Source organism: Pediculus humanus, genomic scaffold (assembly GCF_000006295.1).
Source record: "Pediculus humanus corporis 1103172108319 genomic scaffold, whole genome shotgun sequence".
Taxonomy (NCBI): domain Eukaryota; kingdom Metazoa; phylum Arthropoda; class Insecta; order Psocodea; family Pediculidae; genus Pediculus; species Pediculus humanus.
In genome coordinates this window covers 32,716-104,804 of record NW_002987888.1, presented here as the reverse complement: position 1 = coordinate 104,804, position 72,089 = coordinate 32,716, and the positions used below count along the sequence as shown (strand labels likewise).

The window sequence follows — 72,089 nt, the reverse complement described above, 5'->3', positions numbered from 1 at the left end:
CTTTTTAAAAAAAAAATGGCGGCGGATAATTTTTTTTATTTTTTTATTTATTTTCCATTATTATTTTCGATTTTGTAATTTTAACTCCAGGTGTGATAATGATAATAATGATAATGATAATTTTCGAATGATTTTATAAAGATGAGCGATAAGGGATTTAATTTATGACGTCATTAAATAAAAATTTTCCAAAAAGAAAAAAATTTTAGAACATTTTTTTTTTCGCTCTCTCTCCAGTTTAAATTCAAATCTAAAGATTTGAGGGAGGGGGTGGATGGGTGAAGTGTGAGGGGTGAGGGTAGTATTGGATGAGGAGGAGAAAGAAAAAAAAAGAAGAAAAGTTATTTAACTTTTTTTTTCTTTTTTTTTATTATTTGATTCCCATCGTTATTAGAGTTGATTATATGAGATTCCAATATTTCGAACGGCCATTTAAAGGTTAAACCTTTGTTGACGTAAATACGTGATAAGGTTTTTTGATAAGAAAATCCTTTTTCCTTTTTTCCTTTTTTTCCTTTTTTTTTTACGACGATAATGAATGCTATTTTATCCAACGGGTAAAAAAAAAAAAAAAAAATAGAAAATCTTTTTGCTTTTTTTAAATTCTGCTGATGGAAACACAAAAAAAGAGGAGGAAAGTAGCAGAGGGGAAAAGGGGAGGAGAGTAAAGGGGCAGAGGAAGGAAGGGGAGGGGAGTAGAAAGAAAGAAAAATTTAAGAGTATTAAATAAAAAGGTAAATACATTATTTTAGGCGCAAAAGGTTTTTAGTAGCCATGTGGATTTAAAAGGAAAATATTTTATGTTTTTTTTTACTTTTTTTTTTTAAAAAAAAAAAAAAAGGGGAGGGGAAAAAAAAGAAAATCTTTCTGCATATTATTGAAGGCCTGGAGAAACAAAAAAAGGTTTTTATTGTTTGGGGGAATAAAAAAAAAAAATTAAATAATTCACGCGTTAATAAATGAAATTAAATATAATTTTTTTTTATTATTATTATTCGTTTTGCGCTTTTACGAGGATTATCATCATCATCATCATCAACATTATTATTATTATTATTATTATCATTTCCCTTTTCGCGTCGAAACGTTATAAACATGCATTCCGAGGTTTGAGAAACAATAGATAGAAAATTTATCTTTTTGTGATTCGCGATAGGATTATTGTTATTTATTAACATTTTCTAAAACCACGTGTTTTTTATCCTTTCCGCTCAGTTAATCATCTAATTCCACTTTGTTTTTTTTTCCCCTCCCGATTTATTTTGGATTCCATCAAAGTTTTTTTTTTTTTTTTCGATTTTTGAATTTCAAAAAAATTGAAAAAAAAAATCAAAAATTGAACGAATGATTATTTGTTCCCCCCGGTATTCTCCTCCACGTCCTTTCTTCCCCTTGGAGAGGCTTTTTTAAAAAATAAAATACATAAAAAATTACATACACAAATAAATAAATTAATAAATAAAATTAAAATTCAAAACGGTAAAACGCGCGGAGGGATAAAAAAAAAAAAATTTAAAAAAGAATAATTAATTATTTTTAATTTGATTTTTTTTTTTTGAATCTTCGCAAATTAAAAAAAAAAAAATTTGTAATAATAATAATAATAATGATGATAATAATAATAATAGTAATAATTATCGCTTTTGTTCTTGAAAAAAAGAGAAAAACTAGGAGAAGAAAATAAAAAAAGGTAAAAAAAAAATTCAATTTCGGAAAATGATTCATTATTAAATTGACCGGGGTCAAAGGTCAAAAGTTCAAGTAATTGTTTTCTTTTTTGAACCCCTTGTAACGAAACATTTTAAACTTTGTTTTACTTTTTTTGTACTTTTTATTATTATTATTATTATTATCAAAATTAAAAAACCATTTTAATTTAAATTCGTTTGTAATTTTAATATTTTTTCATAGTGCTGTTGCTGCTGGAAAAAAAAACATTGTTGAATGAGGTTAATGGAAAAAAAAAAATTAGGGCGCTGGAGAAATGTTGTGGAAAAAAAAAAAGTAAAAAAAGAAAAATTATTATTATTATTATCATTATCATTATTTATAATTTATTTATACTTTTATGATTTATCTACCATTTTTTTTTTTTTGTCGAAAAAAGGTTTTTCTTTCTTTTGGTGGAAAAGTTTTTTTTTTTTTTTTTTTTTTGTTCGACGGTTGATTACGTTTTAGATAAATAAACAACTTTTCTCCATTTTTTCCATTTTTTTTTTTTTTTTTACTTTTCTAATTAATTATAATTTTTTTTTTTTTATCTAATCTGAACTGGAGAAAAAAAAGTAAAGTTTGTAATAAAATAATTTTTTTTCAATTCTATCGCTGGATAAAAAAAAATGGGGGTTAATATTAAAAGGGTTTATATGAGCATATGTTAAAAGGTTTGATAATAATGGAAAAGCTTGAAGGGAAAGAATGTAAAAAAAAAAAACTGTTTCGCATATACTTAACTTACGTGAAACGTACGCAATTTGTAGTTTTTAGGGAATGCAAAAAAAAGAAAAAATTAATTTCCAACCGCAAAATTTTCAATTTTTTTTTCTTTTCTTTGTCTCTCTCTCTTTCTCTATTTATCTATCTATTTATCTCTCTCTTTCTCTCACGTTTTTTTTTCGTTTAATCAAAAATCGTAAGTAAAAAAAAGAGAGAGAGAGAGAGGAAGAAAGGAAAAGTTTGATTTTTTTTTTTCGAACGCAAAAAAAAAAATCTGAGTTAATTGGCATGAAAAGTTTTTTTTTTCTCTCTCTCTCTCTTTTTTTTGTGTTTCGGTAAAAACAAAACGTAAGCTTTAAATTCACCTGGAAGGAAGACAGGAAGGAAGGAACAAACAAACAAACAAACAGACAAACAAAGAAAAGAAAAAAAAAAATTTTTTTTTTGTTAATTTAGACATTTTTAACTCTTTCATCTCGTTACAAAAGATTTTCTGTTTTTTTTTTGTTTTGTTTTTTTTTTTTAAATTACTTTGAAATCTTATAAAAAAAGAAAACATCTTAATTACTTTTTTTAAAATTTAATTATAAATTTATTTGTAATTTAATTTCGCTTAAAAAAAATTTTTTTTTTTAATTTAAAAAGAAAAAAAGGAAAAAAAAGGTTTTGCGTGGGAATAATAATTATAAGAATTTGCAACCTTTTTTTAAAAAAAAATCTTTCGCGTTAAGTATCACCCCACGCGCGCGCAAAAAAAAAAATTTTACTCATTTTTTCTCACAGCTTCCGGTTCCGGTTACGCCTTTCGCGCCTCTCATTTCCTCCCTCTTCCACGAAATCATCGACATTTATATCGCACCTCTCATTTATTTCTATGCCAATTTTTCATTTCTAAATCATTTTATTAGTTTTATTACCGCTATTATCGAGTAATTTTTTTTTAAAATTCTTCTTCCACTTTTTTTTTTTCTTTTTTTCTACTTCCACTTTTCTCTTTTTTCACCGTTTAAATTTTTACCTTTTTTTTATGGGTTTTAAATTTAAATTTAATGTTTATTTAACGCATGAATTTTATCATTAATTATTAACTACTTTCATTTTCTCCTCGTCTATTTTCTTTTTCTTCCTTCTCCTCCTCCCCTCCCCCTTTCTCTCTTCGCTTTTCTCTTCTCTCACTTTTTTCCGTTTTTTTTTTCCTTTTTTTTCATTGTTTCTTCCATCTTTTCCTTTGTTTTTCTTTCTCCTCTTACGCCTTCTCTCTGCTTTTCTAGTTTTCCTTTCGTCTTTTCTTTTTTTTTCTTTCTTCTCTTCCCTCTTTTCTTTTTAGAAAAAGAATTTACGCGGCGTTATGAATGATAATTTATCCGAGTGAGTAATAATGTTATATATAACCGCAATAAATTAATTTTTTTTTTTTTTGGCTCCAGACTTTTTTTTTTTTCGAGAAAAAAAAAAATTAAAAAAAATAAATCATAGAGTAAATAAATAATTTTTTTTTTCTTTTTGGGAATAAAATAAAAAACTCATTATAATTTCATGGACGTTTAATATTTTTTTTTTTTTTGAGGGAAACAAAAAATGACGTTTCGCTTATTTAATTGTCAGCAAAGCTCAGCTGTTGGTTTTTTCCTTTTTTTCTTTTTTTTTTTTTTTTAATTTATGACATTCCGAGAAAGAGAAAAAAATTTTTTTTTTTTTTCATTTTATTTAAACCCTAGAAATGATGATAATAATAATAATAATAATTAAATAAAGTTATTAAATGTTTACCAAAAAAAAAAAAAAATTAAAACGAAAAAAGAAGAAGAAAAAGAAGCAGAAATTTTTTTTTTTTTTTTAAATTAAAGTAAAAGAAATTAAATAAGTTTTGAATGATAAATTGCAGTTGAGTCGACCGCCGTCGTGTCAGTAGTTAACCTTGTTAATTAAATATTAACTCGTGCTACCACGTCAAAATTTTTTTTTTTTTTTTGCTCAAAAAAAAAAGGGAAAAAGTTTTTTCCGTTTTTGTTTTATTTCTCGAAAAAAAATAAATTTTCTTTATTATTATTTTTCTTTTTCTTTTTATTCTTTACCTCTCCTTCCTCCCTCGCTCCCACTACCACCCCCCGCCAAAAGTCAGCCCCTCAATTTTAAATCGAAATCAGTTTTTCACGATAAAAAAAAAAAATTTTACATATATATATATATATATATATATATATATATATATATATATATATGTATATAAATTTTAAACACGTTTTCTTCTGTGTCGTAATCAGGAAAATTAGTCGAAATGTTTTTCTTTTCTGTCAATTCGTGATAAAACATCACTTTTGTAATTTTCATCATGGCGGAAATTCAAATCTCAACACGGAAACAACATTTTCTCTGACACGTTTTCCATGTCGCGATTTTCCAAAAAATTTTAAAACGATGGTTCCGTGGCGTCGGAACACGAAATTTGAAAACGACAATCAATTAATTATTAACAAAAAAAAAACAAAGACCTTACGTCATCCTTTCACAGAGTAAATAAACGCGCGCGGGAAATTCAAAAAAAAAAACAATCCGCCATTTTGATTTTTTTTTTTTTTGCTTTTTTATCAAGTTAAAAAAAAATTGTTTGATTTGACCGACGTAGAAAAAAAAATATTTTTATTAAATTATTTTTTCTTAACTACTGATTAACCTTTTCCTTTTTTTTTGTTGCCGTAAAAGGAATAAAAAAGGTTAAAAGTCAAAGGAAAAGGAAAAAAAGAAGAAAAATCTTTTTAACCTAAGGTTTTCTTTTTTTTCTCTGTAATATCAGGGGTTAGAAAGTTTAGTTGATCCTTCGCCTTCTAGTCATCCATCATTCTTATAAACCTTCACCATTACCGCCGCCGCTACCCCTACCACCCCCCGCCTACGTCATCCCTTATTTTACTTCTTTTTTTTTTTCTACTAACCTTTTCTTTGCTCGTTTTTTTTTATTTTTTTATTGTTTCTATAAATTTTTAACCCTAAGCAGCACCACTTTTTTCTGTCATCTTTCGACAGGATAAAAACTTTGATCAATTCAGACATTACAGGATTTTTAACTTTTTTCTTTTCTTTCTTTTTCTTTTTATTCTCCCTCCCCATCTCCCCTTTCCCCCCAAATATATATTTTTTTTCTTTTTCACTTCGATTTTTTTTTTGTTTTTTATATATAAAGAAAGAAACTTTAAAGTTTTCAATTTTTTCTCCTTTTTTTTTTTTGACCATTTTTTTCTTTTTTATTAATGTCGATCTCGATGTTTTCTTACGATTTAAACACATGAAAAGAGAGAGAGAGAGAGAGAAAGAAAAAAAGAGAGGTAGGGAGAGAGGGGAGAGAGAAAGAAAGACAAAAACCATTCGTCGGATAATATTTTAAAATATTAAATTTTTTTTTCTTTTCATAAAGGAAAAAAAGAAAAGCGGAAACTCGGTTGGTTTTCCGGTTTTCCGGTTTTTTTTTTTTAATAACAAAACTGAAATTCTTTAGTTTTTATCTTCTTGAACAGCAGAAGAAAAAATTTTTTTTGGGGGGGAGAGGAGTGGGAAATGATACTTTACGGATAAGACAAAACAACGTCACGACTTGATAAAAATTTTTTTTTTTCGTTAATGGAAAACAATAATAAAGTATTCGGTTTCTTAAAATTTTTTCTTCTGCTTTTTCCCCTTTTCCTTTTCTTTCCCTCCTCTCTCTTTCTTTCGTTTCCCCCACTTCCCCCACTTTGCTTTCTTCTCGTCTTTTCCTTTATTATTTCTTTTTAAGAGATGTTTTAGTAGTTTTCTTTTATATATATTTTCATTTTTAATATTATTTATTTTTTCATTCAACGTAAGTAAGTAAATTAATTAATTAATTAAATAATTAATTAATTACCCTCTCGCGTTTTCAAAGAATTTTCTAGAATGTTTAATTTGGGGGGGAATATAAATAAATTTTTTTTTTGTGTTAGAAAGAAAATTTTCACGCGTTTACCCTCGTACTCACACATACGCACACGCACGCTTTTTCGTTTTTCCTCCTTCCCTCCCCTCATTCTCGTTCATCCGATTTATGAAATCAAATGAATTTATGCGTGTTTGTTGGTTGTTGTGATAAAAAAAATTTACGCGGCCACGCACACACGTACGGGAGGAATGAATGAATGACGTAGAATGTGTTTTCGAAGGGGACGAATGAAAAAACGGTCATTTCCTTTTAAAAAAAAAAAAAACAATTTTATTATTATTATTATTATTATTTTTCCGGCATGTTAAAATTGACGAGGGTGTGAATTGGGCGGAGAAGAGGAGGGGGGAGGTTGAAAAAACTCCTACGTGATTTGTATTCTTTTCTCCCTCCGACCCCACACACACACACATGGTTTGTTTTTCCTTATTAAAATTTTCCATGACCGTTTTCTAAATTTTTACTTCCCGTCGACGCCCCCTTCCTTCCTCCCTCCTCACTCCCATTTCCTTTTTTCATCCATGTATGGATTTATCCATGCATCTTCCGCAATCGCTGATTTTCAATCAGATCACTACTACTACTACTACTATTTCGGTAAGAAGGAAGTAAAAACCCACGTACGTGGAAAAGTTTTATTGCGTTTCCTTTTTTCCTACTTGATATGGCGGAGTCGGTGATGAAAAAGGGAGAGAAAAAAAAATGTTAAAACGAATGTGAAATTTTCTTGAAAGGTTTTTTTTTTTTATTTATCAAGCGAAACTAAAAGCAGAAGAAATTTTTTTTTTTTTTGATTAAAGGCGTGGCCTATTATTATTTTTTTTTTTCGTTTGCTATCGTGTATACGTATGCAATAATTAAAACCAAAATTAATTTTTTTTTATTCATTGCTATTAAATTAATTTTTTTAAATTGTCGATACCTTCAACAGGGTTGCCAACGGTTTAAAAAAATTTTTTTTTCTTTTTTTAATGATTTTTTTCGTTGTAAAAAAAAAAGAAAATTCACGATTATTAACTTCATTAATTTTATTCCCCCCCAAAAAAAAAAGAAAAATCATAGCAGAAGACGAAAAGGTTAGCGGTCAAAGGTTAGTCTTATAAAATTGTTAATGTTTACACGTATAAGGGAAGGGTCGGTATAATAAAGGGTCAACGTATCGTCAATGGTTACGCTTCCGTTTTTTTTTTTTTTTTTTTTAATGTTATTATAAAAAAATGGCGGGAAATTTCAAAAAAAAAAATTTTTCGGGCCATTTTTTTTTCATTCTGGTTTCTCTGACGTATTTTATTTAAATGTAAATAAAAATGGAAAGTTCTAGAATTTATTATTTATAAAATAAATTTTTTTATTTATTTGCGTTTAATGACTTATCAATAGATTTCGTGTTTTTTTTTATCGTATTCGCGTGTTTTGTCGTTTTATTACTTGTCCGCCATTTTTTTTCCGACCTCCATTTGTGTCCTTTTCGTTAGTTTAGTATTTTTTTATGACCGAATATTATGGAAAAACTTTAAAATTATTTTTTATAGCCCTCTCCCCTCCTTCCCTTCCTCTTTCTTTCACCCTCCCTCCTTCCACCTCTTTTTTTTGGCGGGGGGAATGAAGGAAAGGAAGGAAAAGTTCAAAAAAAAAAAAAAAACTTTTTTTATTTGTTTTATGATTGATTACCAAGTTTTTTTTTTTTTTTGTTACAAAAGTTAAAAATATGAAAATAATAATAATAATAATAATGATGATGATGATAATGATGATAAGAGGTTTTTTTTTAAGATTCAGGTGAGTTAATTGGATCCATGCGATTTTTCAATTAAAAAAAAGGGGAGGGAAAATTTTCGTGCGCGTTTTTTACGAATGCGTGACTTATCAAATTTTTTTTTTTTATACGTTTTCAACCCTTTTTTTTTTCTCCACCATATTCAACCTCTTTCAACCTTTTTGAACCTTTTTCGACTTATTCGAACTACTACCTTTTAATTTAATCTTTTTTTTTATCTTTCCCGCTTCGATTTCCGGTTTTTTTTTTTTTTTTTTAAATTTGGATTCGAATTTCGATTTTTTTTTTTCTACTTCGAACCTTTTCATCGTTTATTTTTGGGGAGGAAGAGGAGAGGAGAAATAGAAAGGCGGGGAAGGGGAAAGGAGTAAACCTTTTACGAGCATTCCAAAAAAAAAAAAAAGTTTTTTAAATTCCAGTTTTAAAAAAAAAATTTTTTTTTATTACGCGATCCAAACTTTTTTTTTTTTCGTAGGGTGGGGGGAAATGAATGGAAATAAAAAACAATATGGCAAAGGTATATATAAATAAAACAAAGGAAAAGATCACAAAGGAAATAAAAAAAGGAAAAAAAAAGTTTTAAATATGAAAAAACTAATTAAAAAGTTTAAATCGTAAATTTTTTTTTTTTTTTTTTTCAATTCTCCAGTTTTTCAAAATGTTTTCTATCGAATAATAATAATAATAATGATGATAATAATAATAATAATTAATCGTTTGTTATTATTATCGTCGTCATCGTTTAATCGATTTAATCGTTATCAATGAATTTTCATGAATCATTTATTTTGGTTTTTATCACACGTGTTTGCAAAAAAAAATTTTTTTAACGTTTTTTTTTCCGTTATGGAACGAACGATAAATTTTATTCTCATCATTATCATCATCATCATCATCATCATTATCGTTATTAACAAATTTATTTTATTTTATTTTTTTCTTGTAAACTTGAACATTTTCTTTCAAAAGTAAATAAATTCCACGTGTGCGTTTTATTTTTATTTATTTTTAAGTTGAAGTTTTTTTTTTTATTTTTTTTTTTTGTTATTTATTAAACTTGTGACGACGATAAATTTGATTTCTTTTTTTTTTTTTTTTCTTTTGTTTTCTTCTGCTAATTCAGCAAAAAAAATAAAATAAAAACTCAATTTTTATATAAATAAATAAATAAATAAAAAGAAAACATGAAATAAATAAATAAAAAAATTTAATAAGAATTCATTGAAACGGAATTTTAAATTATTATTTTCAAGATGATGGTTTTTAACGGTTTTTTTTTTCCCGTCAGGAGTATAAAAATAAAATGCAGTTAATAATATAAATTATTAGCAGAAGAAAACAACAACAACAACAACAAACGTCAAATCGATTTTTTTTTTTTAAAGTAGAAAGATAAATTTTATGTGAAAAGGTTGATGAACAATAGAAAAATAATATTTCACAAGGTTGAAAATGAAAAACAACAACAACATCTTTTTTCTTTTTTTTTTCTTTTTTCTTCTTCTTCCATCTTTTATTTTATTTTATTTTTTGCTGGAGAAAAAAATGAAAAAAGAAAGAGAAAAAAAGTCTTAGAGAAACGTCAGAAAGAGACGAACTTTAAGCGTGATCGGAAAGTACAATCAAGTACACGTGTCTTCGTAAATTTATAAGAAAAGTTACGACTTTCTTTTTCTTTCTTTTCTTTTTCTTTTATTTTTATTTTTTTATTTTATTTTTTTCCTTTTTGAAGAAAACGAGGTGAAAATGCTTTTTCTATCCAGCTTAAACCTTTTTTTCCATCTCCCCGTCCCTTCCCCTCCTCTCCTTCCACTTCCCTACAGGTCGGGAATATGGTTTTTTTTTTTTTTTTTACTCTTTGCCATCGTGATAAAAAAATTTAATGAAAATTTTCTTTCTTTTTTTTTTTTCTGCTTTTTATTAAAGTTTGTCGTGGAAATTCACTCCCCACTCACTTTCCCCACACTCCTCCTCCTCCTCTTATTCCTTCTTCTTCGATGTGGGTTTTTAAAAAAAAAAAAAATGAAAATTGTTGGTTTTTATCATCACATCATAATTTTTTTTTCTTTCTTTTTTTGTTTTCTATTGTATGTGAATGACGTCATTAATTTTTTTTTTTTTGTGTAATAAAATGTAGCCGACGACAGCAGCTTGAAATCCTGTCGACGGTGCCATTTTTACTCTTTTTTATATTTAAGATTAATAATTTTTTAAAAAGGAAAAAAAAACAATCGCGATTCGACAGGTTTATTGTTTAAAGAAAAAAAATTCTCCAGAAGGATGTAGAGTTCCAGGTTTTCCATGTATTTCAACATCACTTCAACAAACGGTTATAACTATAAACCGTCGACGAAATTTTTTTATAATAATAATAATAATAACTTTGTAAACTCTGGAATTTTTTTTTTTAAACTTTTTTTGTTTTAAGTAAATTTTCATTTTCAAGAATTACAACAACAACAAGATGATGATGATGAAAAAAAGTAATAAGTAACAAAAACAATATATAAAAAATAAGAATGATGATGTTGTGATGATGATGATGATGTTTTCGTCATTAAAACGTCATTATTTGTAATGGATTTCTTTTTTTTTTATAAAATAAATTATTTTTTGAAAACAACTTAAAACTACTTTTTCTTGTTTCAAGACGAAATATTAAATAATAAAAATTAAAAAAAAAAAAAAAACTCGATAAAGTTTTTTCGTCAAAAAGCTTTTGAACGTTTATCATCATCATCATCTCATCGTTTATGCGTGACGCGTGGTGCGTGACGCACACGCACACGCGCGACACGCAAACATTTTTTTTTTTTTTAAGAATTCTTTTAAGAAAATTACCGGCAAACAATTCCGTACGCGTTTTAATGGTATGCGATCAAATTGAAATAATAATAATAATGATTTATTACTTTCCATACTCTTCTTCCTCCACTTTTTTTTTTTTTTTTTTTTTGTTAAACGAGGAGAAATGCAAAGATTCCCACTGAGGTAGCAGGGAATGAAGCAGAAGGTAGCCGGGAGAGTGTGGGACTGAGCCACTACCCGAGTAAAATTTCTGGAGGGTTTTATCCTGTTCGTTTCCTGGAGAGAGGGGCGCTCGCGGGAATTTTAATCTGCATTTGAACCTCAACCTCCTCCACACTAGCGAGGATGTGACTCCCATTCGAGGAAGATCCCGGTGCTTCCCCTTTTTTACCCTTCGAGTGATAACCCCGAGCTGCCACCATAGTTTCTGTCTTTACTCAGACTTCGCAATTTTCCGGAGTGATCGATGTCTGGAGTCGCAAAAGGATGCTAGGTCACTAATTTCCTGATGGAGGTACAAGTCTGCTCTTGTTTAGACGAGCTGCAATTGAACTCCCACTCCCAGGATTTGAACTCACGACTCTCAACTCGGTGGCTTTCGGGCCGATTTTTTCCCTTTTCAGACTCAACCTGGCAACTTCAGGCTCCCCCAAGGCATCCATGTGGAAGCTTAATTTTGTAGGGAACGTTTAGTTAACGTGAGAAATCAACTCCCGGAATCCCCGCCTCTAAATTATCCTCTTTACCTATCCTCCGAGTAGTCGAATTATTAGAATACACTAGCACTTCCGGTTCTTCTTCTTCAACTTCCGGTTCTTCTTCCTCCACTTCCTCATTTTTTTCCTTCGTTTAACTTATGTGATTTAATATAAGTCGGATTTTTTTTTTGAAACGGGAAAATATTAATAATAATAATAACGATTGGAAAAATATGAATAAATAATTTTTTTTTGTTTATTTGTTTCCGGTTTTTTTTCTTTCCGACTTTTCTCGTTTTCCCTATTTGCTGTTGTTCCTATAGCTACAGCTGCATAGTTTCCCTCTATTGAAAAAAAAAAAAAAATATATATATATATATATGCAATAAATTACTGGGAGGTTTCAAAATAATTTTAATAAATCATTTTTTATTTTTAAAAAAACGTATGTTGCATATTTATAACTTTCGTGTAAAATTTTCTTATTAGAATTCGAATGGTAAAAAAAATTTTTTTTTTTTTTTTTACGCGCGAGTATAAATTTTCCTATTCTTCTTCTTCTTCTTTTTGTTAAATTTTATCAACAGATGCTGTCGGATGGTTTTTGATTAATTTTTTTTTTTTTTCAAACTCTTAACCACGAGTAAAGAAAGGAAAAAAACGTCGTGTGTTTGTTTGTTTGTTTGTTTATAGAACAAGAGAAAAAAAAAAACTTAAAAATAACCGTCATTTTCTTTTTTTTTTCTTTCTCCCAAATGTCGCCGGTCGTAAACAAAACATAAATATAATAATTTCGAAACGAGGGGTTGTTGTTGTTGTTGTTGTTAAAGTCGACAGGTACCCGTTGGGACCGTTTGTTGCGTTTGTTGCCAATAAATTTTCAATTTAAAAAAAAGAAAATAATAATAAATTTAATCGTTATAATAGTAAACTACTACGGATACGATTGGGTGGAAACGGACAAACACACACACAGACACACGCACGCACTTCCTGTTTGTTTTGTTTCACATCCGTTTTTATGTTGTTGTTGTTGTAAATTTTACCCCATCCCCTTTTCTTACGAGGGTGATAAAACTGTCATTTTTGGTTTAAGTCAAAACGAAAACCGACCGACGGACTTCTTCTCTCTCTCTGTAGGAAGAAGTTCTTTTGTTGCCATTTTACGTCAACAACGTGCTATCGTTGTAAACTTTTTTTTTTCCTTTTTTTCCTTTTTTCTTTTTTCTTCTTCTCCTTTTAATAATTTTTTTTTTTCCAAAATGTCATTTTCTTTAACGACTTTTCTAAAAGAATCATTCTTCCGCAAACGTGATTTAGAACAATCGTCAATATATATAAATTTTTCTTTTTTTTTTTTCTTATTTTTTTGGGGAGTTAAAATTTTATTATATATATGAAAAAAATAATAATGATAATAATAACAATCGCATCTTATATCAAATCAAAATCATTTATATTATGTTACAGTATAATATATAATATATATTATTATTATTATTTTCATCACATTTTATGATGTTTTTTTTTTGTTCCGGGGGGTTTTCTTTTTTTTTTTTTTTTGTTTTTTGTCTATTTCCGGTAATTGACTTTGAAAAGAAAATTTCTTTGTTTTTGTTTTTTTTTTTTTTAATTTCTTTCTCGTGGACTGTTGTTATTATTATTATATAGTAAACATTTCCTTTTTTTTTTAAAGGAAAAAAATCGTTACTGGAAACGGAAGAAAAATTTTTTTTTACGTGACCTTGAAACACGCGGAAAAATTAAAAAATGGCGGGAAATTTTTTTTTTTTTTGATTGGTTATGAACGATTAATAATTTTTGAATAAATCGATTTTTGTGTGAAATGATAATAATAATAATAATAATAATAATAATAATAATAATAATAATAATAATAATAATAATAATAATTAATCATGGCGTCGGTGAGAGTTTTAGAAATCGAGTCAGAAAAAAAATTTTTTTTTTTTAGAAAAAATGATGAGAATTTTCCTTTGTGTGAGTTTTTTTTTATGTTTATTTCCCACGGGCGACGTTTTTCTTATTAAAATTATCGTCAATGAATAATAGTCGAACGTGAAATTTATATTTTAAATTGACATATCGAAAATTTTTTTTTTTTTAAAAAAATGGCGGGAAATTTAAAAAATTTTTTGCAAGGATTTTCTTTTTATTTATTTATGTGACGTAATATCTGAAATTTTTTTTTTTGTTCAGAAATAAATTTTAAAAAATTATGTATTTTAATTTATAACGTTTGTTATCGATTGGAAATTTTTTTTTTGTTTTGTTTTTTAATAAAATCAACTCCGAATGTAAACAAACAAACAAACGAACAAACAGAAAATTTAATTTTTTTTTTTTTTTGGTAATGGAATAACAACAACAAAAGAAAAGTTTTTTTTTTTATTTTATTTTATATCAAAGAAAAAGAAGATTAAGAAAAAGAAGAAGAAAGAAAGAGAAAGAAAAAAAAAATTTTTTTTTTTGTGCAAAAAGGAAAATAAAAAGGGAAAAAGGAAAGGAAAAAAAAACTGCGTAAAAGGAAAATAAAAAAAAAAAGAAGGAAAAAAAATTTTTTTTTTTTGGATTGACATAAGAATGGCGTGCAAGGTAAATAATGAAACTTTGGATTTCGTGACTGGAAACATTTTTTTTTTTTTTACCCTCCAGCAGGAGCAATGGAATTGCTGTTGTTGCTTATGCGAGTGTCGCGTTATTATCATTATCTGCATCTCTCTTAACTACTTTCGTTTTTATTATTATTATTATTATTATTTCTTTTAACTTTTTATTGTTTGATGCATTTGCTGCGGGATAGAAAAAAAAAAAACTTAATGGAAAACAAAAACAAAAACAAAAAACTTGATGATTTATTTTTAAATTTAATCGCGAGTATTATACGGCCGCCATTTTGAATTCCATGTTTAAAAATCTATTTCGATTCGTTTTAATTTTTTTTTATCGTCGTCGTCACTTTAAAATACACATTCGTGATGTGTTTTAATCACGAGTGACGTCATATTATTATTATTTTTTATTTACCGTAATAAAAATTCAGTTTTTCCGATCCTTTTTGTAACGAAAAAAGGTTTAAAGGTTTTCTTCTCTTGTCGATCGTAAACATTAAATTACTATAAAGTTGTCAAAATAAATAAAAATAAAAAACAAACTTTTTTTTTTCGTATTTAATCATATCACGTTTGAAAACATAAAAAACAGGATGAAGAAGGGAAAAAAATTTAACCGGAAGTTAAATTTTCATTCGAATGAAAACGATCGAGGAAGGAAGGAATCATTATGACGTAATCAAAAAAAATTTTTTTTTTTTTTAACTGGAGGAACCCAAAATGGTGAAACGGAATGCGGAAAAATTCTATTTTACACACAAGATTGACTACTAGATAATTTATCAAAGTCTAAAAAAAAACAGAAAAAATTTTTAATTTACAAAGGAAAAAAAGGAAAAAAAAGGAATGGAAAAGGAAAAAAAACATCGAACGACGACAAAACAAAAAAAAATAAAAAAATATTTTCATCCTTTTCCTCTTTCCCATCGTCCTCATTTATTTTGTTTATCTTTTTTTTTTGTTTTTTTGTTAATTCTGCAGCCACGTTATGTTTTTTTTTCTGTCGAAAGTGGCAGGAAGTAATATTGCTTTTTTTTTAAAACAATTTTTCACTTTTTTTTCTTCTTCTCCGGTCCGTCGTTCGATCGATTACAAATACGTGAAAAATTTTTTTTTTGTTTTTTGAAAAAAGAAAACGTCATCAGGTAGAAGGGGAAAGGAGGAGTGAGGGGAGGGGAGGGGAGAGAGGGAAGGGGGTGGAAAAAAAGCAAAGACATAAAAAAAAATAAAAGAAAAAAGGATTCCATTAAATAAGTCTTTTGAAGTCTTTAAATCGGTTTTAAACTGGAAATAAACGTATTCCTTAGGCAAAATCGGTCTCGTTTAAAATAAAATGGAAAAACAGAAAAAAACAGAAAAAACGATGATAATACGATGGAGAAAAAAAAAATAAAAAAAAGACAAAGAATAAGGAAAAAGATGAAACAGAAAATGTGGAATGGGAGGGGCAAGGGGAGGGAGGGAGAGAAGGAAGGGAAGAACCAAAATAAAAAGATTTTTTTTTTTTTTATACGGACGGTGGAGAGGCTGGAGCCGAAAGGAAGGAAGGAAGGAGGGAGGGAGGAGGTTGACGATTGAAGGGGATTTTCCAATTTCACACGTCTTGATTCCACAAATCGTCAGCCCTGGAAAACTTTTCCAAGATTTTCTTTTTTTTTTCTTTTTTTTTTAAAAATAAACTTCACATTTTTTTTTTTTTTTTTAAATTTACATTCCTAAATATTTAAGTTTTGGGTAATTAACCTTTAATTTCGCCATTTTTTTTCCCTCTCTCTCACTCTCTATCTCTCTTACTCTCTCTCTCTCTCTTTCTTATTCTTATTCTTTTTTATTTTCTTTTCGACTTTTTTTTTAAAATAAAATTTTATTTAATGCCTTCGAGATTAAATGCAGACTAACAAAAAAAAAAAAAAAAACTTGTGGAGGGGGAGGTGAGGGTGGAATGGGGTGAAGGGAGGAGAAGGGAGAGGTCGTTATATTCGGTGAATCGTGAAAAAAAGAAAGGAAAGAAAAAAGAAAATTACAATTTTAATTGTGTGACTGAAAAAAATTTTGGGCATTAATGTTATAAAATTCAGCGAAAAAGAATTTTCCAGTTTTTTTAAATTGGTTTTCCCGGGTTTCACCCCTTTCCTTCTCCTTCCCCCGCCACCTCCTCTTCACTTTTTTCTTCTTTTTCTTGTTATTCTACTTCTCTACGCGGAAGAAAATGAAAAAAAAGAAAATTTTTATTTATTTTCGTTTGTTTTTTTTATTAACTTAAATTCAAATAAAAAAATTTGTTTGTTTGTTTTTTTTTGAGCACGACGGAAATCGAATAATTTTCCCGCCATTTTTTTAAAAATCATACCTGAATATATTTTTTAAATGAGTTCGTTTGTCAATTTTTTTTTTTTCTTCTCAGGGCTTCGCAAAAATTAAATTTGTCATCTCCTCATCGTCGTAAACGTCACGCATCTTTGGATGATGATGGAAATAAGTCGACCGGATTTACTGGAACAATTCATCGAACTCCGCCTCCGATGCCTCCAGCACTTCTTCGTAGGATAGGAGTTAAAGAAGTTACGGGAGTCGGAAAGGTGAGTGAAAAACTTTATTTTTTTTTACTCTCCCTTTCTCTCTTTTCATTTTCTCCGAGGCAAATCAACCAAGAGTTTATTTTCCCTTGAGTTAATATAAATACTACGATTGGGGGGGGGTTTTTCCGGGAGTTAGGAAATCATTAAAATTTACCGAATAACGTGAGTGATGAATACAAAATAAACTGGAAAATGTCGTACATCGTGCACATACGTACGTATAAGAAAACGTCGTTGCCATTTTACATTATTAAGAATTCATATCGAGTCGGATAATTTTTCCTCTCTCTCTCTCTATCTTTTTTCTGTCTTTTTTTTTATTTTGCTGGAAAAAAAGGAAAAACAAAATGAATATTGAAATGATGATGATGATTTTACAATTTTTGTATTCCGTTTTGGTTTTGTAATTTTGATTCTGTCAAATTTCATTAACGACGACGATGAATTTTGTTCGGGAGTAATAAAAAAAAAAAATCTTACGTTACGCGAGTAATAAAATTACCCGTGAGTAGTTATTTAATACCCCCCACGTGCCCCTTATCCCCTCCTCCCCCTCTTTTGAGCAATGATAATTAAATTGAGTAATTTTTTTGCTTGTTCGTAAGTTTGAATTTGACAAAATTTTCTAAAAACGTTAAAGAACAACGACGGACTAAATTAAATTAAGAAGAAGAGAAAGAAAAAACAAACAAACAAACAGTACAAAACTTTCCGGTTGTTTCTTTTTTTAAACAGATTTGATTTTTATCTTCGAAACAATTACGACAAACAAAAAAACAAACAAAAGAGAAAAAAATGAGATTTTTTTTTGCTTTGTTTTTTGTTTTCGAAAGAGGACACGCGCGTGCGTTCACGCACGCACGCACGGGGTTAAAAAAAAAAAATTGGTCGAAAATAAAGTCCTTTGAGTGTTTCTTTGAATGGAAATGATAATAATGGAAAAGGAAACATGACAAAGGAAAAAAGTCATACGTTATTTTCTTTTATTCAGAAAAAAAAAAAAAAAAAAAAAAAACTTTTTCCGGTTTTCGACGGCGGAATTTAACGCCGGTTTATGATTTTTTTTTCTTCTGCTTTTCTTACTTGCCGTAGGGTGCAATTACTAACATTTTTTTTTTTTGATTATATTCAAAATCTATTGCATGGGGGGAGGTGGGGGCGTGGCGGAAGTGGGATTGGGGGGCGGGCAATAATAAATGTTAATATCTTAACTTTTTTTAGTTTTTTTCTTCTTAACTTTTTTTTTTTTTTTTATCGTGACTTTATCTTTTTGTTTTGAATTTTTTTTTTTTTCGTAACGTTTATGTTTGTTGTTTGTTTGTTTGTTTGTTTGTCTGTTTGTTTTATTTTACTTTAAAGGAAAATGGCCATTTTATATTTGTAAAAACGGAAAAAAAAATGTTTAAATCGTTTCGGACAGATTTTATTCACTTTTCTTCATGTTGTTTTTTTTTCATTTTCTTTTTGTTTTAACCCCCTCTCTCTCTCTCTCTCTCTCTCTTTGTTTCTTTTTCTTACGTACGTAGGTAATTCAATAGAAAATTCCATGGAAAACCATGTTAGTTAATGTGTGAAGGACATTTTAATTTAATTTTTCCCTTTTTCCGTTTTCCCTTTTTTTTTTTTTTTTATGATCTTTTCCAATTAAATTAACATACCAATAAAGTTTTTCCTTTCAACGCAACCCCCCTAAAACGAATCTCGAATTTTCTTCTTTTTCTTCATCTTTATTTTTCCTTCTGCTTCTTTTTCACCCTTGATGTATTTTTTTTTTTTTTTTTTGGATTTTTCATCGATTCTACACTTTGTAAAATTCGAGAGATGAGAAAAAGGAGTCAAAGGTTAGAAAAATAATAAAAAAAAAAAGAAAAAAAATATTCGATAGACATTTTTATTTATTTCGAGTACTCGAGGGGTGACAGAAAAAAAAAAAATTATTGATTATGAATTTTTTTTATTATTATTTTTCTTCTGCCACGTTTATTTTATTTAAATTGAAAATAAAAAAAAAAACTTGCGTGTTTGTTAAACGAAAATTTCTTTCTGATTTTTGAAACGAAATTTATTTTTATTTAAATTTAAAAAAGAAAATGTTATAATTTTTATTTTTCTGCTGCTCCTGTTGTTGTTTGTCCTAATTCTTAATTTGGAAAACGTTTGTTGATGGCTGTAGTAAAAAAAAAAAAAGGCATAAAAATAATTACATTTCCATCAGAGTTTTATTTATTACAGTCAGTCATCGTTCTCTCTAAATTTATAACAATTTGTTTTCGATCATTAACTTTTCTATTTCGCATCGTCATCATCATCATCATCAACCTAATTTTCTTTCCCTGCTGTTGCAGGAGTAATAATAATGAATTAACAAAAAAAAAATCGTGCAGATGAAATAACGTTCGTTTTTTTTTCGCTCGAACAACAGCAATAATTTTGATTTCGCGTGACGTCATAGAATTTTGCGAAATCATTTTTTTTCGATTCGATTCTACGATATAATTAACATCCACTTTTTGTTTGTTGTTGTTGTTTACAATTTTAAAAGTTGCAAAGACTATATAAAAATGTATGAATTTCGTTGTTTGTTGTTTGTTGTTGTTGTTGTTGCGCCCACGCGATGATCAAATTTATTATCTTTACTTCTTTACGCGCGAGAGAGTGAAATCGACCAACTGTTCATCGTTTGTCGTCTTTTTTTTTCGTAACTTAAATAAACGTATAACATAATGAAATTTTACGTTCACAAACTTGATAAAAAAAATAATAATAATAATAAAAAACAAATTTTCCATAGAGAAAATAAAATAATAATAATAATAATAATAATCGAATTTTACAAAAATGATTGATTTATTTTTAAGGGTGACCGCAAATGATATTTTTTTTTTTTAATAAATTCAATAATAAAAAAATAAAATTCAAATTTTCCCGCGTTTCGTCTTATTCCACGTGCGAGCGTGGAAAAAAAAAGAAGGAAAGATAAAAAAAAAAAAATAAGAAAACCATGTTTCGATTACGGTCAAAGGAAAATGAAAAAAAAAAAGTTTTACCAAAGGGAAAAGAAAAACGCATAAGGTGGCTTCGGTGGGTAGCCCTTAATAATTGGACTCGAAGAAACGTCTAGAATTTGAAATGAAGATGAAGAATGAAAAGGAGAAAAAGAAGAAGATGAGAGAGTGAGAGAGATAGAGAAAAAGAGAGAGAGATGAACGCGTACAGGACGAAAAAAGAAAAGGAAAAGTTTTTTTTTTTTTTTTTTTTTGGAAAATCGATATTTGTCAAGATTCCCGTGACTTTATTTTAACATTTTTTTTGACTTTTCTCTTTCTCTCTCTCTCTCTCCTTTTTTTCGCTTTTCCATCGATTTTCTTTCTTTTTTTTTTTAAACGCAAGAAAAATTATTTTTATCAATGATTGATAACGCGCGCGATAACAAAAATTAAAAAAAAAAATCACACTCGGAAAAAAAAAATTTTTCCTTTTCTTTTCTTTTCTTTTTTATTTTAATTGTTTTATTTTTGCTTCATTTAATTAAATTCATTATTATTATTATTATTATTATTATTATTATTATTATCATTATTATTCTCGTTACGTCATCGTCTCCGTCGTGACAATGATGATCATCATCATCATTATTTTTTAATAAATTAAAATTTCAATGCACATAATTTTTATTAATTAAAAATTGTTATTAAAATCTACAAAAATCTTCTCATTTTCATTTTCATTTTCATTATTATTATTATTATTATTATTATTATTATTATTATTATTATTATTATTATTATTATTATTATTATTATTTTTCTTCTCCGGCCCCTTCATTTTCTTCTTTTTTTTTCTTTCTTTCTTTCTTTATTGGATTAATTATCATTTAAATTGAATGGAAAAATCTTAACAATACTTTTATCAATTAATTCCAGTTACTGGAAACTTTTGTTTAGAAAATAAAAAATAAAAATTATTATTATTATCATCATTATTATTTTCTTTAAAATTTAAAATTTAACGCTTGTTATTATTATTATTATTATTTTTTTTTTTACTCATTATTTTGTTTCGTATTTGTTGTTTTAATTATTATTATTATTTAAATTTTGAAATTTTTCGATCGTATGAATTTGATAGTACGATAAAAAGAGATAGAGAGAGGGTAAGAGTGAGAGAGAAAAAGTTTATTTGTTTAAACAATTAAAAAAATTAAAAAATTAAAAATTAAAAAGTTTTTCGTGTGTGTGTGTGTGTGCGGGTGTCTAACAGGAACAAAGAGGGGGAAAAAAACGAAACGAACGACAGGAGACACAAACTGAGTGACAGGTTTTTTTCCTTTCATCTGTAAAATGTAAAGGGAAAAAAGGAGGGGGATGAAGGGAAGTGCGGGTGAGACGTGGAGGGAATGAGGGGAGTGAAGGAGAGAGAGAGAGAGGGCAGAAGAGGGAAGGGAAGGAAAGTTGCAAAAAAAAATGGAGAGCAAAAAAAACCGACGTCGGTTTAAATTTTGGCCCGTTGTTTTAGTTGTTGAAAAATTCTTTGTTTTCTTCATTCAACGTTTGCGGTCACACTTCTCATCAATTTTAACCTTTAACCCTTAACCCTTGGCTGACCCCCTTGGGGGTTGTAATAAACCAAGATATCTTTAACTTTTACATTTATCATTTCCGACCGAGTCTTGTTTTGAATTTTTTTTTTTTTTTAAACTTACGAATCGTCTCCGTCTCTTTCAAACCTAGAAGGAATTTTTAATTTTTTTTTTCTCCCTCACCCCTCGGAAAAATAGTGTGGAAAGGGGAAGGGAAGAGGTGAGGGTGGGGGGAAAAATTTGACACCCGACGACGGGATGAGAAGGGGAGGAAAAAAAATGACCTTAAAACTCTCGCAGCCAAAACGGTCATAAATCGAATAAAAAAATTTTTTTTTTTTTAAACACTCGCGGGAATGTTACCATCATTATTATTATTATGAAAAAATCTCGAGGGATGACGTAACGGGGGGAGTGGAAGGAGAAGGGGAGGGTGACACGTACATGATTACTCTGACTTAATTGTCCGTATAATGTTCATCAAAAGCAAAAAAAAAAAAAAACGAAGGGAAACCCATAAATATGAAAATGCAAATATGAGGGGTGTCTGTGTGTTTGTTATATGCGTTTGTTTATTCGTTCGTTCGTTTGTTTGTTTGTTTTTCTGTTTGTTTCCTTATTATTATCATCATTTTTTTTTTTTTTTTAAATTAACCATTATCGAAAAAAAAAAAGAGAGAGAGAGAGAAACGGTCGCAACCTTTTGATTAGATTTAATAAAAGATCTGGGGTTATAAAAAGTTATGAATAAATTTTTTTTTTTTCACCAAAACTATTTTTCCAGCCTGGAGCTAAAGAAAATAAAAAAAAAAAAAATTTTTTTTATCGTTTAAAGGATTTAAAAAAAAAAAGAAAATTTCCGCTTTCTAAAAAAATAAATATGCCTAATAATAGTTTTAATCAGGCTGGAGAAAACCGCTTGGAGCTGGAAAATGTGTGTGAGAGAGAGAGAGAAAAAAAGAAATTTCGTTTATTTTTTTTTTTGTCGTCTGCAAAGATTTTATCTTTTTTTTAATTTAAGCGAATTTTTTTTTTTCGTTTTCCAAAATGAAAACTTTAAAGTTTAGTTTAATATTTTTTTTTCCTCTAAAAAAAGAAATTAACCGGAAATGGAAAACAAAACGAAAAAAAAAAAATTTATTTAAATTACATTACGCGTATATTTTTATTTTCCCATCCTTTTTTCACTTTCATGGAAAATTATGGAAAATAAAAAACGTAAAAGGAATATAAACGCACGTTATCATTATTATTATCATCATCACTATTATTATTATTATTATTATTATTATTTAATATTCGATAGTTGATTTGATGACGTAATTTTTCCCGTAAAAAATTTTTCATAACGAATTCCATAGAGTAGACAAAAAAAAAAATTTCTTTACTGGAATTTCCAAAAAAAAAAGCAAAAAAATTTTTTACCGAAACGTGTAAGTAGAAAAAAATAAAAAAAGTTTTAATCGCTTTTATCGATTGAAAAAAACTTTTCCTTTGTTTTATTATTATTATTATTATTATTATTAATTATTCTTGTCACTTTTTTTTTAAGTGTTCCATTCTCTCTCTCTCGCTTTCTCTGGAGAATAATAAATAATTCAAAATAGCCGGTGACACGTTCTTTTTTTTACTTTTTGGACAAAAAAAAAAAAGAAATCAAGATCGATATCTTTCTTGGTCATCAACGACAACGACAACGTCGTAAAATCTGTCAAAAACTTTTTTCTGGAATTCCAGAGAAAAAAAAAACGGAAAACAGGAAACAAATCGACATGCCAATCTATCATTAAAAAAAAAAAAAAAATTATAAAGCTCGAAATTCGTTTGACTGTTTGATTATTATTAGTACTATTATTTGTTTGTTTGTTGACGTGGTATGAGATGATGAAATCGTGGCATAAGAAAAAAAAAAAAATTTTTTTATTTTTGTTCGTTTCGTCTTTGTTTCCGCCGATGGATTTTAATCCTTTCTTCTTTCCTTTTTTTCGGTTGTTTATTATTATTATTAAATAGTTTACGTTTAATCGAATCTATTTTTAAAATACAGTGGCAGCAGTAGAAGTAAAAGAAGGAATAATGCTAATAATAATAATAATCTGACCCCCCCTTTTTTTTTTTATATAAAGCGACGTTTCGTGCTCGAAGGAATTTTTGTGACAGGTTTCTGATTAGCCCAGCCTTTGTGTCAGCTGTCTGCTCTTTTAACACTTTTAATGCTTTTTATGTCCGACTTTTTTTTTTTTTTTGAAATTTTTGTTTCGTTTGTTAATTCCCCCCCCCCCCGTATTTCCCCCCATTTCTTTTTTTCGTTTCAAAAATTAAAATTAAATTTATTTTTACTCCGTTTACCGTGATGATGATGATGATGGTAATATTAATTATTTTCATGCATCGCGAATCTTCGCCGACGATCGGTTCAAAAATCCTCTCCAGCGAAATTCCCGGAATTTTTTTTTTATTTTTTTGACGTGCGAATTTAAATAATTTATAATTTTTTTTATAAGAAAATTAGTTTCGCTTATTGTTTTCTTACGGTGTACGAATATTTTTTAAAAATTTTATTATTGAAAAAATTGAAACGGACGAACGTGAAAACGGAAACTGTTTCGCAAAATAAAAAAAAATAACAAACCGGAAAGGATTTCAAAGGGAGGGAGAGGAAAAAAGGGATGAAGGGAGGAAGAAGGTGGAGGGAGGGGGACGTTTCGTGAATTTTATACCACCTGGCACAAAAATCGAACATTTAAAAAACAATGGGGGAGGACACACCGGTGAAACCGGCGTTTTTTAACCGATCAAAATTTTTAAAAGTATTTCCATGTTTTCCCTCGAAGGCATATATCCATTTTACTTTAAATAAAAAAAAGGTTGTTCTGACGTCATCGTCGTCGTCGAACCTTTCTTTTGTAACATTTAAAAACTTTTTATTTTATTTTATTTTATTATTTATAAAAAAAAAAAAAAAGTACGAAACGGAAGGAAACGGAAAATGAAAGAAAATTTTTGACGGGTTTTGAATTTCATTTCATTTTTTTTTTTTAAATGTAACCACGACAGAGAAAGAGAGAGAGAGAGAGGTAAAAAGAGAAAACAGAGAGAGGGGGAAAAAGAGTAAAAGAGAGAGAGAGAGAGAAAGAGAGAGGCTACAAAAACCTTTTTTTTTTTTTTTTTTTTTATGAAATATGTCACATTTTACTTTTTTTTCGGTTTAAAAAAAAATCCTGGAGGATTATTATTATTATTATTATTATTATTATTATTATTATTATTATTATTTATTTATTTATTTATTTTAATTTTTATTATTTATTGCCATCGTTTCGTTTCGTTTTTTTTTTTTTTCGTTCGAAATTGATGGTAAATTTATTCTGGAAGAATTAATTTAATTTTTTTTCGATGGTAATAAATTTTCCGTGATTTCCATGACGTCACGACCCAGACGTGTTTCCGGTTTCGATTTGACCGTTTGAAATCCTTCGAAACTTTTAAAATTTATTCCTGGAGATTTTAAAATCGGAAACGTGTATTCGCTGTCCAATAATCATCTTATAATTTTCTAACATTCTAAAAATTTTCCTGGAAAATTATTATTATCATCATCATCATTCATGAAAATTTTTTTTTTTTTTTAAAAAGGAAATAATAATTTTTATTATTATTATTTTCTTCTTCGCAGTTTATTTTATTCGTTTTTCGCATAGTTTTTTTTTTTTTAGTGTCGAAACGAGAAAATTTATATACAAATGGGAAAATAAATTTTTGTTTTATTAATGTTAATAATAATAATTATTATTATTATTATTTCTGTGAAAAGTTTAATGAATGTTTTTCTTTTTATTTTTTTAAATTTTCAAAGTTTTGAGAAATTTTACATTTTCACTTCGACTGAAAAGGAAAAAAAAAGGAAAAAAAAGGAAAACGCATATAAAGTTTAAAAAACTAAAATTAGTTATATCAAGTTTTAAATGGAAACTTTTCTCGGTTAAAAAGTTGCCACCTAATTTTCCACTTTTCTTTCGTTTTTACAACTTGTACTACTACCACTACTACTGCTGACACTACTACTACAATAAACTTTAAGAATAATTTTTTTTGTGCGTGTTAAATAATAATAATAATAATAATGGAAAGAATGAAAATTCAAATAAAAGAGTCGAAAATATTTATATGTGCATATTGTAAAAATTTTCCGGGAGGAAAATTTAAAAAAAAAAAAAAGAAAAAATCTTTTTCTTCTTTTCTCTCTTACTATTCTCTGCCACTTTTTTTCTTTCTTTCTCTGCCTCTTTCATCGCCAAAGGGTTAACGAGTAAGGTACGGTTATGAGAGAGAGAGAGAAAGATGGAAAATTTTAAAGCGCAGTATGTTGTGTTAAATTCTCCAGAGTGACATCGTCTGCAATTATAATAGAAAGGGTTTTACCATCTCGTATTGCACGCTTGGGCATCATCAAACCCCTTCTCCTCTCCCTTCCCCTTCCGGTGTCGGGCACTTTGCAATCCTATCTACCCTTAATAATAATAATAATAATAGTAATAACGCAATGAGGGGTTTTTGACAGTTTTCACTATCGTTTCAATTCGTTACGTCATACGTGAACGCCTTTTAATTACGTTCGTGACCGCAATTAATCAAACGTAATTTTATTTATTTATATTAATGCGAACAACGCATTTTGTCGCGGAATGATAATGATAATGATAATAATAAATAAAAAAAAAAAACTTTTAGGCGTTCGGATGAGTTGATTCCGATTATTAATCACCTTCTTTATAAACTCTCACTCGCTCTCTCTTTCTCACATTCTTTTTTTTTCTCTCACTTTTTGTCTCTCTCCTTTTTTTTTCTTTGACTGTCTCTCTTTTTTTTTTCTCTCTCTACTTCTCTCTCTTTTTCTCTATTTCTCTATGTCTTTGTCTGTCTTTCTCCTTTTGTATTTTTCTCTTTCCCTTTATCAATCATATTCCTTTTCTCTTTTCTCTCTCTCTCTCTTTCTTTCTTTTGTTTCCTTTCCTTTTCACTTTTTTAAGCTCCCTTTCTTCTTTCGCTGTCTTCATCTTTGTATTATTCATCGGTTTTCTGATTATTTACTTCTTTTTCAAAATAAAAAATTAAAATTTTTTTTTTTCCAATAAATTACCAATTCAATGATAACAAAAACAACAACAACTACAACAACAACAACAACAACAACAACAACAACAACAATAATAATAATAATAATAATAATAATAATAATAATAATGATTTGAAAAAGATTTTGAAATCGGTTCACTTATAAAATACTTTTAAATAATAATAATATTATTTTATCTAAAATATATATATAATAAAACCTTTTTTGTCGTTTCCTTTGAATTTAAAAAAAAGGATAAAAAGGAAAAAAAGGAAAATTTAGAACAATAAAAATTCAAATGGAAAATAAAAAACATTTATGGAAAACAGATAGTAAAAAATATAAAAAATGAAACGACTTTTGAAAGTTTTTTTTTTTTTGTTTCTCTCTCTCCCCCTTCCCCCCTGATTTCATTTTTCACATTGTCTTGATTTTTTAAACATGGAGAATAATAAAAAAAACCGGAAGTAGTTTCGATTATTTTTTTTGGGGGGGGGAGAAGGAAGAGAAAATAAAAACAATTAAATTTGTGAAATCATTTTCTAAGTTGTATAAAAAAAAAAAATTTTGAACACGTGTGCTTAAAACGAAAAAAAATTCCAGAAAAACCCAGTTTTGGTTATTTGCAAAATTCCAGATTTATCAAACCCAGAAGAACAATGGGGGGGGAGAAAGATAAAAAAAATTATAAAATTCTGAGTCAGCAACAGTATTTGAAATATTTTTTCTTTTTTTTCTTTCCATTCCGTTCCATGAACTTTCGCAAAAAGTTTCATATATATATAAAACTGGAAGCAAAAAAAAAAAAAGATTGAGTGAAAGTCTGGAGAAAAAACCGCATTAATTTTATTATGGTTTATAAACCCTGGAGAAGAAAATTTTCGAAGAGTTTCGAAAACGAAGTTACCGCGGCCACATGTAAAGAAAGAAAGAAAAAAAAAAATTTCCTTTTTTTTCCCTCGACGGGGAAAAAAAAACTGGAAAAAGAAAACAAAACAATTTTTTTTTCTCCAAAAACGGAAGTAGAAGGAAAAAAAAAGAAGGAATCGAAATTTCATTTTTTGTTAAACTTGAATTTCCGACAGTTGCGCGCGTTTTTTTGTTTGATTTTTATTTACGTCAAAATTTATTAACAGTAACATATTTTTCCCCCCGCCTCCCGTTTGTTTTATTACCGCTCTTTCGTAAAAAAAAAAAAAACCATAAAAATAAATTTATCTATCTTTAACATTATTAATTTAAGCGTTTTTACATTTAAAACACAAAACAAACAACAAACGCCAAAAATACAAAAAAAAAATTTTTTTAATGGATTTTTTGAGTTAATCAAAACATCGTTTAAAATATATAATTTTTAAAAACATTTTCGAACGTGAATTATCATCATCATCATCATCATCATTATTATTATTATTATTGTTATTAATTCAGTTCGTTTGTCGTGTCAGATTTTGTTTGGATTTTTTTTTTTCGGTTTTTTTAAGATCAATCCAAACAAAAAAAAAAAAATTCGTTAAAAAATAATAATTGTCGAGGATAAACTTTTCAAAAATTTTTAATTATTATTATTATTATTATTATTTCGAAATCCATTTCCGCCGGAAGTTTTATTAAAAAAAAAAAACATTGCTTAATCTACTCATTTTTGTTAAAGAGAAAAGAAAACAACCGGAAAAACAAAGATAAAAGGATAATAATTCATTAAAAACAACAACAACAACACTTTCTCTTGCCGTTTGTTTGTTTTTTTTGTTTGCCGCATCGGTTTTACCTCCTCCCCCTCCTCCACTCTCCTCTCTCCTTGAGAAATTCGATATATCTCGAAACTTTTTTTTAAATTCTCTCCCCCTCCCCCTCGTATAATATATATGCATCGACGTTAATAATTTTTTTATTAATTAAAAAAAAATTAATAAGAAGACAGACAGTAAGAAAAAAAAAGTAATAAAACTTTGGGTTTTAATTATTATTATTATTATTATTATTATTATTATTATTATTAAAAATTCAAAGGAAAAAAAAAAGGAAAAGGAAAAAAAGGAAAGAAAAAAAAATTGAAGGGAAACAAATAAAATGTGGCGCCTTTTGAAGGAAAATTAATTGCAAAGAATGTTGTTTGTTGTTTGTTGTTGTTGTTGTTCTCTTTTGATGCGGAGTTTAATCTACCGAATATAAATAATAATAATAATAATAATAATAATGAATATTTAAAAAAATTAAAATAAAATAAAATAAAAAAAGAGAGAGAAAGAGAGAGAAATAAAAAGTTTCGAAAATAAAGATGGAAAAAGATGGGAAACCATTTAGAAAATTAAATGTTTCGCCCCTGGTTTTTCATCTTTAATACTCTTTTTTACCACCCCTCCCCACACCCACTCTCCCCTCCACTCCTCCCCTGTATTTTCTTCGTTTCCTTTAACCAACGGGGGCAAAACAAAAATTTTAACGTTTTTTTTTTTTTATGAAAAAAAAATTTGGAAATTTTTTTTTTTGACTTTTTCCTGGAGAATATCCAGCCGACGGAAGGTTTTATCACATATATATTATCATTATCATTCGTAGTTTATCATTTTGGTGATTATTACACTCCCCGTGATTATAATGAAAATAATAATGACTATTTAGAAAATTAAATTTGTCATCGTAGTAGTTTCAAACTATTTTTTTTTGTTGTTGTTAGATTTATTTATTTTAATGTGTGCCGCCATTTTTTTTTATTAGCGCCATCATCGCCGCCGCCGCTGCCGCCGACAAATTTTTCTAATTTTAATTATAATTGATTCATTCAAATATTTTTATCCCGTTTGTTTTTTTTTTTTTGAACGTTCTAGAAATTTCCATCATTTTTTTTAACGGATGCAAATAAATAATAATGAATGACAAAAACAAAGACATTTTTTTTACACACACACTCTCTCTTTATCTCTCGTCTCTCTTTCCCCTTTTCTCTCTGTCTTTCGCGTGTCTCTTTCCTCCTCTTTCTCTTTGTCTTTCTTGTGTCTCTTTCCTTCTCTCTCTCTCTCTCTCATCTCTAATCATTCATGTAAATTCGTGAGTAAAACGAGGATTACGTTCGGTGCGTCGCCGCTCATTCACCATCCATACTTAATTCTTATTGTTTTTGTCCTCAAACCTTTTAAATAAGCCTAGGTGGATTTTGTGATTTATTACGAACCGTTTGTTTCTTTAATAATACTTACCGTGTGAATAAAAACAAACAAACGAACAAACACGTCGGACTTTTATTAAAATAACAAACAAAATGTTAAGTTTTTTTTTTTGTTTTAACCAAAAACTCCATTGTTGTGTTATACATTCATTTTATAAAAGAAAAGAAAGAGAAAAAAAGAAAAAAACAATTTGAATATAACCTGACGGAAAAAACAATGATAATAATAATAATAATAATAAAGAGTAAACGATGAGGGAGTAACAAAAAAAAAAAGAAAATAATAATAAAAAAACAATTCTGATAAGAAAATTTGATAAGAACAAACGAGAACACAATGGTTACAAAAAATGAAAAGAAAAAGACAATTAGAAGTTGAAAATTCATCCCCTCCCCCCACTCGACGACTACGCTGGTACCACCACCACCACCATCTTTATGTACATAATTTTATTATTATTATTATTATTATTACTCGTAATTTAGTTTTTTATAAAAAAAAAAATGAAAGGTTCAACAAAAGGTTAATTCTACCGGAAAAAAATTAAAAAGCCGCGAGCGAGGGTTGTTGGTTGTTGGTTGTTTAAAAAATTCCCCGAAGTCAAACAAAAATTAATTAATTGTTTTATAAAAAAAAAAAAAAATTTCCTTCCTTTTTTTTTCCCTTTTGCATTCTTTCGACTATTTAAACCACCGTTTTTTTCTTTTGCTTTTAATAATAATAATAATAATGAAAACGTTTTCGGTAAAATTCCTTTGTTGTATGTGCTCGTGATATATGTATAGATATATATCGACGTAAGAAATCTTTATTTACCGGGGTTTGGGGTGGATATAAAAAAAAGGAAAAGAATCAAATGAAATTTTCAAAGGAAAATAATATTTATCGACTTGACGGTTAGTAAATGGTAATGAAAAAGAAAAAGAAAAAAAGATTAAGGCGGAGTAAAAAGAGAAAAGAATGGTGATGGTGTATATGGTAAAAACGAGAAAAAGGAGGATCTAAACAAAGGAAAAAACTGATTTTTCCTTTTTTTTTCGTGCCAACCTTGCAAAAAAAAAGGAAAATGATTATCGGACGGCGTTATAATAATAATAATAATAATAATATCAATGAAAATTTACTACTACGATACTGTGTGCGTGTGCGTGTGTGTGTAATGTATATATATATAAATGCATTTGACATTTTAAAGTGTTTTTCTTAAAGAAAATGTAGGGTTGAGACGGAAGAAAAAAAGGTTTTTAAAGGTTAACTCAAGGGTTTCGATACGAAGAAAATGAAAAGGTTATTATTATTTTCATTTCTACCCTCGTCCCCCTACTTCCCCGCTTCCCGCCACCTCTCGCTTCCCACCATCGGTATAATGGGAAGGAAAAGGAAACGCTTTTTATTAAGATTATAAAAAAAAAAAAAGGTTCATTTATTTTTTTATAGATATATATATATAAAATGTGGACTTATTAATTTTTCTCTTTCCCTTTTTCTTCTTCTTCCACGTTTTTTTTTCTTTTTCTTCTGCCACGTTTTTTTTCCTCCTTCGAAAAGGTTTTTTTTGACGAAAGGGTTGCCTAGAAAAAAATTCGTGCGTAATTTTAATTTCGGGTGTATTTTTCCTTATCTATTCATTTATTATTATTATTAACGCGTTTGTTTGTACATGTTTGTCGTATCGTTTGTCTTTTATCTTTGTTCTAGAATATTAAATTAAAAAAAAAAAGGTAAAAATTTTTTTTTTCGTAGGGAGGGGGAAAGTAGGGAAAACTTTAAAGCTGAGTAAATTTTTTTCTTTTACGTGTTTTTAAATATTACGTTTGTTTGTTTGTTGTTTGTTTTGTTGTTTTTTTTTTTACCAAAGTTTCGATGCGTCGTAATAAAAATAAATTGTTTTGATATTAACCAAACGAAAAATAAATCAAATAAAAAAAAAAATGGAGAAGAAGAAGAAAAAGGAAAAAGAAAAAGAAAAAATGGCAGACGTAGAAATAAAATAAAAAGTTTAAAAGCAATTAAGATAAAGGTTTGGAAAAAAAAAATGAAAGAAAGAAAGGACGATGGAAACAAAAGGAAAAAAAAAGTGATAAACGATATGAGTAACAAACGTTGACAAAAAACAGAAGAGAGATAAACCTGGAGAAAAAAAGAAAAAAACTGGAGAAAAAAAGGAAAAAAAACTGGAGAAGAAAAATTTCTTTTTTTTTTACGTTTTCGAATACGAATCGTGTTTATTGATTTTTTTTTTTTTGGTCCAGCTCGCTGGAATTTTCGTTTTTTTTCCAGCATTTTTAAATTTTAAAAATATTTTTTCTATTTACACGAGAAAATAATTTTAAAAAAAAAAACGTGGGAAAAGAATAACAAAAAAAAAAATAATTCACGAAAAAAAAAACAAAAATAAAAAGTTTTGGTTCGGATTCACCTTTCAAAAAAAAATAAATTTAAAAAATAAAATGGCGCGAAAAAAAATTTTAAAAATAATAATAATAATTAAACGTGGATTTAGAAAAATTCAATTTAAAAAAAAAAAAGGTTCGATGAATCGAATGAACCCTTTTTTTTTTAAGTGTGTGCGGTGGTTTTGATTTACATATTTAAACCTTTCTTATATTTTTCATTTTAATTTTACTTCTCTCCCCTTCTCCACCCCCAAAATTTCTCCCTCCCAACCTTCTTTTTTCCTCTCTACGCTCCTCCTCCCTCCACGATTTTTTTTTATTACTTTTAAACGTTGGAATTAATTAAGAAAAAATAAATTTTTATTTTGTTTTTGTTTTCTTCCTTTTACGAAAACGTCATACCTGACGTAATCAAAAATGGATTTTACTACATGAGTAGAGGGAGTAGCGGTAACGGAGGGGGGAGGGAAGAGAAAGAGAGAGAGAATTTCAATTAAAGTTAATAATAATAAATTATTATTTAAACGTAATCGATATCGGAGCAATTAAAATATTTTTAAACGTTTTCATTATGAATTTTTTATTTTTTTTTAATGTTTTTAATGTTTTTTTTTTAATTTTTGACTTTTATTACTTTTCATCTCGTTAGTCGAGGAGGAGGAGGGGAAGGAGGAGCGTAAATTAAAAAAAAAGAAAAATTTTTTAACGATGAAAACCGAAATAATAATAATAATATAATAAATTTTTTTACGACTTTTTTAATTATTTTTTTTTTTTAACGACGAATTTTTATTTTTTATTTTATTTATTTATTATTATTAAATTGTTAATGAAAAAAATAATAAATAAATAAATAAATTATTTAATACGTAAGGTAATAATAATAATAATGATGATGGTTTAATTAAATGTTGAAAAATACGTAGAGTAATAATTATTAAAAAAGTTTTTTTCTTTTTTTTTTATGCGTCGCGTAATAAAAAAAATAATAATAATAATTTGTTTGAGTATGAGTCACGAAACCTTTTAAGGTAAACAAAAAAAGGTTAAAAGGTTGCAAAAGAAATGATGACGATGATGGTAAAAAATTTATTAAAAAAATGCTGTCGCGACGAAATGGTTTTTCAATTTTGTTAACAATATGTTTTATAATAAAAAACGGGTTGTTTGTTGTTTCCCTCCCCCACTCGAGGTGTTGTTTTGACCCTCCCCTCCCTAATTTTTCTTAAACCTTATGAACTTTTTTTCCCTCTCACCCCCCGAATAAAAAAATTATTTTTTTAACGTATTATTAAAATGACTTATCGGTGGCAAAAAAAAAAAAAAAGTGTAAAAAAAAATCTTACGTCATTAAAAATCAATCAAAGTTGTTATCCAAGGTTGATAAGAAAAAATAAAAAAGGTTCGAATGAAAAAGGTTTTCTTCCAAAAAAAAAATATCATCTTATGAATTAATAATAATTTTTTTTAAAGGTAAAAAACAAAAATATTTCAGGCACGAATTATTAAAAAAATGTAAATAACGAATAATAAAAAAAAAAGGAATGAAAAAAAAGGAAGAAGATGAAGCAGAACCTTAAGAATTTCTAAAAAGGTTTTTCTATTAAAAAGAGAGAGAAAGAAAGAGAGAGTGTGTGTAATAAATTTTAAAATTCTTTTTCGCATTGCGTCGTCGTCTGTCGAACCTTTTTTTTTTTTTTTGCATTTTTCCATATCCTTTTTTTTTTAGGTCGGTCGCTTTTTTTTTTCTTTTTTTTGGGGATCCCGTGAAACCATAACGAACGAAACAACCTTTTTTTCCTTTTTTTCTTTAAATTTCTTTAAAAAAAAAAAAAAAAATCTTTTGTCCTTCTTTCGCTATAAAATGCCTGCCAACCTGCCTTATTTTCCTTTCTATCGCTTTTGATTTCCCTAATGTCGTTCTAAATTTTTTTCTTTTTTTTTAGCTTTTATTTCTACTTCTCTTTCTTCTCCTTCTCCTTTTTCTTTTTTTTTTTTAAAGAGAGAGGAATCAGATTTAATAGAAAGAAAGGAAAAGGGAAAAAAATTTCAACCGACATTTTTTTTTTTTTTACGACTAAATTAAAATTAAAATTGCAATTCAAACCTTGAACGAAGAAAAAAAAAAAGGAAAAAAAAGTTTTTAATGACTGAATAACACTCAGAATTTTTTTCTTCTTTCTTATTCGCCCCCCAATCCCCCTCGCCTTCTTCCCACCCCTCCCTCACTCTATTTTCAATGAATATTTTTTTTTTTCTCCAGATTTATTCCAAAAAAAAAAAAAAAAGAAAATTCCAATTTTTAACTTCGGCTCACGTTTTTTTTTTTTTTTTTTTTTTTTTTTTTTTTCTGACAAAGTTAATTTAATTTATTTTTTTTAAAAAGCGAAAAAAAAATATTTTTACGACGGGTATTTTTTTAACGTTTTTCCAACATCAAAAAGACGACGACGATGACGACGACAACGACGACAAACAACAAACAACCAAAAAAAAGTAATTTTTAAAATTTTACGTCAAAACCCCCCCAAAAAAAAAGAAAAAAAAAATTTACGAGAACATAAAAAAAAAAAAATCAAAGGAATTTATTATCGTTTTCCATATTTTTCACAACAACAACGACAACATCAACAACAACAACCACAATTTTTGCCATCACCGTCGCGGTTGTTTGTTTCGTGTTAAAAAAAAAAAATTTTATGGAAGAAAAAAATTTTTTTTTTTACTCTCGATTAACTACGACGTAAAATATAAATATAATTAAATTTTTTTTTTTTTGTCTATTTACACGATAAAAATTTACAATAAATAAATAAATAAAAGTTCCGCCGGAAATGACGTCGACGACGATAAGAAGAAAACAATATGGAAGTCTTTTAACTCTCTCGAAAAAAATTTTTTTTTTTATTAATCATCCGTCCGTCACCTGACTGGAATGTACGGTTGTTCTTCCGTCGGACATTTTAATTTTAAAAATTCCGTGTCCCAATTTTTCGTTTTACTTCCGGGTGGTTCCATTAAATTATTCCAAAGTGCGTTTGCCGCTGGAAACGGAAATAATGATAATGATAATAATAATAAGGAGGTCAGTAAATAATTAATGACGATGATTAAAATTTTAATAATTACCGAAAAGATTAATTATTAATTAATTAATAATCGTTTTGTTTGTTTGTTTGTTCGTACAATCTTACCTTTGGCGTGTCCCAATTGACTCAAATGAAAACAATCGTGTGACAAATATCTTAAATCCGTTTGTAATAATCCGTTTGTTGTTTTTACCGTTGGAAATTTCGTTTCCACGAGAAAAGGTTGAACTACGACAGCAAAATCATTTTTTTTTTTAAATTTTGAACTCTTGACCTGTGTGCCGAGCGTTTAAATTTATTTTAATCAATCAATCAATATCATTATCATTATTATTATTGTTTACACTAATCGAAAATTTTATTATTATTATTATTATTAATATATTGTAATCATCATTATTATTATTATATTTACCACTTTAGATTCGATTTTTTGCCACCGAGACATGATTTTTCGATATTGTGACGTCATGTTTTCATATTTTTTATCCGACAAACAAGGACATTCGTATGGTTTGTAAAGTTTGTTGCACAACCACGGAAGACCGGAAAATTTCGGTAAAACGTTACCCAAATCTAAAAAACAAACAAACGAACAAACGAAAAAATTATTGTCACGCGTTTGTTAAAACAAAAGCAAAATAATTCGCGCCATTTTAAAAACGCGACATTTAAATAATAATAATAATATAAAAGTAGGAGGAAGAAAAAGGAGAAGGAGAAGAAAAAAGATTTAATTTCCGGTTCGTTCCATTATTACATCCGGTATAAAAATAATAATAATAATGAAATGAAAAAAAAAAATTGCGAAAAAGATTACGTTAGTTTTTTTTTTCTCTTTCTCTCTCTTTCTTTCTCTTCAATTTGAAAAATGTTTGATACATTTTTTTATAAGTTGAACCTTTTCGTTCCTTTTTTCGTTCCTTTTAAAATTAGAAAAATTTCAAAGGATTTTACCATTGATCTATTACAGGCTTAAATTTTAGAAATTAAATGGAAAGGCACTAATTTAATGTGTTTTTTCCTCTTTCCTCTTCTAAACTTTCGAAAAAAGAAAATTTTTCAAACTGAGGATTTTCTAGTAATTATCATTATCATTATTATTATTTTTCATTAAATAAAAATAAATAATCGGGGTGGGGAGAGGGAGGGGGTGGGGAGCACTCACTGATTTGTTGCACGACGTTGACGATCGTTTTGGGTAAATTATCCCGAAGTTTGATTAATGTTTCCATGAGATGTTTACGATGTTCTTCGACGATGTTTTCCGGATCGTCTCTGTGACAAATGCTAAAGCAAAAATCCATGGCTCCCACGAAAATGGTCACCATCTTTAAATGAAAAAAAAAAAAAAATTATTATCGATGACGTCATGTAAATAATAATAATGATAGAAAAAAAATGATCATTAATCACAATAAAATTAAAATTTATGTTTTTTTTTAATATTTATTTCGGATTCAAACTGTGAGATTGAGCGAAATGAGTGAGTGAGAGAGAGAGAGAAAGTGAAACGGCAAAAAAATTTTCTCTCCATAAAATTTCTTTCTCTCTCTCTCTCTCTCTCCCTCTCAATTTTTTTTTTTTTTTCATCCGTAGGAAAGTTTCCGATGAGAGTAGGAGAGAGAGAGTGTAAGGGGAAAGGAAAGGAAAAAACAAACGAGGGGGTGAACTATAAAACATTGTCTATCATGTTTTGCTTTTAGTTTCTATTTCGTTTGTTGTTGTTCTTGTTTGTTGTCGGTTGTTGTGAAAAGGGATGGATGAATTCTTAGTAACAAAAAAGGACAGTTTTTGATATGATGGATTTACACCCTCGAGGCAAAATTTCTAAAAATATGTTTTCGACTCATTCGTTCATTTTCTAAATTATTAATTATACGGAAATTTATTTAAATGAACGGATTCTCTCTCTCTCTCTTTTGTTTCTCTCTCTTGCTCTCTGTTCGTTATTTCTCTCACCTTCCAATCTTGTTCGTTATCGATTTCCGGATGATTTTTGATTCTTTCTATTAATGTTTCGGACATTTGTACGAGGTCGCGACTTCTTGCACCCGGTTCGGCAGCGTTCAACTGACTCCTTTCTCTGTTTGCCGAATATAAAGAGTCTCCAGTTGAGTATCCGATCAAATTAGGATTAAATTCTTTTAAAATGTTCGGCAAAGTTAAATATTTTCTCCAGTTTTCTTGTCCTCCTTTTAAATCAAAAATAAACACTCGTCGTGAATTTGCATTTTTAATCGCGTCATCATCATCATCATCATTATTATTTATATACGAGATATTATTACCTATCGCCCATGACACTCCTCTGTTCGCTATGAAAACTTGAAAAACGTTTGTCGAAACTGCACCATTTGCAGCTACCAAACTATCTCCAATGGCTGCTATCACATCTATATCTCCGGGCCTGACCTTGGTAACAGATTTTGGCCTTTTTCTCGACCTCGAATTATTTGTAGGACAGGGAAATGATATTTCCGGTGATATTTCCTCTTGCAATTTCTATATTTAATTTTTTTTTAAAAACAAACAAACAAACAGGCGTCATCATTATTAAATTGAATCGCCAAAAAAAAATTCATTATTATTATTATTGAGTATGGTAATTTGTTAACGCCCCCCCAAGACACTTTAAAATCCTCTTTAACAAAACAAAAATTAATAACAAACGTGAAAAAAAATTATTATTATTATCGATAATCGTCAAACGTGGTGAAAATAGGTGTTAAAAGTGCGTGCTTGAATTTTTGTGTGCGTGAGTGAGTGCGTGCGTGCGTGTTTATCCATTAATTTTTTTAATTTAAAACGAAATAGGCGTTGAAATAGGCGTTACGTTGACGATGATAATAATAATAATAATAATAATAATAATAATAATAATAATAATAATAATAATAATGTTCTGTTCTTTTCCTAATTTTTAACCGAAACTTCTTTTTCAAAAAAATAATAAAAAATTCATTTCAACCTGTTAACTCGTTATTATATCTCGGCAAAAAAACGTCAAGTGAGAGGATACGGTCCTGTCACATGGTCACAATAATACACGTTTAATAAAACTAACGGTCGTTTTTTTTTTTTTTTTACGCATCGGATTCAAACGGAAAAAAACAAAAATACGGTTACGCATATTAAAAAATTCACGACAACGCTTAAAAAATTTTAAATTTTATTTGTTATTAACGGGGGGCAGGAGGGGAGAGAGAGAGGGAAATATACTCACGTTCATTTGTCGGGCTAATTCTAACGATTTTGCCGAATGTCCGGTTTTCCCGATCAAATTATAAATCAATTGTAATATTGATGACGTCAATTCCAAATGTCTTCCAACGTTTTCTCCATAATCTTCGTCATATTGTAAAAAATCATCGTAATCGTAATCCTGATTTGTAGGATATCCGTAATCCGACCACAACCGGAAACACTCACATTGTTTTATACACGTTGAAAAAATTATTGTTATTGTCATCATCGCGGTGAAAATTTTTATTATCATCATCGTTGCACGTATATTTTTTGATTTTATGTCTCACCTTGACCATGACAATTAATAAAATGTTAAATATTATTATTATTATCACTGCTACTACTACTGCTACCACTACTACTATACACGTCGCATTTTTATTTTTACGAGGGCGGGAGAATTCGGGGGTGGTGAGAGTGGGAGTGGCAGGAGGAGGAAGAGAAGGAAGAGAGAATCAAACTCGCGGTTTTTTTTTTTCGTTAACGAATTTCGAGAGGTACCAACCTTCTCCGTCGGTTTTATTTCAAATACTAAATCTCCCAATCAATTTATAACGAGTATCAAGTACTCGTGATATATACACGCTCTCGACTACGTTTACACCTTTATCTCATTAAAAAAATTAAAATATCTTGGTCAAGTATTTTTTTTTTTTTTTTAAACGTTGGAGAAAGTTAATAAGTCCGTTATCATCATTATCATTATCATCATTATTATCATCATTAATATCATCATTATCATCATCATTATTATTATAGGGAGCTTAAACTTTCCAACTTTTAGTATCGAACCTTTTTTTTTGTTTTTTTTTAATTAAACGTATTTAGGACGGTGAAAATTTAAAAAAAAAAAAATTCCATCCGCGAAAATAAAACAATCGGATTGTTTTCGTACTTATTATTATTATTATTATTTTTAATATTATTATTATTAACAAATGGTTTTGTTGCGGTGGTGGTGGTGGTAATGACGTAGATGTTTTTTTTTTATACATTTAATAAATCGTATTATTTTGATAAAGAGAGAGAGAGAGATTGTTGATAATGAAGAAATAAACGAAACCGGAACGGCGCCATTTTTTTTTTTTTTGTATTCCAAATATTTATTACATTAGAAGGAAATAGAAAAAAAAAATTTTTTCAGGTACGATACCTACTAACGACCGACCTTTACTAACACGTTTAATATTCGGTCTCGCCAGGTGTGTGTGTGGGTTTTTACTAAAATAAAATGACCTAAATTTTTTTTTTTTTTTTTGTTTTCATCTTACTCATTATAAAATAATGAGAACGTGGAATAATAATAAGAAGAACAACAACAACAAACAACAACATGATTATGATTTGTTATGGTTTTTTTTTTTTTTTTTAAATGAATGACTCAGTCGTGGGTTCTCTATAAGGAAAAGAATGTGGTTAACAAACAAGGTGTAGTTGTTAGTCTTAGTGTCAGTGAATAACATAAATTTTTGATGGTAACAAATCAAAAAAAAAAAAAAAATCGGTTTGCTAGTTTACACCGAAAGAAAAAAGGCGGGAAATTTAAATTTTTAAATTTTTTTCTTTTTCGGGGAAGGGGGACATTAGGGAGATTTTTTAAATTTATTTCTACATATATATAAACTTTTTAAAAGTTTTTTTTTTGTAATTAAATTAAAAAGGAATAACCTTTTTATAAGAAAGGATTACGCAAAGGAATTTCCTTTGGCTGTTTTTTTTTTTTTTTCGCAGTTAAAGGCCGTTATGATTCACGGCGACGGTTAATTTCTTTTGTTGCTGTTTGTTGTTGTTGTTGTTGTTGTTAATACGTATTGCAGATGTAAGAAAGAATAATTTTCTTCCGAACAAAACCCGTTCATTTTTCAATAATTTTATCGAGTTGTTGTCATCATTATTATCATTATCATTATTTGTTATTATTATTATTATTATTATTATTATTATTATTATTATTATTATTATTATTATTATCATTATTATTTATTTTTAGCAAATTTAATAAACGATCGCGCACGCTCTCAAAAAAAAAATTTAATTGCAACGCAGAAAAAAAATAATTTAAATATTTAAATTACTTTTTTTCGCTCATTTTTGAATTTAAAAAAAAACCCAGGTCAAAGGTCGATCGGTGGTAGGGGAGGGAGGGGAAACGAGGGGGAAAAAAACTAGATTTTTTTTTTAAAAACGAATTTATTTATTATTTTTTAAAGCTAAAATTAAAATTTTTACCAAAAGTTTTTACTAAAACGAGGGTAAAAACTTTTTAAAACGAAGGAATCGGAAAATTTATTAAAGATGATGATAATGATAATAATAATGATAATAATAACCGGTTTTGATAGGAATCGTCCGATTAATTAAAATACGATAAATATTTTTTTTTTTGTTTTTGTTTTGACAACTTATAAATTTTTTTTTTTTCGGCCCGTTTTTTTTTCGTACGATCGACAAACTTTTTTCTTCTTTTTTTTTTTTAAATAAAAAAAAAAACAACATTAATGATAATAATAATTAAAAAAAATGGTTGAAAACTTGTCTAGAGTCAAAAATCAAAGTCAATAATAATAATAATAATTGCAAAAAAAAAAGTTAAATAAATAAAATAATAATAAATTATTGTTATCAACTTGTTTTCATAACTTGTCCTCCTTTTATGACGAAATAAATAAAAAATATTCTTGTACTACAATCACTGACAACAACAACAGTAACAACAACAACAACCGTTTGTATTATTTGTCGTATGAGCGCGAAGCAAGTTTTTTTTTTTTTTTTCGTTTTTCTTAATCTCACTCCACGGCTTTTTGTGAATTTTTAGGTAAAAGCCAACAAAGACCAGCTCCGACTGAAATTAAAAAAAAATTTTTTTTTTTAGTTTTTCTTTCGGCTTTTCCGCAATAATAATGATAACGTTTTCTTAATAAATCTTATATACTTACATATGATAACACCTCCTAAGAAGAAAAATGGAACTTCGCAACTTGCATCCAATAACAAACCGAAAATTAAATTACTGCAAATGGCTCCCAAACGACCGAATAATATACCGACGCAAACGCCGACCGCTCTGTTAATTAATTAATTAAAATAATTAAATAAAGGCAACGTTTGTACACACATAAACAAACAAACAAACAATGAACGTTATGCAACGTAACGAACAAATATTTGTCGTAAAACAATCGCATAACAAAAAAAACCGACGGTCGAAACCGGATAGAGTGAGTGAGAGAGAAGGAAGAAAAATAATTTTCTCACCTTACAGAAGTCGGAAATAGATTAACAATGCAACTTCCGATTGTCGTCATGGCCGTACCAACTCCCGCCATGAACAAACAATTAACAATAACAATTTGAATTTCGGATCGTGAAAAGTAAACAATGATGGTGCATATTCCAGAGACCAACATTGACAAAACTATTCAGAAAAAATTAAAAAATAAATTAAAAAAAAGGAAATTAACAATAATAATAATGATGATGATGAAGGTACGACCTGAAAGTATTCTTCCGCCGACTTTATTTGCCAAAAGAACGGCCAAAACATTTCCCACACAAGCAGCCGAACCGATGATGAAAGTATTTGTAAAAACTGCTAAATTAACTGATCTTTGCGGACACGTGCTCGTTAAATTTCTAACCGATGGTAGAGAGAGAGAGAAAATTCATAATTATGTATTAATAAAAATTTATTAATTAATAAGTTTAGAAGAAGAAGAATAACGTACGATAAAAGTACATCGTCGAAATCGTAACTTTTCGCCGTTAAATTTTGATAACGTGATAATTCGCAAACGGTAACCGTTTCGTCTGGATGTATTGCGTAATATGCCTGGAACCTATTGAAAAGTTCTGGAAGCCACAAACCTAAACCGTAATACCTGAAAATATATTTTTCGTTTTAAAAATTACGTAAAATTATTTACGATCGATGACGATGAGGATAACGTATCGCGAATAATTATTTAAAAATGGCGTCGTTTCTTGGTTCAACTCACCCGAAAAAATTAGAAAAATAAATACTTGAAACAAGGCAGGCTCTTTTCGCATGAGGATGACGGAAAACTTGTCTCATCTGTGAGAAAACCATAATGACGACATCTTTTGGACTGTATGATTTTTTCACGTGGATACCATTTTCTTTGACGTCATCGATACTAGCACCATAAGTCGTAACTAATCGTTTTACCTTTTGAATCGAGAAAAATTTTGTTCGGTTCTTAAAAAAATTTTTTTTTTTTATTAAAATTTCAATTTAGGGGGGGGGGTTATTACCGGATAAGTTTCGGGTGGATTTCCGGTATTTTTATGATACATTTTTTTTAATATGTCAATGGCTTCGGTTTCTCTTCCGTGAACGTATAAAAATTTCGGAGTTTCCGAACAGAAATACGTTATTAGTATACCGGATATTATGCTCGGAGTACCACCAATCATGGAAACGAACGTTCTCCACGTGTTGTATTTAAAACCGGATATTTCAAATGATAATCCGGATGGTATTACCAACCACGACACGACTAGAAAGGAAAAAAAATTTTTTTTTTTTTTCAAATCGTAATTGGTGGGTGCGAGGGTGCGTACGTGTGTGTGAACGAAGTACTGTACTCACTCGGAAGTATCAACCACGCCAACGTCCATGAAAAACCTATGATGCAAATGGCTCTAGCTCTGTGGGTATCAGAACAAAATTCTCCGACGTATGAAAAAATCAAACAACCCGGACCACCGCTCCTGTTAATAATAATAATAATAATAATTAAAGAGTGATGCCGATCGTTGCAAAAATAAATGAAAAGGACGTTACATGAAACCGGAAATGAATCTGATAACGGCAAACATGACGTAAGATGTTGACCAACTAGCGGATATCGTCGATATGCCACCCAATATCAGAGCAACCATAATAACTCTTTTTCGTCCGATTATGTCGGCGACAGCTCCGCAAAATATCGAACATGTTATGCTTCCTTTAAATAAAAACACAAAAAAATAATAATAATAATGATGATGATGATGATGATGATGATAGGGAAGAAGGAGAAATAATTATTTACCTGCCATAAACATGGCGTTTATCAGACCCATTTGTGCCGTTGAAATTTTCAAATCGCATTGTGCGTATGGTAGAGTATATGCGTGAAGACCGTATTCCAGACCGCTGGACAAAAAACAATATCCACCGAGTGCAATCAAAAATATGTGATACCTTCCATATCCTGTTAATTTAATGGCTGTGTCTAAATCCGCGATTTCGTTTTCTTTGCTGCCGCCTTTTTCATCGCCTTCGTCGTGACGGCGAACCAGAAGACAAAAAGAAAAAAAATTTTTATTTCTCACGTGACTTTTCATTCATTCGTGATTATGAATTTTTATTTAAAAAAAAAAAAAAATAATTACCGGATAATTTTAAATCTGGTATCTTCATTTTTTCCGTTATCATATCCAATCTCTCACTCTCTCTCACACTTTTTCTCTTTCTCTCTCTCTCTCTCGCTCGCTACCGTAATAATTTCGAGAAGTTCTCACGACGACTAAAAACCAAATGAAATCAATGTCTAAATTATATAGTTTCTGTCGTGAATATGAAAGACATTTATTTATTACTTTTTTAAAAAAAAAAAAAACAAAAAAAAAAGAAAAAACAATAGAGGAAAGAGTCCTTCAGAAGCAAACGGTTAAGTCAATAATAATAATGATAATAACGACGTATACGCGCACGCACACGCAGGTGGGAAAAAAAGAAAAAAAGTTAAAAGGAAAAACTTTTCTTTAATAATTGAAAAACGAACGTGGCACTAAAATAATTAAATTCCGATTTTTACTATAATGAGAACATTCTAGAATATTTTGCAGTGATGCCATCCGTACCAAAAAAAAATCCGTTTATCAGGATTGCAACCTTTCCAAAAAAAAAAAAAAAAAAAAAATTTATCGAATCGAAAAATATTTTTATTTAAAATTAAATTATCAAAAGAGAGAGAAAGAGAGAGAGAAAAAAAGTGTCGACAACCGTAAAAAAAAAAAAAGGGGAAAATGGCGGAAAAAATTGATGATGGTTTGACATGATTGATGCAAAACATTCTAGAATTTTCTTCTTCTTCTTCTTCTTATTTTTAATTTTGTTTTATTTATTTATTTTTTGCTGCTGCTGCTGTTGTCGTTGTCGTCGTCGTTGATCAAAAGTTTTCACTGTTGTAAAAAATAAAAATGAGGGTTTTCAGTCTCTCCTTTTCCTGTTGTTTATTATTATACAAAAAAAAAAAAAGGGATGCTTATGTTGGTAGTAGTGGTGGTGGTGAATTACGACTCGAGGGATGATAATCTCTTTTATCATTCCCGTATATATTTTTCCGAAAAAAAAAAAAAAGAAAATTATCATCAACTTTAGTGTTTCTTTCCTTTTTCTTCGATGACAACAACAACAAAAAAGGTTTTCCTTGTTTGTTTGTTTGTTTGTTTGTTTGTTTTTCCCTTTCAACAATAAATTTTAAACGGGAAAGAAAAAAATTTTTTTTTTTTTTTGAATATTTGATGATAAAAATTGCAATTTTTGACGTTTTATGCCCCTGACGCTTGATTCATAATCGCGATGTATTCCTTTCCTTTTTTCCTTTGATAAAAAGAAAAAAATTTTCCAAGAGTTTTAATAAAAAAAAAGGAAAAAAAAAGGAAAATGACGACGTAAAAAAAAAAAAAAATTGCGCAATTTCTATTATTCTTCTTTTTCTTTTTTTTTTTTCGTCACTCTGTAATTCTAATGTCACGTACGAAGGATATCTGTCTGTCGAATTAGAAAAACGTTCATTGATAAAAACAACAGCAACAGCTAATAATACAAACGGTTACAACAACAGCAACGTTTTGTCAAATATACGTTATCGTAATCACGATAATGTTTGTCGTTTGTCACAATTTCTTTTTTTTTTTTTTTCCTCGTCGTTAACCTCGCGTTATTTAACATCATCATCATCATCATCAACATCATCATCATTATTATTATTATTAATTATTTAAGAGTAAGTGAGGAGTCGTGTACCTGAACTTTGGCGTGTTTTGCTTCTTTTTTTTTCGCTTTTGTTTTGTTATTTTTTTCGGGTAAAAATTAAATTACGTAAAAATACAGTGTTGCCGTTTTGTCAAATTTTTCTTTTCGACGTGATTGTGGAAGCAGAAAGCGTCGTAATTAATCGTCAGGGATTCAAAACTAAAAATTTCAATAATAATAATAATAAAACTACGGGAAAAATAATTTTTTGTTTGTTTTTTTTTCTCCAGAGGGAAGGGGGAAGGGGAGGGAAGGAGGAGGCGGTGGGGGCGGTGGAGAAGGGAAAATTGATAAAAATATTATTTCAGTAAATTTTTTTTTTTTTTTTTTTTTACAAAGGGTTCTCTCTCTCTCTCTCTGTTTAATCGTTTTAAATGCAAAGCTTTCGTCGTCGATCCTTTTTTTTTATACGTACGACCGTAATGAGTTATGGAAAATAGAAAAGGGATAAATAAAATGCTGGAAAGTCACTGGAGAAACAAGGGGGAGGGAGCGAGGGGAGGAGAGAGGGGGAAGATGAGGATTTAAAAGTTAATACTCCGGAATATAGTAATTTTTATAAGTGACACTTGTCATTTTTAATTTTCATTTTCATTTTTATTTATTTAATTAAAGGTTTTTTTCCTCCCGTTTTATTTATTTTTTTTTTTTATAGAAAATGTTAAACAAATTATTTTTCTAACTCATCGTTAAATCCGCCTTTTTTTTTAAATCCGCCACATATTTTTTTTTTTTTTTTCATATCTCACACCTTTATTTATGACGTAAGGTTAAAAAGGTTACGTGTTTAAACGTTTTTTCTTTTTTTTTTTACCTTTTTTTTTTAAATTATTTTTTTTACAAAAAAAATTTGTTTTTGTTTGTTTTTGTTGTTTTTTTTTTTAAAAAAAATTTTTATTCTATACCAATCGATCGATCGATCAATCGAATATCGATGTTATCGATTTATTGAATTATTATTTATTAAAAAAAAAAAAAAAAAAAAAATCGGTTTGTAAAAATTATGTTAAATAATTTTGGTTTTTCATGTTTTTGCAAAAAAAAAAGAAAAACTTTTCCGACTCTGATGATGATGATGATGATGATGTTTGTGTTGATAATGATGATGATGATGATGATGATAATAAAAATAATGATAAATACAAATAAAAATTATTAATGAATAAAAACGAAGCAACGACTATGGCCAAAAACAAAAAATAAAAAATAAAAAATTTACGAGTTCGATGATTATGATGATAATGTTTGTGGTGATAACGATGATAATAATAATGATGATAATAATAATGATGATAATAATAATAATGATAATGATGATGATAAATAGAAATAAAAATAATAAATGATTAAAAACGAAGCAACGACAGCGGCCAAAAACAAAAAATAAAAAAAAAAGTTTTTTAAATTTATTTTTCTAATGTTGGTAGCACGTATTATTAAAAAAAAAAAAAACTCATTTAAACTTTATTTAAAAATATATTAACTGTAAAATAAGCTCTTACTAAAATTTTTATTCCAGTTAATTCATTTAATTAATTACTTTTTTAACAGCAGAAGAAGAAAAAGAAGAAAAATTTTTTTTTTTTTAATTTATCGTTTTGTCCGTTTTTATAACTTTCCGTTTTTTTTTATTATGTAAACCAAAAAAATAATTATTAATTAATTAATTACCTAATTAATAAGAGTAATAATAATAATAATATAGTAATAAAAATTTTATTAATTGGACCGAATAAAAATTAGTAAAGACGACACAGTTAAGATGATGATAAAAATTATCGATAAACTAAATTTCTCTTACAAGTTTTTTTTTAATAAAAAAAAATTTATTTAAATAATAATAATTATTATTATTATTTAGTGCGAATCGTTTAAATATCGAACGATACGTCAATCAATATCCCGATATATCGAAATAAATAAATCGAATCGTTTTTAACGTAATAAATGACAAAACGAATTTTCTTTAAAAGAAAATTCGAAACGTTTTGTTTTTCTTCTTAAAAAAAAAAAAAAAAAAAAGTGGAAGAAGAAAAAAAAAGAAAACATCGGGGAACTAACACTTAAAACGATAAAAATCTACAAGAGAGAAAGAGAGAGAGGAGAGAGAAAGATAGAAATCGACATTAATATATTTTATTACTCGCATAAAAAAAAAAAAGAAAAATAATGCAAATCTCCAATAAAGAAAAAAAAAAAGTAATTTTCATCCCTTCGATATATATATTCACATACATAAATCAAAAATAATAAAAATATTATTATTATTATTACAATTATCGCTACGATGCAATAATAATAATAATTTCTTTCTGTCTCGTGTAAAAATATTACCCCTGCCCCCTCGCTCCCCACGCCAAAAAAAAAAAAAAAATTTTTTTTAACTTGATACGTTTAAAATGTAAAGTCACGAAAAACAAATATTAAATTAATAATAATAATAATAATAAAGTTTACTTACCTTACCTTACGTATTATATTATTATTATTATTTATATTAATTACGTTTGTTATTGTTAGCGAATGGAACAAAAACAAACAAAAACAAACCGCATAATTTCATGTAGTAAAATAAGACGATTGCATAAGAGAGCAATTGGGGGGCGGTGGGGGAGGTTTTAAAAAAAAAGGGAAACAACCACGTACTTCATATAATTTTTATTTTATATATATGTGGTGCGGGAGGTGGAGGAGGAGGAATGGGGGAGGAAAAGAATCCCAAACAATTTTTAAATAAATACACATGGGAAAAATTTTGTTTTGATATATATATATATATTTATTTAAAAATGGCGTCATACGTTTTGTCAATTTCTTATTCTTTTCTTCTTAATACAGCATCCAGTAACACTCGTTTGTTACGTTTTAGATTCGTTGTTATAATAAAAACTTGTCATGAATCCCGTTCGAACGGTTGTTGTTCGGTTGGTTGTTCGTGTTAAGAGAAAATTTACGATTGTTTTATCATTATTATTATTAGAAAATGCTCCCTGTCTTTTTTTTTCTATCTCTCTATAGTCGACTCTCTTTTCCACTTCCTTCCTTCCTTTCTTTTAGTTTGTCAGAAGGTTAGATTTAAATCATATCACGTGCTCCGACGAATCACCCTTCCAACGTGTGATGAGGGGAAAAAAGGAGATGGTACAGGGAGGGGAGGGGCCGTTAGTAAAAATCCTTTGGCTTAAATTAAATTTTAGAAAGTAAGACGAGAGAGAGAGAGAGTAAATCAACATGGTTCGTATGTGCGACATCATTAGATTTTTATACAATTTACGAATCCCGGTTCGTATTTGGTATATCATCCATATTGTTTGTTGTTGTTGTTGTTTTCCCTGATATTATAAATTAAATTTCTCACGTCGTAAAAGGTTTTATTTATAATAATAATAATAATAATTTTTACGTGTGGATTTACCTGAAAATAATTAAAACGTGTTTGTTGTCGATGTGTTTCTCTCTCTTTCTCTCTCTATTTTTTTTTTCTCTACTTTAGGTTCGCTTTTTGAAATAAATAAATAAATTTTTTTTTTCACTTTAAGAAATGGAGAGAGAAGGAGAAAGAAAGAAAGAGAGAAAGAAAATGTTTAAAGCTTTATTGGAAAATGCATTTTTCTTTTTTTTTCTTTTTTTTTTTTGCGTGCGCTTTTTTCAATTCTCATGAATTTAAAATTTTTTTTTTTTTCGGTAAAAAAATAAATTTGATTTTTTTTTTCCTTCCCCCCATCCTCCCCCGAAAACGAAAAGTGAATTTCCAAAAAAAAAAAGTGAATGCGAGCGGTGCCATAGATTAGTTTAGAGACTTTTGGGAATTTTTTTTTTTTTTTCATATGGCCTCCGAGATTTTACAGATTTATTTTATTTAAAAAAAAAAACTTTTCTTTTCATTTTCCTTTTTAATTTAGAAGGATACATTTTTTTAAATGCATTCAATTATGAAAAATTGCATATTGTGGAAAATTTTTTAAAAAAGTTTCTTTTTTTTTTTTTTTTTAATGCGAAAAGTAAAAGCATACGCGACGCGGAAAAACTTCTGGAACTACCTAATAATAATAATAATAACTATATGAAAATTCCCACGAAACGTCTGGAGAAAGAGAAAGAGAGAGAGAGAAAAAAGTAAAACAACAACCGAAAAATATATATATAAATAGATATAGAAACGTCCTAAACAATTTTCATTCCTATTTTCGTTTTCATAAATCAAAAAAAAAAAAAGTAAATCCACCGACAAACCGATGTAATAAACATTATTAAATTTTTTTTTTCTTTTTGTCGTCGTCGTCGTCGTCGACGTCAACTTCCGGTATTTCCGGAAAAAAAAAAAAAAAAAATTTATATCATTCTTTTTTTCTTTTTTCTCATTCCGACAATAATAAAATTATATAAATTTATATATATTTATATTAAAAAAAAAAAAAATTTTTTTTTTTCTTCCCTACTATTTACCATCATTATTATTACTTTTTATTCGAAAATTAATTAAAAAAGAGGAAAGAAAAAAAGGAAAAAAAAGGAAAAGGAAAAAAAAAAACAATAAAAGGGAAAAAAAAAAGGTTGCGTAGAAATGAAAAAACATTAACTTGTCAAAATGACAGACAAAAGGGGTTGTGAAAAGGTAATGAAAAAGTTAAAACGTCGTCAAGAACGTTGAAAATTAAAAAAAAAAAAAAATTATTATTATTATCATTATCATTATCATCATTACGATCGTTATCATCATCATCATCATCGTCATTATTTTATTTTTTTTTTCGTAAAATAAAATTCTATGATGTCGTCATATAAATACGGAAAAATAGAAAAAATCTAAAAAGAAAATTTTTATATTTTTGTAACCGTCGCGAAACTTGCACGTGTACACTCACGCACTCACGCACGTGCGTCATAATAAGTATATTTATGTATAAAAACTCGATCGGTTTTGAAAAAAGGAAAACAAAATGGCGTCGTTTTTTTTTTCTCCAGCAACGTCATCGGTCGACCTGATTTTTTTTTTTTTCCTACCGTTAAACCTTTTTAAAGAATTTTTTTTTTTCTCGTTAAAGTGCGTGTTTGCGTGCGTACGAATCGAAATTTCTTTTCTTTTTTTTTTTTCGTCTCGTTTTTCACTGAAGTGAAAATTCCAAAGCATTTTACCACTCGAAGAATTTTCCTTTTTTTTTTTTTTCTCTTTTCGTTTCGCCAAAGCGAGTTTTTCAAAAAGTCGTAAATTTTGTTTTTATGGTTTTTAATAATGTATATAAGTGGTTCTTCTTTTCTTTTTTTTTGATGAAAATTTCCGCTGGAAATAATAATGATAATAATAATAATAATAATGCGAAGAAAAGAAAGGAAAAAAGGAAGAAAATTCGTTTGAATTTTTTTTTGGTTTTTGGACGACAACAAAATTTTCCCACCGTAATCGTGTAAAATTTTTTTATTAATAATAAAATTATTAATTAAAATTAATCGATTGATTGATCGATCGATTAATCGATAATTTTACCAATAAATAATCGAAAATAATTTTTGAAAAAGAATAAAGAAAAAAGAAAAAATTTCGATTTAACTCCGTCGTCATTCGTTTTAACTCATCATTTAATTAAATAAGGAACATAAATAAAACGAATTTGTTTTCTTCTGCTGCTGCTCTTGTTTTTGTTTTTGTTTTTAATGTCGGAAAAGATAAAACGAAAGGAAAGGAAAAATATATGTGCTTTTAACATTTAACATTTTTTTGTTTTTATCTTCTGCTTTTAATTTACGACTTGGAAAAAATAAAAAAAAATTTAATCGACGATTTTGTTTTTCCAATTCCAGTTGCAAACACATGGGAAATTTTCTTTTTTTTTTTTTTGCATTTATAAAAACCTTTTCCGAATTATTATTATTATTATTATTATCATTATTATTATTGTTTATTTCAAAAATATAAAGTCACTAAAAAAAAGGAAAGAAAAGGAAAGGATTTTGTTATTATTATTTTCTTTAAAAAATTTAAAAAGGTTTTCTTTCTTTCTCTCTTTTTTTTTATATAACTTAAAAAAAATATATAAAAAGGAAACGTGAAGGATCCGAGGGGGCCGGAGGGGGGCGGTAAGAAAATCCTTTTTTTTTTTTTTTTTTTTGGTAAGAAAAGAAAAAAAATAGCAAGAAGAACATTTTTGACTTTAAGTGGACGGCAAATGGAAAATAAAAAATCTAAAGTGACAGATAACAAGTTGACTTGTGAAGGTTTAAACCTTTTTTGCCTTTTTTTTTATTTACATCGGTGGGACGTAAAAAAAAAAAAAAATGGCGGATGAAAAATAGAAGAGTTTGAATAATTATAGAATAAAATATAAAAGTTTGTAAATAAATTAATAGCTCCGAAAAGGAGCACAAGAAAAAAAAAAAGGATTTTGATTGAGTCCTTTTTCCTTTCTTTCTTTTTCCTTCCTTTCATTCGATAAACTCATGGAAAAAAACTATGGAAAATTTTCTTTTTTTTATTTTCTTTTCGTTTGATGATGATGGAAAAACATATTTCGTTGTAGTAAATACAACGTTTTTCTTTTTTTTTCTTTTCCAAACTTTCAAAATAAATTTCAAAAGTTTTGACTTTTGGAAAAGTCGTAAGTTTTTTCTTAACCCTAGATCGTGTCTCTCGTAAAATGAATTAACCTCATCATCATCATCATCATCATCATCCCCACCATCATCGTCATCATCATCTTCACCTTCATCATCTCCACCACCACCATCGTCATCATCAACATCATCAGCATCGTCATCATCGTAATCCCCACTACTATCACCATCATCATCATCCTCATTACCACCACCACCACCATCGTCATACCCACCTCCAACATCATCCCCACCATCATCATCCCCATCACCTTCATAATCGTCACCATAATAATTTTTTCATTTTCTTTTTTTTATAAAGGTCAAAGTCATGCTGAAAGTGACGGGTACTCCATCGACGATGCCATCAGGCAACCAATCGTTTTTCAATTTGGACAGCAGGAAAAAACAAGTCACTCTATACGATCCAGCTTTGTGCGGTACTCCGGCAACTCCCGAAGACAGAAGAGTCGGAGTTGCAGCACCTAAAATGTTTGCATTCGATGCCATATTCACTCAGGACGATTCTCAGGTTTGTTAAATGACGTCATCACTTTATCTAAATATTTTCCAAATCGAATTTCCTGATTATTTAAAAAAAAAATTTTCAAACGGGAAATTAACGAAACTAATTTTAAAATCACTCGTAGACGAATAAAAAAAAAAATATATTTTCTACTGCCACTACTACTATTATCATTATTATTATTATTTGACTTGAATAAAATTTGGAATGTTTTATTAAAGCAAACAAGATTCTAGGAAATAATGTGAAAAGTTTGAGACGAAAAGTTTGAAATCATTTTTTTTTCTTTTTCTTTTTCATTTTGTTTCAAAACCGCAGAATCACGCAAAAAAAAATGAGAAAAGTAAAAAGATTTAAAAAATATTTTTGATTTTATTTTCAATTAAAAAATAATTATTCTTCTGCCACGATTATAAACCGAAGAACAAAAAAAATTAATTTATTTTATTTTTTCTTTTAATGGAGCCTAAAGTAAAATTTTTTTTTTTTTTTTGGGGAAATTAATGAATTCTAATTATCGATTTCGATATTATTATTATCATTATTATCATTATTATTATTATTATTGTTTTCGTAACGGAAAAAAAAGGTTTTTTATTAATAAGTAAAATCTTTTGAAAGTTTTTTTTTTTTTTTTGAAGGGTCGTAAACCTTTTTTTTTTTTTTCATTTTCCCCCAACATACACATATTTTCAAACCGCAGATGGAATTAATTGTTTAACAAATTTTTTTTTTCTTCTGCTTCTTTTCGTCTGCTTTAATTTTTCTCTCTGCCTCTCTCTCTTTCTCTTTCTCTTTTTTTGTTGCTCTTTAAAAAAGCATTAAAAAAATTTTTTTTTTTTTGGCTTCCTTTTATTTTTAATTTTTTTTTTTTTTTTAATAAATAATCTTGCGTAATAATAATAATAATGATAATAATAGTGATGATGATGATATTAAACGGGTAAAAAAGGAATGATGAGAGAGAGAGAGAGAGAAAGTGTGTGTGTGTAAAAAAAACGGAAAATTTGACGTCATCATTTTTTTTTGTTTTTCATCCCTTTTCGTTCTTCGACGCCATCGAAATTCCGCCATTAAATAAATTAATTTTTTTTTATAATTATTTGGGGAGGGGGAAGGAAATAAGTTGGCAATACTGAAACGTAAGCAATCACTATCAAAGCGCGGGAAAATGTTGTTTGTTTACATTTTTTAAAAATTTGTTTTTTGTTTAAACAGGCCGAAATATGTTCGACGGCATTGACCGATATCATTCACGCCGTTATCAATGGTACGGACGGTTGTTTGTTTTGTTTCGGTCACGCAAAATTAGGTACGTGACACGTTTTTATTTGTTATGACGTCATCAGGTTTTTTTTAAATTAATTATTTTTGTGTTGGTTGTGGAGCAGGTAAAACGGGTACAATGTTAGGAAGTCCCGAATCCGTAAACACGCTGGGAATAATACCCTGCGCCATAAGTTGGCTTTTTCGTGGCATACACGAGCAGAAACAAAAAACCGGTGCCAGATTTTCCGTACGAGTGTCTGCCGTCGAAGTTTGTCAACCGACGCAACAACTTAAAGATTTATTAGCCGGACATGCAAACGGTGAGTGCAAATAATTCCGCTAACAAACGACAAACAGCAACAGAATTATTTTTCTTTTAAAACTAATTTTTTTTTTTTTTTTTTGTTAAATCGATTTGAATTTTTGTGTGTTCCGATTGTTTGTCGGATTTGTTTCCGGTTTTTTTATTTATCGTAGAGTTTGTTCGTTTGTTTGTTTGTTTCGTATAAAAAGTTTCGTGTTTATTAATTTTTTTTTCCGTTTTAAAACAAAAACATTAATCAATCGAGGGAAAAAAGAAAAGAAACGAAATAAAAAAAATTTATTAGTGCACTTAATAATAAAAAACACGTTAATTAATTAATTAATAATAATAATAATGATAATAATAATGATACTAATAATAATAATAATTAATAAAAATTACATTTTAGTTAATTAAAATCGTCGCGTTATCTCTTCTTATCATTTTTTTTTTATGTTTAGTTGACGAAAAAAATTAATTTTCATTATGAAAGGATTTACAAAGGGGGGGGGGGGGAAACGAACGGTTTTACGATTTGTTTTTACATAATTAATAATAATAATAAAGTTTAAAAAAGAGAATCGTAAATTTCGGGAAAGACAAAAAAAAAAAAAAAACGACAAACGGGAAGGGAGGGCGAAAAGACAAAACAAAAAAGCTAAACTAAAAGACACACAAACAAACAAACGAACAAACGAAAATAATAATAAATTAAAGAGAGAGAGAGAGAGAGAGAAAAATTTAACGAAAAGAACAGAAAAAAAAGCGTCATTTGACTTTAAGAGCGGCCATTATTTAAAGATGCTGCTGCATGAAGATTCAAATCAGAATGAGATGAAGAAGGGGAGGGGTGATGTGAGGGGGCAGGAGGAAGGGGGTGGATTTTTTACACTTTCGAGTACCGTTTACCATATTTTTTTTTTTTTTAAATTTAACCTCGCTCCTCTCCCCGCCACGAAAAAAAAAAAATTGCCACTCGGAATTATTTTCATATAGATTTCTTTCTCGGAATTTCCCCGCCGCCCTCCTCCCGCCCCCCTCACGGAAAAGAAAAAAAATAATTTCTGAGGGTAATTTTAGTCTGGAATTTGTGGCGCCTATTCATTCTTACAACGAGTCGTCGTCGTCGTCGTCTGCTCTCGTTCGTTTTTCTTTAATTAAAAAAAAAAAAATTTTCCATTTTTTTTTAACACCTAAAAAAAAAAAATTAATGCGTTCGTTTATAACGCGTAAAAAATTATTATTATTATTATTATTAATTGTTTCATCGTGACGACGAATCTCGTTGTTATTATTATTATTATCATTTAAATATAATAACCGATTTTTGTAAAAACCGTTTGTAACCGTTCGAACTCTAAAATCGAACAGAAATTTTTTTTTTTTTTTTGCGGTTATGAAATTTGAAAGAAAAAGTGATGATTAATGATTTAAACTAATTAAAAAGGGAGAAGGGGGAAAAAAAGAAATTTAATAACAAAAAAAAAACTTTGAAAAAGGAAAAAAGGAAAAAAAGGAAAAAAAGGAAAAAAGTGGAAAAGTTTTTTTACACACAAAAGTAATCTCATCACGTCGAAGGTGGAAAAATCATTATTCAAGGGATGATGAACGGTTCAAGTTACATCGCGAATCACAATTTCAAAATTATACGATCCATAAAATTTTACATCTTTTCCCGAGAAAAAAGGTTTTTTTTCCTTTTACTTTCTTCCTTTTATTCTTTTCCTTTTTTCCTTTTCCACGAAGGGATGTTATGGTAGTCAAATCGGAATTTATAATTTATTTAAATTTTAAGTAAAAAAAAAAAAAGTGAAACGAAACGAAACGAAACAAAAAATTTTTTACCTTTTTTCCTTTTTTTTTTTTTTACCTTTTTTAATTCCAGTTTTTTCTTTTGTTTTCCAGTCGATATTTATTTATCTCCTGGAGAAAAATTAGTTGATAATATCGTAAGGATTAATTAAAAGGTTTCGTTTGTGTAACTTAAAAAAAACTTTTTTTTGTTTTTCCAACGACTCGACGTCCCTAACGACTTCGAAAAAATTTTCCAAATCAATGAACTCATCATTATTATTATTATTATTATTATTATTATCATCATCATAAACCTATTAATTTATTTTGCTATATATATATATATAAAAAAAGGAAAAATTTTAATTTAAAATCATTCGTTCGAACGTTTTCCCGACGGAAAACAAAAAAAATTAAATAAAAAAAAACCGTTACGATCGAACGCGCGCTCGTTTAAATTTTCCCGCGTTTTTCCAGTAACAACAACGACAAACGCGTCGATACGAAAAAAATTTATAAAAATAAACAAACGACAAATTGAAAAAAATAAATAAATAAAATTTACGACAAACAAAGAAAATCCGACGCAAAAAATTTAAAATCACAGGTAAAAACTCAATAAGGAAAAATAATAATAATAATTTGTGATAATATCATCCGCCATTTTGAAATTATTATTATTATTTTCTTTCTCGTTACGCAGGGAAAAAAAGTTTAAGTTTTAAAAACAACCTTTGGGGCGCGAAGAAAATTCATTGGAAACTTTTTTTTTTAGTATTAAACTGTATTATCAGATGTATAATTTGGTTATACTGATAACTCGGGGGTAAATTTCGAAAAAAAAAAAAAATTATTTTAGGGGTCGAAAACGATAATAATAATAATTTTGCTGTCGGTTTTAGATTGCGAACAATCTCCAGGTGTGTATTTAAGAGACGATCCATTATTCGGTACGCAATTACAAAATCAAAGCGAATTAAGAGTACCGAATGCGGAAAAAGCAGCTTTTTATTTGGATGCTGCCATAAATAGCAGATCTGGAAAAGATGACGGAAGGGATTCGCATTTTTTATACACATTACACGTGTATCAATATAGCGTAGCTGGAAAAGGTGGAGGTAAGAGAGAGAGAAAGAGATAGAGAGAGAGAGAGTGAGAAAAAGAAAAATATATCAAGAGTGATGAAAAATTTTTTCTCATTATCAGTGGCCGGAGGACGAAGTCGATTACATTTGATAGATCTTGGAAGTTGCGAAAGAGGAAAAGCAAGCGGTGGTATACCACTTTCGGGCCTTGGAAATGTATTACTTGCCATTTTTAACGGGCAAAAACATTTACCCTACAGGTATTGTGCATATTTTTTTTTTTTTTAAATAAAAATGGCGACGGTCGTTAATGCGAAAACATTTTTTTTTTACATAAACAATAAATTGAATGTTTCAACATGTTGTTGTTTGTGTTGTTTTTTTTTCATCCCCGATTAAATTATGACTTAATAAAAAAATCAAATCATTTCAAGCATCTTGGAAAATCTCAGACGATGTTTTTATTTTTTTCATCTCCCTCTCCCCCCTCTTTCCCCTATCGACTTTGTGTCGCCGAAATAAAACATCACACACACAAAGTACTAAATTTTTTTTTTTTCTAAATTCGTCATCATTTCTCGTTTTTATTTTATTAACCTTTTAAATATTGAAATTGAGACATTTTTTTTTTGTGCGGTAATTAATCGATTTGAAAGTTTTAAGTTAAAAAAAAAAAATACCAACCCTTAGGGTAAATAAATCAACCCTTAGATTTATTTTTTTTTTTTTTGGGATTTCAGAGAACACAAAATCACCCAACTGCTAAAGGAATGTCTTAGTTCGTTGACTTGTCACGCCGTCATGATCGCACATGTGTCTCAAAGTTCTCAACACTATACTGACACCCTTACAACCGTTCAACTCGCATCGAGGATACACAGAATGAGAAGGAAAAAAATTAAGGTGGTGGTAGTGGTAGTTCTGCTCACCATAATGATAATAAATTTTTTTTTTTTTAACATTTTTGCGTATTTTATTTTTAGTTCGGAGGCCCTTCTCCTGGAGGACCCTCGATTTTATCAAATGGTAGTTCGAGCGATGAATTTTCCCGGCATAATGCATCGACGGGTAGCAGCGATTTCGATCCGTCTAGTAGCGAACAATCTGCCGACACGGTGATTTACGTCGCGCCCCACGATGATGCCGCAACCGATGGTGAACATCCACCCGTTTACATGCTTAACATGGATAGTAGAACGGGAGAAAATCGTTGTGCCGTGAATAAAATCGTCAAAACGACAAATAACGAAATTCGAACGGGTGTTAAATTTAAAAGTTGTACCGCGACCGCGACCCTACCATCATCTCCTGCCAAAACGACCATTGGTAATTATAAGACTGATGAAAAATCTGCGAGTGGTAGTAGCAGTAGTAGTCCTCTTCACAAAACGAATAAGTCTGGTTTTAACAGTTCTAAGTCTTCCCCCGTGCGAACGGTTACCGGTAAAATACCATCGAAAATTCCAAATTTGGATAATCAAAGTAAAACGTCGAATCCGTTGCAAATGACGACGAAACACGAAGAACAATGGATAGACGGTCCTAGAATATCGAAGCAAAAAGTGGCAGAAGCGAGAAATTTATTACTTAAAGAAAATAATATTAAAAAAGAAACGTGGGTCGATGGACCCATGCAAAAACCGGGTAAAATAACAACCGGTAACGGTGGTCAATCGAGTGGAAATTACGGGTTTATGGATAATCATAAAAAAATTATGATTCGTAAATGGGTAGAAAATCAAACCGTTCATTTGAAACAGAGTTTGGGGGGTACTTCGTCATCCGCGAAACCCGAACTCACGAGCGGATTGCTCAGGAGTAGCGAACCTACAAAAGACGAAGATGATAATTTCGAATTTAAAAAATTTAACGATTTCGAAGATTTGGGAGAGCGTAAAGTCGAAGGTTCTTCGGAAACTATCAAACCAGAAAAAATAATCACGGAAGACGTAAAATGTAATGTGAGCGTGTCCACAGCTCTCATAAAACAAACGGACAAATGTTTAAAAGAATTGAAAAAAGTCGAAAATCAGCAGCAGAAGAACCGGCAAAATAATTGCGGAGAATCTAGCGAATCGTCCGAAGAGGAAAAACTTCCGCCTCCTCCACTTCCGCTTATTTTACGATATAACAAAGATATTAAAATGAGTAAGAAGTTTTTTCCTCTGACGTGAAAATTTTAATAAAACGGTTTTAATAAAAAAAAAATTTTTTTCGGGGTTTTTCCAGATGGTCAAAATCAACCGATAAACGCATTAGGGCTCCAGGGTAGTAGAATGATTCAAGACTACGACGACGAAGAAGACGAAATAGAATTGGAAATAGTTGAAGTTACGGAACTCGAAGAACCCGTACCAACGCAAGACTCTTGTTTGCAAGTCACCGAAGAAGATATAGCTTTTTGTATGGGCGAATGTGAAAATCCACTTCCGGAAGTTGATCAAGAGGGAAGAGGAGGAGGAGGTCATCACGAAGAAGAACATCCTTTGAGAATTTTAAGTCAAGAAAATTTAACGGTCGTATCGACATTCACCGGTGAGGAATTTATTTATTTATTTTTAACAAACAATAAAATTTTATTTATAATAATAATAATAATTTGTTTTGTTAGATTCTTTATCCGTAACCACGGATTTCGAAAGATGTCTTCCGAGACCTCGCTACGCACCTCCATCGTTATTCGATCAACCGTTTTATCCGAACGGTCCTTACGTTCACGACGAATACATCGAACTATTAACGAAAAATCACAATTTGGAAAGGGAAACGATCAATCAATTGACCGAACTTCACAATTTCTACAAATCCAAAATATTACAAAATCCATCATCTAAAATTTCCGCACGTTGTCAAAGTCTTTCCCTTTCGGACGTTTTCGAAAACGCTCCTGTGGGTGACTGCAACGAATCCAGCGGTAATTGCAGCATATACAGCGAACCCGCGTATAAATTCTTAGACGAAGAAAATTCGATTTGCAACAGTTGTAGAAAGAAAACAACAATCGTGAAAAGCGACGACGTAAAAGACGAAAGAACGACGAAAGGACAAAAAAATCCTGGAAAATTGTCAAATTTCAATAAGAATATATCATCGTTGAGACATCCGGACGGTGCATCGAATCCAAATTTAGACGAAGATGATGAGAAAAAGGAAAAAATCATAGGTAAAAGGAAAATTCCATTGACAAACAAAAAAATTAAAACGATCATCGATTAACCGGGTTGAATTATTATTTTAGAAAATGGCGTATCGCATAACATCAAATCCGAAACGACGTTTGACGATAAAGAAGATAATAAAATAACACAATCTAAGAAAAAATTATTATTATCGTCGGAATTTAACAAAAGAGGAAGTTGTAGTGGTAGTAGTAGTTCATCATCACCGAACCGTAAATCGAATCATCATCATCATCATCATCATCATAATCACAACGGCCTTAAATCAAATCACGATTCGTCTACGACTACGACGACGACGGCGATTATAATACAAAACGATAATCAAAAATTCAATAGTGAACAAATGAAAGGAACGGAATTGATGAAACACCATCACGAAAGTAACATAAAACTAAATAACTCACCGACGAGAAATTCAAATTCTTCGTCAAGAGGTGAGTTGAGGAGAACTAACAGTGCGAGTACTAATAAAAATAGACGATTCGAAGAAAACGAGGACGTTACGAAAACCCCGGCGACGCCACCGACATCGTCCTCGTCACCACTAACACAGAACAAACACCTCTACTTCAATAAGGTAAAACTTTTAACTATATCGATAGAAAAACGATTTGAGGTAAATGCAAAAAACCCCTCCCCCTTACTCTCCCCAGACTCGCCCCCACAAAAAAAGAAACAATACTTCGATGGTTTTCCAAAGAAAAAAAATTTTTTATTTTTTTTGTTACAATTTTCCAGACGTGTCCTTCAAACGAAGGTTCAGACAGTGGGCACGAATCAAATGTAAGTCCTAAGATAACAAAAAATGGGGGAGTAAGAGTACCCCCGAGGCCCCAAGTTGTACAATGCGAAAGTTCCGGATATGAAAGCGTCGTTAGTTTCACGTCGAGTTTAGATTCCGAAGTTGGTGTCAAATTGATAAGAGAAGAAACGGAAGAAATTCACGATCCTGGTGGTCAATCAGGTATGTATGAAACAATCACATAAAAAATCCTTTTATTATTATTATTATTATTATTTTACTTTTATATCGTTTCATTATCACACGAAATACACTCATTTAAGGTTGGTGGTGTTGGTGCGTTAGTAGTAGATCGTCAACAACAACCACAACAATACAAAACAATAAAAGAGATTCGCAAAGATGTCCGCCACCTCTAACCGTACCGCCACTTCCAACAAGGCCGAAGAACTAAAAAAAAAAAAAAATTTTTTGTCACCCACGTGTACATACAAAACAAATGATGATGATGATGATGAATCTTCTGCAAATTCTATATCATTCTGTGATCGGAAAAAAATTTTTTTTTTCTTTTACTATTGCCACTACCACTACTATCACTACTGCCACTACTACCACTACTTTACACTTTTATATATAAAACGAATTATAAACTCATGACTGATAACGACTGATAATATTATTAATTATCAATTTTTCTATTTATTTTTTTTTTTTTTTTTTAACTTGTAATTTTTAATGTAAAAATTATTTTGTAAAAATAAATTATATAAAAATAATAATAATAATAATGATAATTATCCTTTAAATATTTTCAGCGATGACGTCACACACTGGTAAACAAAATACCAACAAAACAAAAACAAAAAAATTTTCACGCGGTTTCGTCGTCGTCGTTCTTCCAACGAAAAAAAAAGGTAAGAAACCGGAAATGATTTCAAAAAAAATTTTTTTTTGGGGGTGGTTTTTATCAATTATTTCCTTAACTTTTACTACTACTACTAATAATAATAATGATGATAATAATAATAAGTAAAAGGAAATAATTTTTTTTGCTCGACAAAAAAAATATTTTTTATTCGTAATTTAATTTTTTTTTTTAATTTTATTTTATAATTATAAAAAAATAATTCCCTTTTTTTATTAATTATGAACAAACAAACAAACAGTCAAACAAACAATCAATCAATCAATCAATCATAAAACTACTACAAATTACAAAAAAAAAAAAAAGAAAAATTTAACGGCATTTTTTTTTTTTTTAATCATCATAATCATTTACCTGAAATGACTTTTTTTTTTTATATACAAAAAAAAAAAAAAAAAAAAAAATGGGATTTTAATTTTTCTTTGGTAAACGCAATATATAAAAATCTTTAACGATCCCAAGTGTATTTTCCCGTCCCCCCTCCCCTCCCCCCACTAAACGCGTACAAACAAAAAAAATTTTTTTTTTTTTTTTGGCAGTGAACGTTTATATATGAATATTCGACCTGAATTTTTAATTTTTTTTTCTTAAAATTATTTAAAGTTAAATTTAAAGGGAATTAAAATTTTACAAAAAAAAAAATTTGCCGACTATTACGTCGGCGATTAATATTTATATAATATGTATAAGCGTAATCAACGTTGTAAAAAACAAAAAAGTCGTGATAATTTACGGAAGTAGTTATGATGGTGGTGGAAGTCCTCCAACGGCCATGTTGGAGGAAAGAAAAAAGGGAGGGAAGAAGAAGAGGAGGAGGAGGAGGGGAAGGATAAATATTCGAAATAATTAATATATATATATGGGTAAAAATTTTCCTAATTTTTTACTATGATCATCGCGGCCATATGCTAAAACTATTTCTTTTCCCTAATTTTTTTTGCTTGAACGCGAGGTATTCTTTTCTATGAGTTCCGCATTTCAAATGTAATATGTGATTGACTTTTCGCACGATTTCTTCTGCTATTTTTTGATCTCCCTCGAAATCGTGATTTTTAAAATGAACGTGATTCGATTGAGTCAACGATTCGTCTTGTTCCGAATAGTGAACGATACGAAACGAGGCTCGATTCGAGGATTTGGATTCTAAAAGTTCGCACGAGACGATCAAGTGAATTCCGTACGATAAGGCTTTTTGCTTCCAAAATTTTCCCGTGACTTTCGTGTGACTCGACACGACGGGATCTATTTCGATTTTGTCACCGGAAATCCCAAGCACGACTTCCGCTTTCCCTCTCATTTTATTCAATATGTAAACGTGATAGGATTGATATAAAAGGGATTCGATCGCGATCAAATCGACTTTCATTTGTTTCAAATCGTCACTGTCTTTAGTTTTGACTATTTCACTGCCGTCATCCACGTCGCCCGTCTTTATCTCTTCCGTTTTTCTACTCGGAACGCTTTTATCGCCGAGGTCGACCATGGCAAGATACGCCAATCCGAATTTGCCGACGGTTTCCTTCGGATCCAAACAAGAGAAATCCCAATCGACTTCTCCGTCATCTTCCGCGATGAACAAACCGTAGCAATCCACGTTTTCGCGAAATTTAAAATTCGGATCCGTGTTTTGCGTCATGTATTTCCAACACACGAAACCGATCAACTCGGAAACTTTGGCTAAACCCAATACGCACACGTGTAAGGGAAATTCTCGTTCGGGTAGTGGTAACATTGTTAAAAAAATTTTATATGTTCTCGTTGGTAAAACTACTTGAGCATTTCCATCGAATTTGGCATATTCACTGAATGGATTTTTTGGTAATAGCGGACACTTTTCTATTTCGTCAGTCAACATTGACCTAACAGTTTTTTGTTTTCCTTTTTTAATTATTTTTCTTTCAAACAATTGTTCTCTCTCTTCGTTTGTTATAGGAATTGAACTACATTCCCATTTGATTCTTTTTATTTTTGCAGCCTTCCTTTTTTCCTGTTCCATTTTTTCCAATCTTTGAGCTGTGTCTGTTCTTTGACGATGGCCTCCACTTTGAATTTCAAATGAATTACACAATTCGTCTCCCCTATCCTCTTCATCATCCGATTCTTCAATGTGTGGGTACATATCTGCTTTTGTGAATAAATTTGAATCTTTCGGCTTTTCATTAATAATTATAGCTTCCCACATTCCTGTTTCATCTGATGATATAAACGAATTCCTGACATGAGACAGTAGCCAATGTCGATTATCGTATAACGCCATTATATTAATTAACTGCAGCTACCTAAAATTTTAATTCCATTACATTTTTGTAAATAAATTTTATTACATAACCTAAATTACTTCAAGTGAAAGTTAAATGAAATGAAAAAATTTTGAAAATTATTTGAGTCTGACAACAACTCAGATTCCTTTTAAAAATAAACAAAGTATTTTTCTTAACAGATAATTATCGTTAATGTACATAAAAACTCTTATAGGCTTCTTTTGATTTTTTTCATATAAATATTGTTTATCCATTACTATTAAAAATTACATGTAAATGAATTAATGAGGATATATTTGTGATAAAATACAAACTATTTATGTATTTGCAAATAAATGTTAATCTAAATAACTTGTAGAATACCTGCTTTCACATTTTTTAAAAGTGAAATATATATTTAAAGCTTACTTAAAGTTACATAAATGTTTAATGTAAACCTGTAGACTTTATATTTAAAAAAAAAAAAAAAGGTGAGATAAACATGTATCATTAATATTTAGCTTAATTTAAATCAAAAACTCATAAAATTTTTTAAAAAATAAAACGTATTTTATCAAGTGTATAGATAAAAATAAAAAAAAGCAAATGTTATTACTTGCGTTTCTCTTTAAAATCGATTTATTTTATTTTGATATCCCAAATTTCGAACTCGTGCATTTTGCATATTATTATTTCACAATATAAGTGAATTTAAAATATATTTTTATTTAATTTACACAAGTAGTCACTTTTCAAAAAAATTATCAATGAGAATTTTCAAACGAAAAACTAAATGTAAATGTAAATGAAAAGGAAATAAAAATATTTACATTATAAAATCACGTGGCTTTTGATATTAGTTGTTGACACGACTTTTTCACATTCCGACGCTTTTTTAATTTGCGACACTTGTTACTAAAGCATAAGCATAATGTTCAATTGTAAATTCACAATAAAATTGAATATTTTCGAGCGATGTGTATATAAATGTGCAAATTTTTTAAATTTATAAATGGTAATTTAATTTTTAATATTTTATAAACGTAATTTTTCAAAATGGAGGAAAATCACATGGGATGGAAATTAGTGTGGGGAGTTCGGCAAGATGTTGTCAATCTTTTCAAAGCTTTTGCAAGTACTAATACAATGACTTTTGATGGTTTTTCTAAAGCTTGGAAAAAAATGAACTTTAGTCAAATATTTAGGTACGCTGTCTATTAGTTTACTCGCGTTTTATTAATTTCGATGTCGTAGTTTTCTAAATATAATAAATAATAGTAATTTTTTTTTTTTGTTTATTTTTAAGTTTAAGGTTTTCATTTGTTGAACAACTTGAATTTATCGAAGAAGTTTTTACAATAGTTAAAGAATATTTATCTTCAGCTTATGAATTTTATGTTAGAATTGCAGCTCTCTACACTTTATACGGATTATATTTTAAACAACCTCTTAAGTATGTTAATTTTTTTTTTAAATAAACTTTACATATTATTTACATTATCATCTTTTTAAAATTAATTGTTTGGTAGTAATTATTTGCAGAGAACCAGTTAAAATCAGATTAACAAAATCGGAATGGGAAGAAATTCAATCAATAATTTCATTGTGTAAAAAAACAAATCTTAACAGTGGTGGCTTTATATTTATGAAATTGTTTTTAAACAAAGCATTTCTATTTACATCGACAATAAGAACTGTAAGAATTGTTTGTACTATTATTTATGTGTTGAATAAATTTATGAAAATAAATGGGAACTAAATTTTATTACAGTCTGGATTAGAAATAGGTTATAAAAAATATTTCAAAAAGAAAAATACAGGACTTTCTGGACATTTGGAACTTGGATTGCTAAATAGGCCATTATTAAATGAACAACTTGTATCTTCTTTAGTCAGTTTAGAAGAATTGTATTGTAAAAAAAAACAAGAATTACTTGGTAAGTAATGTTTAATTAGTGTAATTTCTTTTTTACATCCTTTTTACATTGTTTTATGGTTATACATGCAGGTAAAAAAAATTTAGAATTTATCGATAAAAATTTTGCTGTTAATCTTAAATCTGAACTTGATGAGTACACAGCAAAACTTAGAAAAATAACTCCTGATCATGAAGATAAAAATCAAAGTAATCAAAATGAAGAAAATGGTAAGTTTTTAATTACATTTTTTTTTGATTTTATGTCTTTCTACGATTATTTTTCTATTTCTAATTTATATTTGCAGACTCTGATTCTAACAGTTTGAATGTAAATAATTCTAAAATTAAAAACAAATCGGAAATAAATTCATTGATAAATAAGAAAAACAAGAGGAAAAAAATGGCACTCAAATTTTATTTAGCTAAGAAAAAAGCAGAATTATATTTGGAAAAAATAAAACAGGAAAGACTAATGGAAAATTTTAATGGCATGCCTAGTGATAACGATTTACAATTCAAACTTCCAGAATTGGATTTCACATAAATTTTTTATTTCTGTTCGTTTCATTTTTTCAAATGTAAGTAAAACCCCCAAAAAAAAAAAAAAAAAAATTAAAAAATATCAACTAAAATTTTATTTACATATTTGCAATAGGTTAATTCTAATAAAAAAAAAAAAAAAAATATATATATATATATATATATAGAACTATTATTCTTATAAATATTTTAAAAGATAAATTACAGTAGATTAGTTTCATTAATTTACATTTTTTATTGACTATATTTATTAAGAACTATATATAAATGATATAATTCACATAGAAAATTTAAAAAAAAAAAAAAAAAAAACCAATTGAAAAAAAAGAGAGAGAGAAAAAAAAAAAGGACAAATGCGGTTTCTATGATTTATTTATTGGTTTGTGGTAATAGTTGTCGAGTCATCTTCATCATCATCATCATCATTGTCTATCTGTGCTTTTTTTTCCACCTGCGACATTGATAACAATTTCTCTTATCCTTTCTAAATCTTCAATTTTCTTTTTATATTCATATAATAATTTTTCTTTTTCTGCAATGATGGCATCTTTCTGCTGTTGATTTTCCATTGATTCTTGAAGCGATCGTCTAAATTCTCTATTTTCCATTGTCAAATCTTGCAATTTACTTTCGCATTCTGCAATGTATGTCTTGTTTTTGCTAAACCTCTCTTCCAGGGCCACGGTTAATTTGATGAGTTCTTGATTTTTATTTTGACTTTCAATCAATTGATTTTGTATTTTATCCATTTCGAAATTTTGCAATTGTAAATCCAGTGTCAATTGTTTTTGTTTTCCCACTTCGTTCGCCAATTCCGTCGCTTTCATTTCCAATTCGCCTTCCTTTTGTTTTAACAACATTTCAAATTCCCCTAATTTTTTTTTCAAATCTTTTATTTCGGCATATTGATTTTTTTTTTCATTGGCAAGTTTCACAGTCATTTCAGATAATTTATTCATCAATTCTTTTTTTTCAGTTGCCGTACCTTCTATACATTGTTGACTGTAAAATAACATTTGATGTAATCTAGCAACTTCTGCTCTGTATTGAGCTATTTGATGATTCATTCCAGTGCAAGCAGCATCTGCAGCTTCCAATGAGCATTGCATTCTTCTTTCCGCATGTCCCATGGCTGCTAATTTATATTCGTACAATTCCATAACGGCCGAAGTTGACGAATCCCCAATTTTATTATTTTCTTTAGCTTCCTGCAAAGCTAGTATCAATTCGTTTAATCTAGATTCTTGAGCGCAATTGTATAAAGGTACCAATTCTTGAAGAGATGCATGAGGAGGATTCGAATTGGGAACATTCGAAGCAGGACCAAAAGCTACAGGTTTTATTTCCCACATAATTTCTGAGAGTAATGAAGTGCATTCTTTGGTCCAGCCAGGAGAGGAAGATAATGAAAAAACTTGAGTTTTAATTTTTTTTGATCCGCTGTATAGAGCAATGGCTAATGCTGCCTGAACATTTCTCTGAGTGAGAAGTTTCACATACAGTGACATCCACTCACTGCTAAATGTCGCTAATGCTGATACCAATATAAGAGTTTGTATGCACAATTCACTAACATCATTTTTAAACAAATTATCATGTTCAACTGGTTCTTGTTTAATGATCGATTCGAAAATTCCACCCACAACTTTGTACTTGACACTATTTAAAATTTCTTTACGTAAATCTGGATAAACAGACATTTCGGATAGCAATGTTACCAAACCAGTGAGCCTTAGCCTTTTATCCATATTTGTGGGAGGTTCTTCTCCTCCTGAATCAAGTATTAATAACAATGCTGGTAATCCTGTTTTAACAGTTTCAACAACTTCATCTCTGATGTCATTATATGTGTGAATTTTTACTTGTTCGATTATACTTTGAATGACTCCCAAAGACTGAATGCTTGTTGTTTCATTTTGAACCCACCTTAAACATGCAGCACTCAGCCTTGGGAAGAGTTTTGGGATACCTTCGACATCCTTTTTAAGAAGCGATGGGAAAAAATCTAAAAGAAGTGCTATACATTCTAAACTGGCATCATCATCTGATTCTTGAATTTCGACAAGTTCTACCAATTTTTTAGTATCAGCATAGTATCTGGGATATTTTAACATGACAGCGCTAAAATGTTCATTGTCTTTAACATCTTTAAAGAAATCAACAATGTGCCTCAATAAAAATACATCTCTGCTTTCGAATGCAGCAGTCACTGTGCTAAATGTCACATCAACAAAATTCAAAACATCAGTGTCGGGAAGAACACCTTTCATTTGTTCTAAAATAATCAACATTTTACACACTTGCATTCTAATATTTGGATTGTCATTAAGTTTTGTTATACACTTAATAAACTTTGTTATTTCTACTTTTCTCATGAGAACATACAAGGCAGGTAAGTTTTTATAACATAAATTAACTAATACACCGAGTGCATAAGGTTTTAATTCACTATCTCCCTCCATAACAATTTGTACTAAAGTTGATATTAAATAAGGTAAATGAGCTTCTTGCCATGATATTTTAACACCATAAGTTAATTCTACCAAAACTTGTAAAAGTCTTAATTGTTTGTCAGTTATATGATGTGTTCCTAGAAATCTTGTAAGTATAGGTATAAACTTATAAGTATGAATTAAAGCTCTCTTAGCATTCGGATTAGTGCAAGCCTTTTGAAGTACTGCAATTGCTGACCATACAAGCATTGATCTTGATTCCAAGCCGGCCATAAGTTCATGTAAACTGACATAAAACTCTGTTGCAACACTCGAAGATGGATCAAATTCACTTATGTCTGTAGTTGAGGCTAAAATTTGTAAATGTCTTTGTAAAGCACTAGTACTGGAATCAGCATGATGCCTTGAATACTCTAGAGCAGCAGCAATAAACTTTTTCATTTCTTGGTATTTTTCCATTTTTAACTAATAATTTTTAAAAGTGAAACCGGCCAATAATTATTACAGGGGAAGTAGTATACAATGGGTTCACAAACCAAACAATAAACGGTTAAAAACTTTTTGGCGACAAATTTACCTGGAACCTTAAATTAATTTTCGTGGCTTTAGAGAACGTTTTTCCCGCATGACTTATTCAATGTCGGCCATGTTTGTTCTTAATAATATAATTATTTTAATGACAACGAATGTTAAGTAAAAAGATTTGTTTGTCTTATCGCATTTGACTGAAATTATTCAAACAAATTTAATTTTAAAATACTATCGATTGTTAATGAAATGGCTAAATTTTTTTTTAAAGTTTCATAATGATTCAAAAGTAGGTTAATTCATAGTACCAACTGCCATAAAATCGTATTCGGATATTTAATTAAAACTTGTTGAATTTAAATGTCTCTTTTTATTCGTCACAAAGTATAAATTTCATTAAAAGTTATTTTGTAACGATAAAATTAAAATAATTGACTGTTAGTTTTTTTATAATAAATGTTTTGTTACAAAAGTTTGTGTTTCCATTGTAATGACCTTATTTTGGTAACACTACAAGTTACGCTCTGAAAGTAATTTCATATTCGAAAGGCAATTATTATCAGATACTGGGTGAGAGAAGTAATTGCAAGTAGTTTTTCACCCACAAAAATGGATAATGTTTTTATATTAAATAATAATAGGTAAGTTTTTATTTATTATTTAAACTTATTTTTTCCTTTTTTTTCTTTTTTTCTTTTTTTTTTTTGTAAATACTTTAATTACATTAATAATTTCATTTTTTTTTTTTTAATTTTTCAAAATTGTTTCATGTATCCATAACCAATTACCACTGTAATGTAGTTTTGTTGTGTAATTCTTTTAAAATATATTCCTTTCAAACTGTAAATTATTATTTTTTCATACAATTTTACTTTTTTCTTTTTTTTTGACAAACAAAAAATTAAATTTTTTGATAATTTTAATTTTAATCCTTTATTATTATTATAAATTCAATTTGTGTATTTTAAACAATTTACTCATTAAACATGTCTCCATATTTTAAATTACTTCATACCATTGCATTATATTAAATTTTTTTTTTTTTAATAATTTTTCGAATGTAACTTTTTTGTTCGAATTCAGTTAGCTTTTAAAAAATCCCATGTATATATTATAATTGTTTTTGTAACTAATCTTATATTCACATTAATTAAAAATTTCAATTGCAATAATTTATTATTAAATATTAAATTTTTGTTAACAACCTAACAACCCACAACGAATTAATTTAAAAAATATTAATGCATGTTTCGAGTAAAATAAAACTATTTTTTAAAATGTAAAAAAATCTCATTCGAATGCTTTTACAAAAATAAATAAATAATTTTATTTGCATATTTATTAACTTTACAATATCAAATTTCAATCATCATTATTATTTTTCTTTAATTACAAAATAATTTTATCGCTGTTGAATAAATTTTCGTTTTTTTTAAATTTAAATCGAAACTTATTTATTTATTTTCTATTAATTTAAAATGAATTAATTATCAGTTTAGCGTTTTGTTAATTAATATTAAATAATTTTATTATTAAAAATTATTAAACAATCAGACAAACAATTTTATTTTCAATTTAATATACCACAAATTTGTGTTTCGATTCAAACAAAATTAAATTTTTCAATATTATTGTAAAACAATTAGAAGACTCAGCAAATAATCAACAAAAGACGTTGACTGAAAAAAAAAAAAAATTATTATTTATTAGTATAATCATCATTTTTATTTCATATTTTGTTGTAAGAAGTTAAAAAATTTTTTTTTAAAGTAAAAATATTTAAAGAAAAAATGAATTTTTAATAATTATTTTGATACAGTTGTAAATCCAACTTCCAGTTTAAAAAAAAAGTTACATGTTTACGTTATGAATAAGTAAGTAATGTTGTTGTTGTTTAAGTAACTGATAACATTTGTTGTTAACTTCGACAAGGTTGCCAATTAAACTTCGCACTCTATATCCACCTTGATTTTTTTTTTTTTTTTTTTTAATTTATCCTTTCTTACAAAACAGGAATTCAGTTGTGAATGGTGTGTTTGTGTCAGTTAGCTTTTAGTTGTGGATTGAGAAACAACAACGACAACAACAACCACAACAACAAGACAATAATGATTTTTTTTTTTACAATTCGACTCGTTTTTCATGACTTTTTTATTTTTAATTAAAAATTTATATATTCGGTTTTTGTGTAAATAATAGTAATAATAATAATAATAATAAAGTGTGTTAAAAAATGGTCGAATCAAACGATTACGATTCGTTCGAAGATGATTCGATAGGGAAAAATAATATAATAACGACGGTGAATAATCCTCTTGTTTATTCCAGCAGGAAAGGTTCCGTTAAGGTTCAAATACAACCGAGTCAACAACAGCAGAAAACGTTGACTCATTTACCACATCGTGAACCTGTTGATATTGCATTTACGGATTTACAATATACTGTTACCGAGGGGCGGAAAA

The 72,089-nt window shown here is 28.5% G+C and overlaps 9 protein-coding genes across 9 annotated transcripts in view; 4 read left to right on the top strand and 5 right to left on the bottom strand.

The window, feature by feature from the left end:
• Positions 1-16,671: 16,671 nt before the first annotated feature.
• Phum_PHUM610210 (uncharacterized protein) lies at positions 16,672-16,978 on the top strand (the record flags this gene model as incomplete). The annotated part of the gene is made up of 3 exons (XM_002432993.1): positions 16,672-16,679; positions 16,709-16,883; positions 16,943-16,978. The coding sequence occupies 3 exons, from the start codon at positions 16,672-16,674 to the stop codon at positions 16,976-16,978; spliced, it is 219 nt and encodes a 72-aa protein (XP_002433038.1).
• An 18,088-nt stretch (positions 16,979-35,066) lies between these two features.
• Phum_PHUM610200 (phospholipase B, plb1, putative) lies at positions 35,067-37,787 on the bottom strand (the record flags this gene model as incomplete). The annotated part of the gene is made up of 7 exons (XM_002432992.1): positions 35,067-35,188; positions 35,339-35,507; positions 35,649-35,809; positions 36,402-36,564; positions 37,196-37,428; positions 37,525-37,738; positions 37,776-37,787. The coding sequence occupies 7 exons, from the start codon at positions 37,785-37,787 to the stop codon at positions 35,067-35,069; spliced, it is 1,074 nt and encodes a 357-aa protein (XP_002433037.1).
• A 589-nt stretch (positions 37,788-38,376) lies between these two features.
• Phum_PHUM610190 (uncharacterized protein) lies at positions 38,377-38,705 on the bottom strand (the record flags this gene model as incomplete). The annotated part of the gene is made up of 2 exons (XM_002432991.1): positions 38,377-38,387; positions 38,456-38,705. 2 exons carry the CDS (start codon positions 38,703-38,705, stop codon positions 38,377-38,379), a joined length of 261 nt encoding a protein of 86 aa, XP_002433036.1.
• Positions 38,706-41,271: 2,566 nt separating this feature from the next.
• On the bottom strand, positions 41,272-43,834 carry Phum_PHUM610180 (synaptic vesicle protein, putative; the record flags this gene model as incomplete). The annotated part of the gene is made up of 10 exons (XM_002432990.1): positions 41,272-41,327; positions 41,422-41,549; positions 41,741-41,900; positions 41,979-42,118; positions 42,211-42,363; positions 42,481-42,671; positions 42,758-43,002; positions 43,095-43,216; positions 43,290-43,452; positions 43,540-43,834. 10 exons carry the CDS (start codon positions 43,832-43,834, stop codon positions 41,272-41,274), a joined length of 1,653 nt encoding a protein of 550 aa, XP_002433035.1.
• An 8,615-nt stretch (positions 43,835-52,449) lies between these two features.
• Positions 52,450-61,265, top strand: Phum_PHUM610170 (uncharacterized protein; the record flags this gene model as incomplete). The annotated part of the gene is made up of 11 exons (XM_002432989.1): positions 52,450-52,650; positions 53,863-53,956; positions 54,036-54,233; positions 56,914-57,129; positions 57,218-57,356; positions 57,837-57,999; positions 58,080-59,244; positions 59,326-59,631; positions 59,708-60,259; positions 60,335-60,855; positions 61,017-61,265. The coding sequence occupies 11 exons, from the start codon at positions 52,450-52,452 to the stop codon at positions 61,263-61,265; spliced, it is 3,804 nt and encodes a 1,267-aa protein (XP_002433034.1).
• Positions 61,266-62,840: 1,575 nt separating this feature from the next.
• Positions 62,841-64,463, bottom strand: Phum_PHUM610160 (mitogen-activated protein kinase associated protein, putative; the record flags this gene model as incomplete). The annotated part of the gene is made up of 2 exons (XM_002432988.1): positions 62,841-64,223; positions 64,416-64,463. 2 exons carry the CDS (start codon positions 64,461-64,463, stop codon positions 62,841-62,843), a joined length of 1,431 nt encoding a protein of 476 aa, XP_002433033.1.
• A 781-nt stretch (positions 64,464-65,244) lies between these two features.
• Phum_PHUM610150 (uncharacterized protein) lies at positions 65,245-66,650 on the top strand (the record flags this gene model as incomplete). The annotated part of the gene is made up of 5 exons (XM_002432987.1): positions 65,245-65,393; positions 65,731-65,884; positions 65,960-66,125; positions 66,197-66,334; positions 66,412-66,650. 5 exons carry the CDS (start codon positions 65,245-65,247, stop codon positions 66,648-66,650), a joined length of 846 nt encoding a protein of 281 aa, XP_002433032.1.
• Positions 66,651-66,880: 230 nt separating this feature from the next.
• Phum_PHUM610140 (uncharacterized protein) lies at positions 66,881-69,558 on the bottom strand (the record flags this gene model as incomplete). Its single annotated transcript, XM_002432986.1, has 2 exons — positions 66,881-66,903; positions 67,098-69,558. The coding sequence occupies 2 exons, from the start codon at positions 69,556-69,558 to the stop codon at positions 66,881-66,883; spliced, it is 2,484 nt and encodes an 827-aa protein (XP_002433031.1).
• Positions 69,559-71,860: 2,302 nt separating this feature from the next.
• The window catches only part of Phum_PHUM610130 (ABC transporter, putative), a gene marked incomplete at both ends in the record, with an annotated part of 12,525 nt that continues 12,296 nt past the window's right edge, over positions 71,861-72,089 (top strand). The window contains one exon of the mRNA XM_002432985.1: positions 71,861-72,089. This exon is cut by the window's right edge and continues 3 nt beyond it. Coding sequence (XP_002433030.1) covers positions 71,861-72,089 — 229 coding nt within the window.